Genomic DNA, 72089 nt, shown 5'->3' on the forward strand with positions numbered 1-72089 from the left:
TACCATATGCACACACTTTCACCACCCTCTAAGCTTTCTATAAGCTTATGCATGACCGTTGCGTACAGGTGACGATAGGCAGTAGCTGTTCAGGAGTAGGAGCGTGTGCAGAGCTTTCAGAGTTTTAGCTTTATTATCATTGTATTTCCCTTTATACATATTGTACCTTAAAGTTTTTTTTATCATAGTGGATTTTGTAATGGTGTCTTGGTTATTGTTCGTGGGTTATGCTTATGGTTATGCTTAATAGGAATCAAATTCATATTAAAAATCCTCCGTGTAGCATCCCAGGATTGGAACCTGGTATATGGGTGCCGGGAGCTAAGAATGGGGTACTACGGAGGCTATCGGCGCCGGATTCGGCGATCAAGAATTTTGTAAGCCCGGTTTCCGAGCTTGGGGTGTGACAATTTACTTATGCAAAGATGAGTCTTATATTAGTTTTGCACCATTCTAGCACATCGGTACAGATGTATAACTTTCAAGACAGTCCAAATGATGGGTCCCATGTCAATGGGTCATAAATGTAAAATCACATTGACAAAAAAAATCCTAACCATCAAATTAATGGACATCGAATGAATTGCTAGCGGATAGCAGCGAACGGTACAAATTTGAGGGGAAAACCAGATTTTTAATATTGTCTTTCCATGACCGCATGGTGCATAACAAACATAGGACACAACTCTTCCCTTCTCTGTGCTCCAGAACGCTTGCAATTAAAAGTTTTGTGGCCCACTGTGATGTGTGTGACACATCCATGCCATCCATTGTTTATGCAAAATCATTTTAGGAATCAAGTATGAAAAGAACAAGGAATAGTGAGGATGCAGAAGCCCACAAATGTAACCTCCTTGGGCCTACAGATTAGACTTATTTATTTATTTATATTTTACTTCATCTTTGTGGGACTCACATCATGAATGGGTTGAATTATATATTAACATCACTGTAAGTCCCAAGAAGGTATGAACAGATGTATTAACCTGAGATGTGCACCTAATGGATAAAGTGGGCCATAGATAGGGATTATGGTGCCTGCTTTTTGTTGCACTTACTTCTTCCAACAATGTATTTTTAGAATACAAGTGTTTGTTTTTTATGGAGTGTGTGCCCCACCATTTCATGCCATTAAATTCATATTTTTAACTGGAAATTGTAAATTGCATGCTTGAATTAGGTGCATGATTGGATGCTGCTCACATGAGCAAGATTTACAAAGCTAGATGATGTAGGGATTTTCTAGTTCTGTACAAAGCTATAGAATTCATCCAATGGAAATGTTTGGTAGTGATGTCTAGAGCAGATTTTTCTTTCTTTCTTTCTTCGTTCTTCTTCTTTTTGTGATCTTTTTACTTTTTCTTGGCACTGAAGAATTTCCTACACCATCCTATGAAATGCTCTTGAATTCCCCGGGTAAGGTTTTTTTTTTTTTTTTTTTCTCGCTAGACAGATATACAGATAGAGAGATTCTCTAGAATTCATCTTACTTCAAGAATCTAAAGATGCCTGGAGTGGGAGTTTCGTTATGCTGTTCTTCGCTACTTGTTGGAGCACAGATCACTTGTCCATCCGAAGATGAGCATGCTTGAATTTTAAAGTTTAAATGTTTTTCACAAATAAAAGGATTGTAAAATGTTACATTCAACCTTGTCGTTGATGTGCAGTTGTATGTTTCCTTATAATTGTTAAGGAAATCTCCTCGTTTATAATGGTTTGGATGTTTTATATAGATATAAGCTCCTATTTAACTAATTGAAATGAAAGTGACGAATATTAGACACAAAGGACATAAGCCGAATGGGGTTTCTGCTATATTGTGTAATCCTTAGTTATATATGTGATACCTTGTGCAATGAACATTAATGGTTCTAAATTAACTCTTTTTTTTTTCTTTTTTCCTTTCTTTTTTTTTATTACCATTTATGTATTTTATTCCTAACCAGTTACAGTCACTAGCTTGCTTTCTTCCTTAGTGGTTTTAGGATGTTCTCTACCATGGAAGATTTTTCTTTATGTGTTCTTGTTTTGTGATCGTGAAATTTCATTTCAGATTTTTGCAGAAAAACCAGAAGTGCATTAGCCATTTCTTAACTTTGTTCCCAGCAAGGTAAGAATAGTATGCAGAAGTTCTACCATGTAGTTAACTTCCATCTTCAACCATTTTATTTTAAATGGTTGGGAAAATCAACTTATTCAGTGGATGTATATTTTCTTAACTTATTGTTTCTTGCTTATTTAAATGATCTGGTCTATCACGACCTTTTGTGGCTGCAAAATGACAGAAAAAGATTTCTGGACAAAATATTGTAGAGCAGAGTACCTCCACAAGACAAGAAACTGTGGCAACTGTAGTAGAAGCAGCCAAAGATGAGGAGCTTGTTGTTTTCTTAAAGCATGATGATATTTTGGCCAGTGAAGCTCGTCACAAGGTGCTCTTTCTCGTAATGAAGGATATTCAGCCGTGATGGCTTAATAGCTGAAAAGAAAAGAAATCTCTACTGTAGTTTCTCATTTCTTGGTGTAAGCAAGGTGCTCTAATAAATATGAAGCTGATAGTCTGTTGTCTAAATGTATGATCATATTTTGGCATATATACCTCTTTACATAATGGGATAAGATAGAGCATCAATTCACTTTCTCACATTTTGTCCTAGGTGTGAAGGAGCTTGAGGCAAAATGGAGTTACATCTACGGTTGTCAACGGGCTGGGTTGAGGTATGTCCAAGTTTGGCCTGCAAAGTAAAACCTAGACCTGGGTCAGTGATGGGCCAAAACAAACAGGTTTGAGCCTTTCCCATGATGATTATAAATGGTGTGGGTCTGAGTCTGTCCCGGGCCAGAGCCCTGCCACCCTCTTTTGTACAAGATGGAGATTGGTCATTTGACGTGCCCAATCAAATGGGTGGGGCAGATGGGCTATTAGATGCAACCCAAGCCTGACCTGAATAATAAACTGGCTTAAAGCCAAAGAAAAAACAAACTCTAACCATAAAAAATAAAAAATAAAAAATTTGTTAGAAGCTTTCCGTAATAACATTAGAATCTCTTGAAGCGCCCACCTTGGCCAACCAATTAGCCTTATGTTAGTGAGAAAAAGACACTGGAAGAGATGCACACAAATCTGACACCTCAGTAAGAATAGCCACTTCCCATGGACAATGGCATTAGTACGAGTCTCTTTCTATTACAATGCTAGTTTTGTAGCTTAATTATGATGGTCCAAGACAATTGCTTAACTTTCAGGGTTGAAATGGTTGTATTCTAGCTCAAATTACTTTTTTTAAGGCTAATTACTTGGGGATCATTTGTGATCATTATGTACATGTTCATGTGTTTCCTATTTCTTTTCATTTTCTGCATGCAAGTTTCCAACACCAGTTTCTGTGCTTGTAACTGCTGCCGTATTTGCTCTTGCTCATCTCACTCCTAGAGAGTTTCCCCAACCTTTCATGCTAGGTAACAATTTTTCCACCAATAGTTTCAGAACTCAGTGATGCAGCGATGGACTTACAAATGTATTATGTACTTGATCATTTACTTTCAGGCATTTAAGTCTTGGCTTTAAACTTGATTTGAATTATTAGCTCTATCATCTACTCTGAGGAATCGACAGAGTTCATTGACCATGTCTCAATTTAAAAACTTGAAACTCGAATTGTACTCAATGAGGCCTTAGAGTTGACTTGAAAAATCTAAAGTAGTTAATCCGGTTTCAAGTATAAAAAGGGTTATGTTGCAATCTTCTTTTTTTTGTGGATTTTGACAGTGGTTGTTTGTTTCAGTACTTGATTTAATTTCTGACCAGTAAATATTGCTTATCAACAAGTGTTGCTTTGGGGTTTTCATATGCCCAAACTCATAATCTTCTGACACCAATCACCATACGTGCACTGTGGAACTCCGGCGTGATCTTGCTTCTCACCTCTCTTCAGGTATGCAAATATCCTTTTATAGGTCCACGGACTGCTATTTGGATATTGGTGTTGAGCACAACTCGCTAGCCAATATGCAAATCACCTCTCTTCCACTTCTTACTCTTTAAGTCTTAACCCCTGGTGCATGACTCGATTCACTTGAATGCATATTTGGCGTTGAGATAATAGTTTATTAAATTGAATCCCTTCTTGATCAGGTTAAACCTTGGATTAAGACAAGTCTCAATCCAGGTTCCGGTGTTGTTACCAAATATCTCCATAAGAGGTATTGTGTTAGGATATGTGGATTGGAAAGATATTGTGAGAATGCAAAATTTTCTGTTACTGTTCGGTAAATTTTGATCAACAAGGTTTCCACATTGTTGGTTATGGCTGCACTACTTGTATTGGGAATTCTAGTGATCTTGATGAGCTAGTCTCTTCTGCAATTTCAGAAAATGGTAAGCGTGAAATACATGTGAATTTCAGATAATAGCCGCACTACATGTATAGGGGTTTATTTGGTTGCACCAAACATCATGAAATTCATGATTAATCAATCTACTTTGTTGCAAATTTTCTTGATATTTGGTGTAACCAAACAATACTTTCAATCTAAAGCACTTGAAGAATGGCATGTGGGTAAACCGACAACTGGTTTTAGTTGATCAGTTCCTCCATTTGTGATTGTGCTTTGATCTAATATTTGAATGTTGAGCCTTCCTCTTGAATCTGATTTGGGTTTGTAGGAGAAAATAATGATTGTCAATTCATTTTCAACATACATTCATGACCCATCTGATGAGCAGACCTACCTGATGTTTGGGATCCATAATCTAATTGGACCACCCACCTGTGGCGCCCACCAATCTGATTGGGTGGTCTATATGTATCTATTGCATTTGTACAAATTGTGGCTGCAATCATTGTAATAGTACAGGTATTGTTATCTCTTGCTACCAAGCAAGTTGTTAATTCTAATCATTGTACTAGTACAAGTATTGTTACACCAATGCTTCAGGCTTTTAGCTTCTGAATTTAGTATCTGTACTGTCTTTTGTTTTGTTTCATATCGTTTTTGTTTCTAGATTTTTGGGATGGATGGTTGTAGGATAAATATGTTTTTCAAGTTGCTTTTGGTCCTTGGAAATGGGGAAATCATTCTTAACAGTTCCTTTCAAAAAAAAAAAAAGGAAAAGATGAATTCTTTCTTACAAATTATTTTATTTTATTTTTATTTTTTATTTTTGCAAATTTTCCTGAATATACTTGAATTACTAGCATATAAAGTGGACATGCTTGTGTTCAAGAGTACTTTTTTGTTTTTTTATTTTTCATTTTGCAGATAAATACTGCTACTAGCTTTATGGAAATTTAAAAAAAAAAAAAAAAAATAAAAAATCATCATCATCGAAGCCTCGTTCCAACAAATTGGGATAGGCTACAAGTATTATCCCAACTTATATTCCTTTTTATTATGGAAATAAAAAACATTAGCATGCTATCCTTCTTTCAGTAAATTCTATTCTATGCATGTTTCAGGGGTTGTGCAATTCCGTCTGGTTTTGTGGAATCTATGAAGTATCTTCACCTTTTGGGATGAACTCAGTTTAGTAACCAGATGAACTTATTTAGTAGATGGTGACAGCAATATCAACTGAAGAAGTTTGTAGGTAGGTGAAAATCTTGAAAGCTTTATCTGGGCATAAAAATCTAGTTAAATTTCATGAAAATAGTTTGCCAATATCGTGAAAATAAATTTCCAAAACTTTATAAATGCTTCATGGTCGCAAATTCATGTGGACTATAGAACCTATGAATTTAATAGTCTTTTGTTTTATGCTACTAGATTTTATAATGTCATTATATTAGAAGTTGTAGACCATGAAGGCCATCTCATTAAATGAATACTGTTGTTTATATTTTTTTTCAAACCCTCTTTTAATTCATTGATTAGTTTTCATAAGATCGTACATATTCTGTTGCAAAGGAAAATAAAAGGGCTTGATTAGTTTTTGAGCTCTTCTAAGCTTCCTTATCATTCATGTATGGCAATGTAAACCTTTTCTAGACTATAGTTCTAACCCGAACTTGTGTGCAATCTGATCAAGTACATTAATGGTTCAATTTGATCAAGTGCATTAACATCTAATAGTACAGTTAACATCTAATACTATCATATTTCTTTGCAGGATAACATTGTCGTATTTATGGACCCTTGTGCTGCAATTTTTGTTCTCATCATCATTGGACTCTTATGCATGAGAATTAATGAGGTATCCCTTTAACACATGCCTCTTTTTACAAAACTTTAATTTATCCCTTTAACACATGCCTCTTTTTACAAAACTTTAATTTTTGTTCTTGTTTCTAGTAACTTGAATTGAAATACTCCTTTATTATTTCGTTGTCCACTTAAATGAAGCTCCTATTTAAGCTTAACAATTCTTCTTAATTTTGAATTATAACCATGTTTTGTTGGTTGAATATTTTTTTATTGGATGAAAGAAACACAAAAAGAATATTGCTGCTGATTGTTTTTTTTTTTTAATGCATGAAATTTTCCGATGGCTTGAGGTCATATTTTTCTAAAATATTGAAATCCAAGACGGTCCATAGCCGTCCTTTAACGTCCATCTTTCATGACGGTCCATGACCATCCATTTTTAAAGACGTTAAATGAACGCTAGCGACGGCCACAGGCCGTTAGTGTTTTAGACGTCTCACATCAGAGACAGTCCATAACAGACCTTTTATTATCCATCTTTAATGACAGCCCATGACCGTCCTTCTTTACAGACAATCCATAATCGTCCTTTTAACGTCCATCTTTAATGACGATCCATGACTGTCCTTTAACTAATACGACTCGGCATAATAGGATGGCCCATGCGATGGTTCAAAACCGTCTTTTATTGAGATTTGAGACGGTTTTTAACTGTCTTTTTTTCACTGTTTTGGCATAGTGAGTGATAGGTCACTTAGTTGCTCCAACTCCAATAATTCAAAATTCGATTCTATCTTATCGTCATACTCAAAACAGTCTTAAATACACAACTCATCACTTTCCAAATAGATAAACATTGAAAAAATTTTAAAATTTTTTATAAAATTTGCTCAAAACTGAGAAAACACTGATTAAGTTACCTAATCTCCCATCCCCAACCTAAAATCTACATTGTCCTCAATGTAAATGAAATAACATAATTTGCAAAAGAGACAACATAATTGAAAGAGGAGTGATGGAAAGATAATACCTGATGAAGAGATTTTGAGGCTTTTTTTGACGGATCTCAACATGAAGGTGGTTAGCACGAGTTAATTAACCAAAAACAAACTATCCTAAAACAAACGGAAATCAAACTATCCTAAGCAGTATAAAGCCGACTATCCTAAACATAATATGAAAGCAATAAATTAATCTTAAACTAGGAAAGGAAGGGAAAAGTTACTCAGTCATGCCACAAGGTTCCTCCTCCAGCCAATATCTTGATAAATTTCTCAGTAGGTTTCTCAACAAGATCATCCAAGAGCCCTTTTTGCAATAAGCTTGGATGCCATAAAGCATGAATTTCCATAGAAATTTATAGACCTCAGCAAAAATTTGTCGTTGAATCGCCTCAGGTATCCAAAGTATATACGATTCACCTGTGACAGAAAAAAGTTTCAATGTTAGTACTCAATGGTGAATCAAAGACTACAAGTAAATAGAATTCAGAAAAAATCTTAGTATGTGGTGTAGTCTCAATACACTCCAAAGTTTCAGTCTTCGGTTTAATTTTCAGCTCCTCCTCCTTTAATGGTAAACATTCAGGATTTGGCGGAGGAGGTTCTTCATAATAAGGGTTCTCTCGGTCAGTAACAACTACCGAGGTATTGCCTCGCCAGAAATCCACTATATCTTGTATCATGGGATTGTTTATATCCGCAAAGTGCACCAGACAATCTTCTAAAGAGTTGAAACATTCAGTTGAAAGGAGTTCATTCACCACATCGAGATCTGTGATGATATGCCCAATAACTCATTTATCTTTTTCGATAGTAGAAATAAGCATACTCTCTTATTTTTTCTCAAGGTGGGATGAAATCACCACCAGGTATGTCTCTTCTTGACCTAAGTAAACCAATTCAAGATCAGTGGAGAAAGGTTTTAGGTCAAGCTTCGGTGTCTTGAAGCTAGATGGTAGAGGCACTACATCAGTTTGGGGCAATTTTTCAACTTATGGCCTCCATCGGTTAACTTCAAGTACCGGCACATCATCAAGTATGGCACCCGTCTCCCTAATCATATCATCATCTAAATCATGAGAGTGGGCTAAGCACGTCTCTAGAGGGTCAGAGGATAAGGTCAGAAGTACTCTATCTTCCACAAAAGAAGCAATCAAGTTAATATCGTAGAAATTGTCATCATCCTATAACTTTTTGCCTATGTTGAAAACGATATTCAACTCCAATATCATATTCCTGAAAGACATGCTCATGACTCCATTCCTGCAACTAATGATTACGTTTGAAGTGGCGAGGAATGAACGACCAACAATCAGAGGAATTTAAGTGCTCATGTTATTAATGGGTTGTGTATCTAGGACGATAAAATGCACCGGGTAATAGAATCTGTCAACTTGGACCAACACATCCTCAATTACCCCCCTCGATATACGAACTGTTGAGGGTCGAATATTGCATATTAGACCCCAGTTATTACTTGCCTTTATAAACATGATACCGTTTAACGCCCTGCTTTAATCGTGTTTTTGATGCAAGGTGTATTTACGAGCTTGGACTCAAACAGGGCGCTAAAAAGCATGGAATTAACGCTCCGAAGTTACTAAAGCAAGGGACAGACCCCAGGGGACCAAGATCGATGGATTTACACAGCAGAGATCTGAGAAAATTGAAAAACTGAAGCTCAAGTGGCCCGAAATTAGTCCAGAATACAAGATCACAGGGTTCCAACCATCCGTTCGGCTCAAAACTCTATATCTGGCCTGAGGACCATAACTTAACTGTACACGAAAAAAATCAGCCAGTGGATCTTTGTAAAAATGGCCCAACGGACAGATCGGCCCCACAAATCGTTAATCTGGGGCCCACCTGCAATCTGGATATGCCTCAATTTTGATCCCAACTGTTTAAAAGATATGAGATAAGAGATGGACGGAACGGATTTCTCTAGAACATCACAATGGACCCCACTTCACGTGGCTGGTGTACACAGCAGGTGTACACCCGCTGTGCACCGGACCAAAAGAAAGGGTCAAAGTCAGTTTGACCGACCTTCTCTCAACAAAAATGGAAATTTCCGTTTTTACAGCGTTCGTAGGCCGTTGGTCAGTTCGCAATTGTGGGACCCATCCATTGTTCAAATGGACAATCCAAACCGTCCATTAGAATTCCATGGCCCGTATTATTAAGGCCTAGGTGATGAAATTTGAAGAAATAAAAAAGATGGGATTCCATCCGTTCAAACGGAAGACGGACGGTGGATTTACAGATTCTGTGGGCCGCATCGAGGGATGGCCAAAAATACCCTTTCCCAACCTAAATTTCGATTAGAATTCAGTGGATGGTGTGGATTTCCCAACCGATGTTGATCATGGGCCCCACCGGCAGCCAGCGCAAGAAGCGCACCTCTGTTTTGCAGTCCGTGAAAACCGGACGCAGTATGACATTGTGACCCACCAGAATGGCCCATACGACCAATCCGGACCGTCCAAATTCATGTCAAGGGATGGCTGACCAGCTCCAAGGAGCCTGAATGGCTCAGATTTCGTAGCATGCGCTTCTACAGCCTCAAACATAGGACGACAGCCAACCGATTTCACGATTTCGCTGCGTAAGTTTTGTAGCCATCGCTGTTACTTCCGCACCGACTGCATGGAGTGCGGAAACTCTCCACCAACAGCTCCCATCCACCGTCTTTCAGAATCTATAAAAGGGAGAGGGCTGAGACGTGCAATAGAGAGAAGGAGATCTCGACTTGGGGCTGGACGTGGAGCAAAGAGAGAGTGGCTGGGAGATCCAAGTGTGGACGTGAGTGAAAAGAGAGATTGGAAAGAAATCAAAGGGATGTGCTTCTTATCAACTATAGTTTTCTTCTTTTCACTTGAATCTCTGTTATATTCCATAAGTTTTTAATTTCTTAGCTAGGGCTAAGAGGAAGCCCCTAATTTTAATGATTCTTATTATTTGTTGATTTCATCTGTAATTTATTGATTTATTTCTTTCTCTATTGTGATTAAATGAAAACTCCATACCTCTCCAATCTATGAGCTTACCCAAAGTCTAGATGTGGATGTTGTTTGGAATCTTATTCTGGGTGTGCTTGTGTCTGACCATGAACATGTTTTCCTACAAAGAAAGAAATAGGAATTTACATCTATTCATGCCTAAACATGGATGGAAAGATGTGATCCTTGAGATTTTTTCTCAATTTCATCTTCTGTGATTCATAATCAAGATATTAGATGATGGATGTGGATTTAAGTGGTTTGGTTAATTCTTAATATCTATATATACATGACAATTGATGTGCATGCATTAGGGACAATTGATGTTAAGAGAAAAATCACTTGTGCTTCAAGGGAATTATACATCCTGTGTGCCTGAACAAGGACACAGATTGTGCTTTATTTATTGAATGTATATCAATCTGAATTAGGGTGAATCAACAAGTAAAACAAGAGTTAGGATAATTAGGGGTGGATTCAAAAGTCCTAGTGTTCTCCTTGAGTGAATTTTACCTCTTGTTCTTAATTATTTTTCATTAATTTTTGTTGTTTTACTTAATAACTAGCTAAATTATTTGTTGGATTAGTTAAGAAGAATCATAAAATTTGAATTGTGGCAATCAGTCCTCGTGGGAATGATCTCGTAATACGTACTGTGTCAACACCTGATTCGTATACTTGCAAGTTTAAAGTCAATTTAAATCAGGTTGGTTTAAATAAAACATCAAGTTTTTGGCGCCGTTGACAGGGACTGTTTCGGTCTAATTGGATTTAGGATTCTCTCTTATCATAATTCATAACCCTAGGATTTTTCTCGCATCATTTTACAAATTTTTAAAAAAAAAAAAAAAAACAATTGTCTTCAAAGTGAAGGAGGAGCTCCCAATTCTTTGGAAATCAATCATCTCCTTTTTCAGGTTCTTTCTTCCAATTCTTGTTTACTTAGTTTCATCTTGTTTTTAGGAATTCATGATTCTTAGCTCTAGTTTTATTTCTCTTAGGTTGCATCTTAGTTTAGCTTTCTTTCCTATACTACAATAACTCAGTTTATGCTAGGACATAGATCTCTAAACATAGAACTAACACCTTTTGATCCTGAAATAGAAAGAATTTTTCGTAAAAGATTGAGAAACATTCTATTTGAAATGGCGAACGAGAATGGAATTAAAGCTCTTAGAGATTATTTAGCTCCTGTCCAATTTAATACACCTTCATGCATAGTGTTGCTAGCCACCACGGCAGCACACTTTGAACTTAAACTTGGGGTCATACAATTGTTGCCCTCCTTCTATGGTTTAGATAAGGAGGATCCATATCATCATGTGAAAGAATTTCTAGACATTTGCTCTACGTTTAGGTTCCAAAACTTTTCAGATGATTGGATCCGTTTGTGCCTTTTTCCTTTTTCTTTGAAGGATAAGGCAAAAGCATGGTTGAATTCTTTGGAAGTTAGGTTTATCACTACATGGGACCAACTGTCTAAGAAGTTCTTAAACAAGTTCTTCCCTGTTCACAAAACTAATGCTCTCTGTAGAGAAATTACTAATTTCACACAAAAAGAGGCCGAGCACTTTCATGAATGTTGGGAAAGATGGAAGGACTTGCTTCTTAAATGTCCACACCATGGTTTTAAGAAGTGGAAACAGGTTCAATACTACTATGACGGTTTGACACCCCAAAACCGTCGCATGGTTGATGCCACCAGTGGAGGGTCATTCATGACCAAAAGTGATGTCGAAGCTTGGAATTTCTTTGAAACCTTATGTGAAAACTCCCAACAATGGGACTATTCAAATAGATGTGAAAGAAGTCCCCAACCACAGAAGAAATGTGGTATATATAAGATAGGAGTCACGCCAGATCTTTATGTCAAAATTGATATCCTGACAAAGAAAGTTGATGCTTTGATGTTAAATAATGGACCTCCAAAAATAACTCAAATCAAGTCATGTGCCATATGTTCCAGTCCCGCCCATCTTACGTAGTCTTGTCCATCTGGTGCAGCATTTTCGGAATTTCTCTCTGAACAAGTGCATGCTATGAACACTTTTAAGAGAACTGGGAATGATCCTTACTCAGACACCTACAACCCAGGGTGGGCTAGACATCCAAATTTTTCTTGGGCAAAAGGACCACAACAAGGAGGACCATTTGGAAATCCTCTAATGCAACCTTACCCCCAAGTTGGCAGTCAACAACTTCAACAGTTTCCGCAATATCAACAACTTCCTTCACAATCAAGGAAACCATCTCTTGAAGATACACTCAATCTTTTTATGAAGAGTTCTCTTCAATTTCAAAAAGACACCCAATAAACTTTACAAGCTAACCAATAAAGCTTACATGCAAATGCACAATCCATTGCCAAGCTGGAAGTACAGTTGGGTCAATTGGCTACCACATTGAGTGAGAGAGAGAAGGGCAAGTTCCCAAGCCAACCTATGGCAAATCCTAAAGGACAGTATGAGATTGGCTCTAATTCAAACCAAAAACAATATCATGAGCAAGCCAAATCAATCATTACCCTTAGGTCTAGCAAATAGATCGAGAACAAATTAAAGATGCCTAGGGAAGAATCAAATTCCAAATCGAAAGACTAAAATGAAGCGAAGAGACATACTAGTGCATCCAAAGTCCAAAAGCACTCTAACTCTCCAGGAACAACTCATGTGTCATCCTATGTACCTAAAGCACCTTTTCCTCAACGTTTGGCACCAGTTAAGAAAGGAAACAACTTTAATGATATATTGGACATGTTTAACCAAGTGCAAATTAATATTCCGTTGTTTGATGATATCAAGTAAGTCCCTGCTTATGCTAAGTTTCTTAAAGATTTATGCACTCAAAAGCGTAAGCTGAATGTTCACAAGGTCTTCCTTGCGGAGTAACTCAGCTCCATGATTCAACACAACACCCCTCCTAAATTTAGGGATCCAGGAGCTCCCACCATTTCGTGTGTCATAGGAGATTACAAGATTGAGAAGGCATTACTTGATTTAGGGGCGAGCGTTAATTTGTTGCCATATTCTGTATATGAGCAGCTATGACTTGGTGAGCTGAAATCAACCAAAATAACACTACAACTAGCTGATAGATCTGTCAAGGTGCCTCATAGTGTTATTGAGGATGTGCTAATCTAGGTTGATAAGTTTTATTTTCCAGTGGATTTCATCGTTCTAGATACTCAACCCGTCTAGAATCCTACTAGTCAAATCCCGGTTATCCTGGGACGTCCATTCTTAGCCACATCTAATACTATCATAAATTGCAGGAATGGAGTTATGAAGTTGTCTTTTGGTAACATGAAGATTAAACCCAATGTTTTCAATGCTGGACAACAACCGTCAGACTTGGATGATAAATTTGAAGTGAACATGATTGAGTCTAGTGCATGACTCTTTCCTTAAATCTTCCGAAGACGCTCTTGAGACTTATTTAGTACATTTTGGCGTAGATTTTAACATAGGAAGCTCCATCCAAGAAGTCAATGCATTGCTTGACTCTAATCCTGTAATAAATACTACAGAATGGAAAGCTAAAGTGAAACTTCTTCCACCATCTGACTCTTAAACCGGTTCCGTCTATTGAGAAACCACTCGAACTTGATCTTAAATAATTACCCGAAACTCTCAAGTATGTATTTTTAGGTCCTTCTGAGACCTTGCCTATCATCACAGCTTCAAACCTTGATAACATTGCCAAAAAAGGGCAACGCCGACAGTTAAAAGCCGTCGGCAATGACCTTTACCGATGGACCTATCGCAAGGTCCGTCGGTAAAGGGTGCGCCGACAGCTAAAATCCGCCAGCATTCTCAGCAGCTAAAATCCATCAGCAATTCTCATTAATTAGAACCAAAAAAAAAAGAACTTGGATGATATATTTGCTTTTGATTTCTTCCTTTTCCATGGACTTTTCCTTCTCAAATAAGTTGGTTCATTAGGGCTTTGAAGAGATTGGTATATCTAGTTATAGATGTGTATTAATCAACGCACACATCCAAAACTAAATATACCCCATTTCTCCGAAGCTCTGAACGAACCAACTTATTTGAGAAGTCTACACAATAGAAAAGGAAGAAATCAAAATCAAATATATCAACCAAATTCCAAATATTTGGATTAGATATATGCTTCAAAAAAAAGGGACCACATCATTTAAGTCTCTTTGTTTATTTTGCTGCTTGACCTGTGGGGGTTTTCTTGAAGTCCTCTAAATCTAGAAATGCAGTCCACATTCAACTAAGATCTAGGTTGCATTGGCACGTGATTATGTTGAAGACAAACAATCATATGATTAAGCACATTAGAACAGATATAATGCAAAAAGATAAGACAAATATAGTAATGAAAAGGAAAAAGATCCCCTAGCAAGATGAAATGCAAAAACAACCCGACCTGCAGAAATTGACGACTATATCCATAATATGCAAGCCTTGTAGAAATCAAAGAAATGATGCTCATAATAGAGCTCCAAACTTTTCACCTGCATCTATCAATGCAAATATAGGATAAAGGTCTACAACCTGATTGCTATCAACACTGCTAGGCATCTAGGCGGCATTATTTTTCTACAAAAAAGTAAATCAATGAAAAAATATATACCCAAGAGCATGGCATCCACCATTAAAAATAGTATGAGAAATTAGACCCATTAGGCTACACTTCCTTCCACCACCATAAACCAAATTGACTTTTCATTCAACCTGGAAAAACTGGCATATACATAAGAGAGATGAAGCCAGACAGTAAAAAATACCAATTTAAAATGCTACTAGAAAAGCAGAATGGAAAATGTACCAATCACTTTCATAGAGAATGACAACATCTGCAGTGGCAAGGTTGATACCCAAACTAATGTATCAAGTAAATGCAATTTTGTTTGAGATGATGCATAACAGAAAAGACCAACAAGTTTCCTTCTCACCCTATCAGGTTTGCCACTGTTTTCACCAGGGCCAAAATATCAGGTTGATTCAAAACTCAGGTGGGCTACACCATGGGGAACAGTGGAGATGGGAGGCCCCACTGTTAAAATTCAGGACATTCCAACACTCATGTGGGCCACACCAAATGAATTTAGAGTTTTTAGGGATGATTTTACACCATCCCCTATGACTTGGCCAACCTAAGTCTTGCATTGGACTTATTTTAAAGATCCACAATGAAAATGTGGTGGTGCACCTAGCGGACGGAGTGGATCTGATGCACATTCTCACCTATGTGGTGCTCGGTTGTAGGTACACCCTCTGTATGACTACACAATCATGCTAGCACAGTCTTTTTAAATTTTCTTCTTCTTCTTCTTCTTCCTTGTACCATAACAGAAGATGATGCCTTTGTAATTTTTGACAAAAATGGGATTTATAAAGCTGACCCCAAGTAGCAGCTGGAACAAGGCTAGGATGATGATGGTGCCAACTGGTTTATAAATCCCTCAATAAAGGCATCAGTTATGCCCAACAATAAGATCAAACATATGCTAATGAGTTAAGAGGGGTTGACATTATTTATTCAAAAAGTGAAACAAGTGACCAATTGAGCATTTCCCATTCAAGTGGGAACAAGTGATGGAAATGGAGCCTGCCACAGCCTAACATCCCTCAAAAACATGATGAGGCAAGATGAAGAAGAATATGTTGAAGGTTGGAGAGGAGGGAAGAGGGTACCTCCAATGGATGCTCATTGCCCCAGTCAACAGCAAACTTGATAGATGGACAAAGGTTGGTGGGACTAATGGGCCAATAGTTTTTTCTGGGCATAAGACCCCGGCTGAGGAAATCCTTGTACTGTGGATGTATTATTAGTGAAAGAGAACCACATGCGATTATATATTTTAAACTCACTGACCATGCATATCCTTCAGCGTATATTTTATACCTGCAGAATTATGAATCCAACACAAAGAAGTAACATGTGCAGAAAATGCATTTCTCATACTCTCTAACATATATTATAACAACTTAGCAAAGTGACTCACCGATAATTACATTGATTTGCCAGTTTGGACTGCTTGAAACCTACTCTTGCTTCTTCAGCCCAATCCTAAAATGCAGTGCAGAGATGGTATGCCTGTCAAAACAGGGTTGCCACCATACATGCAGCATGGATTGTACATCCAAGTAGAGAAATGCCATTAATATGCTCAAAGGACTTACTTGACGCATGATCTGAGCACCCCAAGTCTTAGAGTTATTACAGCTTAGTAACTTTGTACGTATGGGAGACTGAACATCTGGATTACCTTTCCAGACTGAAAATCTGAACAATGGAGCTCATCAGATCACCGCAATGGATCACATAACCATTGGCTCCACTTTTACAAATTGAATAACCAAGCACACTACGCACAGAATTTTACTAAGCCAAAGCGCATGTGAAGCCCTGACCATCCGCATGCCATACGTGCGCAAGATTCAAGCATTCCATTGGATGGGCCTCACTGTTTGCATGATTTGATAGTTTTTCTAAGTCATGGTTAAAGGAGTCAACGATCAAGGTCTTAGTCGCGTAGACACCGTTATTTTCAAATATAACCATCACGCATGCGAAACATCATTTTCAAACCAAACTACACTCGTTATTTTCAAATCTCACGCGGCCACTTTATTCCCCCACTCTCTCCCTCAATCCCCACTCTCACCTCTCCATCTCTCCATCTTGAAGCAAAAAAGAAGAAAAAAAAAATCTCTTTTATGTTTTTTCAATCCATCTTCCATTTTCTTCTTAACAAGAAAATCCATATTTACTAATATTCCCATTTTTCTATTTTTCAAAAGAATGAGTTTGGACTCCGAAAGCATTGGCTCCAGCACTCGTACTTTCAGCCCAAACCCTAACCAAGAACTCCAAAATTACCAAACTGCCACTGTGCGGGAACCCTAATGTTATAATGTGTACTGATTTTATATCATATCAATTTAAATGAGGACGTGCTTCTACAGTTTGCATTACATTAAGAAAAGCATCCGAAACAATGCATTTTCAATTTATTCCTGGCAATGACCACCAGGATACAAGAGACAATATTCAGAGTATACTAGGAAACACTAGCTGATAAAGCAGTTTACAAACCTTCAAAAGATTTCAATACTCTGAACGAGCACACCCTCGTCATCCCACTGCATATCCTTAGCTTTGGAATGTGGATCCTTTCCAATTAATTGAAGAGGCACGTCTAGCTGCGAAGGTGTCTGCAAATAAATTAAGATGACTGCTCAGGAATTCTTATACAGAACCATGCATAAAAAATTCAGATTGATACTTGAGGGGCGGGGGGGGGAAGCCAAGTTTAATGGTATTCATTGACTCGGCGAGTGAAATTCATAAACTAGAATAAGCAAACTTACTTTGTTCAGGACTGTCATATTTCTTGATGACACCCCTTGCATCGAATAGGTGCATGTTGGTTGTGCTGATCGAGGTGGTCATCTTAAATCTTTTCATTAATCCTTCTTGCTTGGCAATCTTTCTTACTCTTTTTATGAGTTGCCTGTGCAACAATCACGCAGCAGGATTTAGACATGGATAGAAGCTTGAAAACCCAAAAGAAAAAAATGACTCAATTTCGCCATTTTCATCAATGATTTTAATACAAAGACATGAATTTAGCTTGGAATTGTCACCTGCTGAAAATAGCAATTATATTGCGGTTATAAAATAATTAAGGTAATAAATGAGAGAAGTATTTCAATAATGAGTTTTTTTTTCTCAACATGGGAATAAACTAGTAATGACTAGTAAGTAGGCAAGGCAACTAAAATCAACATAGATTAAAACTGTCTTTCCTATTTTCAGTTGCATCAATGGTTTTACCAAACTTCAAATGATGAAAATAGTGGTTTTAGAAATGGATCAAGCACATACAAGTGATGGTTCCACCCATTTGATAATCAGATGAGTCCATATTCTGCAGGCCCCTCTTTAGACCTTCAGCTTTAACAAAACAGGGACCACCTTCCTGGCACCTAAGGTGTAAATCAGAATCCATGCACACTAACCAATCCAGCCGATACAGAAAACGTCCACTATGGGTGGAACATTATGTGTTTATAGATGCACTTACTGATTATATTATGGCGTCTAAAAACAAAGCACAAGAAATGAATTCAAAAGGTTTGGAAGTAACAAAGAGAAGCTAAACAAGAAACGGATAAGAACCTACTCATACCTGGGTATCTACTCCAGACTGCTCAAGCAGAGGACATTTGCTGCAGTATTCATGAAGCTCCCTACAAAGATCTTCATTAGTTGCTTCCAGCCAAGAAATCCTTTCTTTGAGAACCTACACAGCCAGACATCAAATGAATTATTATAATTCAGTGCAAACTCTTTCAAGAGAAGTTGAGGGTGAAGAATTGATGAATTGAAGGAAGAAAGAAATTAATGAGTAGATACGAAGGAACTCATCAAAATTACATACTGAGCGTGCATGAAATGTTGGACCCATCAACAAAACATTGCTTTTATAAAGCAGAGGCCATACCTGAGCCAGTTGGACCCATCAACAATACATTGCTTTTCTCTAACTCCTCTGAATCATCATCCCTCGTACAATGCAAAACAGTAATTAAAAAAATAGAATTTGAGAGAGAGAGAGAGAGATGAATCGGGACTAAAAAGCAAGAAAATAAACACGCGTAGCTTTCCAATTCCCAAACTGGAGAACGGGTGTATGCAAATCAATCAGGCTGGGTTTTTTTTTTTTTTTTTTTTAAAAAAAAAAAAAAAAAAAAAAAAAAACCAAAATCCCATCAATGGCTATTTATTCAGATGAAATAAGTCACTACATCTAAGTTTTACTGTTGGGACCTACCTAAGTTCTGGCAACAAAATAAAACTTGCCAAGGACATGCAGAATGGCAAACATGTGAGTTGTGTCAGGGTCACTTAATCAGATTACAACTACCATTTCTACTGAAATGTACCTGTGTATCAAGCATCATATGCTGCCGAGTATCAAATAACTCCCCCTTCAACCCCGCGAAGGATCCATATTGTAAAATGCTATAAGCTGGTACATGTGGTGGTTGACGACTTAATCAGGAGTTATATGGTCTGTAGTACCAAACGAACACTTGTGGACCAACTCGGCATGGCTTTAGACAATGTCCAATACCAACTCAATTTCTTTCTGAATGATCTGGTCTACGCTAACAAACAAACAGTTATGTATCAACTCGTCGGCTAGTCTAAAGAAGGCGTGGCGTTAAATATTGTCCAATACCAAGTCAATTTCTTTCTGAAATATATGGTGATGTCTTCATCTACAGTTCAGAAAAGGAAAGTTATAATTGGTATATGGTCATACTCAAGTTTCCTCATTTCTCGTAAAAATATTGGATGTACATTTAGATTAAAAAGGAAGAAAACAAACTCATTACTTTAATGCAATCTGTTGAATTTTAGTAACATGGAATTCCTCTAGAAGACTAGGAATTGATTTCATGGCATTAAGAGTTAAATATCAAATGTGCATTTATTAAGGAGTTTTGTGATGTGGAGTGGTGGATTTAATAGAGGACTGGAAAGTGGTCATTAATTTAAGAACTTAATAAGTTTGATTTACCAAACAATCTGAATCAGTAAAATCAGTGATAAGTGCTGAAAATAAGTTTTATCAAATGGCCCCTTAGGCCCACTCGGATTTCATGTCTAAAGGTTCGGCGAAACCTTCATGTCAAGGAAGTAAAAGATAGATGGATGTTTGTGGAACTGACAATATAAATGCAAGAAGATTACTGAATAATGAAGGCTGAACTACAAAATGGTCCAAGATCTACTTCATCTTTATATTAGTTTTACGTGTAATTATTAATCAAAATTCAAACTGCTTACCTGTTTGCAATCCTTGGAGAACAGTTCCACAAGTTATACCAACTCCCCATCCACCATCAAGACCAGGTTGCTCAACAGCAACTGAAACTGCCACCATGTCCCCCTTTTCAACATGTGAACTGTAGGCCAATACATGCAGATGGAACATCACAATAGTATGAAGAAGGCATTATTAAGTGAGGAAACATACACTTCAACCACCCTAGCACATTTGCTACCCGCTTAGCTATAGAACAAACCAACAAATCCTACATCAACTGTTTGCAAAAACACAAAAAAGAGAAGGATAAAGTCAAAATAATAAGATGGGTAGAGATAAAGCATGTGATGTACCCTAAACCATTCATAACATGGGTTAGGTGGATCATATCCCAAATCAATTTAGAAGAATTAGAGATGGATTTTTATTTTGATTTTTTTCCTGAAAAATGAGCAAAACCACATGTATTTTCCTGAAAAATGTATCTTCAGGGACACAAAAATCACCAACATCATGCTGTCCACATTTATTAATGTGAAAAAAGGAAGCGTGATACAAAAACCCATTGTTAAGAAAATGTAAATATGACAAAATCGCAACAAAAAAAAAGACAGAAAAGAAAAAAAAAGAAGTAAACATGAGCAAGTACCTGTGAAACTACGAAAGCAGGACCATTGTTCAGAAAAATACTAGGGAACCCTCCTTTCTCATATATAGTTACAGCAGAATAGAGAATCAGTAGTTCGGTTTGTGCTTACATTTAGAATTGAAGGTTCGGGCAATGGACAACTGACTGGCTGATCAGTGCTTAGAGGTTCAATCGGATGTTCGACTGGCTTAAAATCCACTACAACTTCAATCCCATGGGCGGCAGCGGTAGCAGCTGAAAATCCTTGGTTTCTTTACAATAAGGAGACCCAGATGCAAGACTAGCTTACACAAAAAATCTTGCCATAGTTCTAATGAAGTGGTTACTAATTAAAAGAAGACTTGAGTCACTGAACACGTATATCACTGAGAAAGAATCTGCCTTGTATTTAAGTTGGAGTAGAGAATGGGAGCCACCTAGATTTTTCCACTCCAAAACCACTAGTGGGATGCTCTTAGTCAATGATAATGACATACATAAGAGGCTTGTGTACGGTCCACCCAAATCCTCGTACTCTTGGTAGGATATTCTTAGTTAATGAATAGTGACAGACACAAGGGCTCGTGTACAAGTCCACACAAGTCGGGATTGATTAAACATTGCAATAGAACCAATTGCCTAGCATTTAGATTGGAGCAGAGAATGGGAACCAGCCAGCTTTTCCACACCGAACCACAAGTGGGATATTCTTATCCCACTTCGACTTGAATAGAACACATCAAGTGTGCTGAAAATTGGGGAATTCCAAATGGACCTTGAAAGTGCATGATTAGCTTAAATTGGTGTAAGCAGCATGAACAAGAAATAACATTGAAACATATCTATGAGTATCACCAACTATGATGTCTATAATGGCCATCAAAATATAAACTTTCTGAAAGACTTGTTAATCAAAAGTGTAAGACCAACACAAGAATTACCTCCCCATAGAATGTCAGGTGAAATCTTAAAGTCCAAATAAACCCTCAGAGCTCTAGTTTACTCCACCCTTATTTTTGAAAACCACCCCATATTGGCCAATCTGCAAAACAGGAATTGAATCATTTTTGCAGTATGTCATATTCATGGAAGTACGGTATTGTCTACTTACACCATACAAGTTAGCACCAGCCTTGAAAGTCTGTCGAAAAACATAACAGTCCCACCAACATGTCCACATGACATCTACCCTGTCCATCAGTTTTCGCCAATGAAGGTTTCAATGGTGGGTGTTCAATCTCCATTGTTTAATTTGGCATGGCCTACTTGAGTTTTGGATCCAGTCATTTTTGCGATCATATCCTAACACGAGGTGGTGAAACTGATGTACATGGGCCAACATGCATTTTACTAATAGTATCTAGTTATGAAGAAAATTAACATCATTTCTCCTTAAGGTTTTATGCTTTTGCCAAGCCATTCCGGCAGAAAACCATAAAACAAATTGATACGATGCAGCATCGCTCTAGAAGAGTAATGAGGCGGGTCCCATGACTTGCATGTCCAAGCAGGAGAATGTTCCAGCTACACAACACCAAGTGCAAGGAGGGCAGCCATTACAAGAAGCCTGAATTACTATAGGGGTGAGTTTGGATGCCACCCATTTTTCATTTCTCAATATATCTACAGAAATTGGTACTGTTTGGGAGATCATTTTGTGTGTTCGGAACTATTTTTACTAAGCCAGCCAAAGAACAAAGAAAACCTCATTTAATCAGTTTTCTGTTCCATATCTTTCTATCCAGCAAGAAGTCATTCAAACATTTGATTTGGATGCACAGGCCTCCTGAGCAATGTGTGGAATTAGCAAACCTCGCAGTCAAACCAACCTTTTCTGGGATATTTAGAAACTTAAAAAATAAAATGATGAGAATCCATTGACATAATAAAAATATAAACACAAAAAGAATGTAATGAGCTACTGATATGAATTCTTCTCACCCACTTTGATTGATAGATACACCCATCGATCCATTGAATCGAACCAACCAAATCGAACTCTCCAATCAATCAAAGAACTCACCCAACATCTCATACCTGACCATCCAAACAACATATTCACATTTCAAATGAAAATCGGACATCAATATCAAACATCTTTAGTAATATTATTTTTTAATAGGTGAAGCATTCGATGATCCTATCTGAATGGACAAATGCCTCATATGAAAGGTTTGGATAGGCCAACCTATCTAATTTTTGGACATCATCTAGCTTTGACATTTAGATGGTTAGATGGTGACATTCAATCAACCTTTTACTACACTCATTCTCCATACTAATTTCAGTCCATTGCCTCCTGCCAATGAGCACTACTTCAAGCCATTAATAAAACACCACTACTTACACCCAATTGTTTCTCATTAAACAACTGAAATACCACCAATTTTTCAAAATATAAGTACGAATATATTCAAAATTCTAAAATACATCAAAACACTACTAATGCCGCAACATGCATATGGCAAACATGCAACGTGGGAGAAAGCAAATGCTGGGGACTAAACAGAACTGAGCATATCAAAAGAAGTATCAACAAATAAAAAACCAAAATGAACTTTTCAAAGTAAGTATAATTTGTTAGTAAACTCAGTCGATCCAGTATAGTAGTCATGCTAGCTTCTGTCTCCATTCTGACGTCAGCAGTTTAATAAGTGGATTTTTCCAGTCCAATTTGAAGCTCTTGGCCCAAGCTTAAAATAAGTATGAGAAACTTCAGAGGAACCCAGTCCACATCACTCTTCCTTGTGCAGATATTAATGCCATAATTTTGGAGAAATTGCAAACGTAGGTGTCAGAGGATTAATGGGCCAGTTGTTGGGCTTGAGATTAATGGGCCTAACCCATGGATCATAAGCCTAGTTCAGCCTGCATCAAATGGGTACATAGTAGAGGATTGTATCTCTCTAGGAAGCCAATTATCTCTCTAGGAAACTAGTTGTCATGTATACCACTCAAGTTTCAATGGGATACAAACAGGTAATATGTGCACTGCTCAAGGTAGTACGACCACAGCCTAAGATTTACAATGGAAGGCAAGCAAGGTGTCAAAAACTGAAAGAAGAGAAGTTTCATGTTTACATGACTGCTCAAACAATTATGAGAGAAATTACCTCAACAATTCTGCCTTTGGGAAGACCCCCACCTAGAGCAAAATCTAACATTAAGCAGCCACTTAGAAAAGTTTCACTGCAACATAGACGCAATTTATCAATGCACGTCTACCTTCTTTTCCTTAATGTATAAACAGGCAGTATTTGAACCACAAAAAACAGGATTTGAACATTGGTAATAGCATTGCAATCTAGAAACTATCAACCCCTTCTTGATAAATGTTTAGCACAAAACATGAGATCTTCGGTTCAGGATTTGGCTTCATCCAGTGTAGTTAAAAGGCAGAAGCCACCAGTGCCCTTGGATCGCTCTAGCGGCCTGGATGCACCTAGATGCAACTGTCCTTTTCTTGTAAGTGGAAATTTTATTTGAAAACAGAAAAACAACAACAACAAAACAGGGCTAAAAGATCACAGGTAACCAAGCTACATGGCATAAAATCCAATTGAAACTCTGCATCCGTAGCGGACGGACTACCTGGACAAGTTCTTCTTCATCTTCAACATACGAAAGCAGGACTAAGAGGGAATGGGAAAAGAGAAGCTTAGGGCCTGTTTGGCCGGGCAGATTGGAAGGGATTGGAAGGGGTTGGAAGATAGATCCCGGGATTGGCCAGGCGTGCCAAACAGACACGGGATCCTGATCCCGGGATATAGCAATCCCATGGATCTTAAGACAACCCACTGACATCACCATCATTACCTTTAAATCCCATCCAATCCACCTTAATCCCTTCAAAATTGCCTGGTATGTGTTTGGTTCCAGGGATTGAAAGGGATTGGAAGGTTTAATCCCGGGATTAGCCGGACGTGCCAAACAGACCCGATATAGCAATCCCGCACCAATCCACTGACTCAGCTATCATTACCTTGAAATCCGTGCAATCCACTCTAATACCATCCAATCCCATCCAATCTGCACGGCCAAACAGGCCCTTACCTATTTGAAGACGTTGCTCGATGGAAGGCTGAAGACGCTGCCAATGGAAGATTACCCGCTCGATGGAAGGTTGAAAACGCTGCTCGATGGAAGAGGCCGCTGCCAATGGAAGGTTGAAGACCCGCACGATGGAAGGTTGAAGACCCGCTCGATGAAAATGGTAAAATAGGAAATGGCGCTCAACATTTTGGCATTCCTCTTCCAAATCACAGAAACATTCCAAATCCGAACAAGTGTTAGTTTACCATTGTTTATAACAAACAACTTGATAACAACCGTACATGCAAGAGGGACCATTTTGTGGATAGTTAAGATGTATTATATAATAAAATTATAAATATTAAATATTTATAACTAGACCAATTATTTGAATGGTCTAGATAACTCTATATCATTGCCACTATTTTCATGAACGAGTCACCACCATTTTACATTCTGTACAAAACTCAAAAGTTTTTTAAGAAGAAAATGGTAAAAATAGCTTTGGAAATGGGAGGGCTCTATGGGCCCCACCATGATGGATATGTTTCATCCATGCCGTCCATCCATTTCTCCACATCATTTTAGGATCGATCCCTGAAATTTAGCCCAATTAAGTCTCAGGTGGACCACAAAAGGAGAATATGCTGGACGATTGGACGTCCACCATTCAAAACATGTGCGACGCCGACAGATTATTAGGTTTCCCCGACGGTTGCGATACCGACGGATTTTAGCCGTAGCCAAAACTACCCCAAGTCCGTCAGCTTTGCCCAGTTTTTTGGCAGTGTAGGGAACAGGAGGGTGAGTTGCTTAATGTTCTTAGAGAATATAAGGCAGCTATTGGGTGAATAATAGCGGACATAAAGGGAATAAGCCCTACTTGTATGCATCGTATTCATCTTGAAGAAAATGCAAAAACATCGGGTGAAATGCAAAGGAGGCTTAACCCTAACCTGAAAGAGGTCGTTCGCCCAGAGGTGCTTAAATTGTTAGATGTTGGTATCATTTACCCCATTTCAGATAGCACATGGGTCAACCCAATTCAAATTGTTCCCAAAAAGTCTGGGATTACGGTGAAAAAGAAATAATGATAATGAGTTAGTGTCAACCCATATGACTACGGGTTGGCAAGTTTGTATTGATTACCGTAAACTGAACCTGATCACAAGGAAGGATCACTTTCCTCTTCCTTTCATAGACTAGATGTTTAAGAGATTGGCAGAGCATAGCTGCTATTGTTTCCTGGATGGTTATTCCGGGTATAATCAGATTCCCATTGCTCCCGAGGATTAAGAGAAAACTACATTTACATGTCCTTTTGGTACATATGCCTATCAGCATTTGCCATTTGGGTTGTGTAATACGCCTGCTACTTTCCAACGATGCATGATAAGTATTTTTTCAGACATAGTTGAGCGTCTCCTCGAGGTTTTCATGGATGATTTTTCAATTTTTGGCTCTTCATTTGATGAATGTTTATACCATCTATCTTTTGTCTTGGAAAGATGTAAAAAACCGAACCTGGTATTGAATTGTGAAAAGTGTCATTTTATGGTTCAAAAAGGGATTGTACTCGGGCATGTTATTTCAAGTAAAGGCATTGAAGTTGATAAAGCCAAGATTGATTTAATTTATAGTCTTCCTCCACCCCGAACGGTGAAGGAGATTAGATCGTTCTTAGGGCATGCGGGATTCTATAGGAGATTCATTAAGGATTTTAGCAAAATTTCTCGACCCTTATGCAATTTATTAGCTAAAGATGTTGCATTTGTCCTTAATGATGATTGTTGGAAAGCTTTTGATAAGTTAAAGCATTTATTAACTTCTGCTCCAATCATCCAACTACCTAATTGGAGTTTACCTTTTGAGCTTATATGTGATGCTTCTGATTATGCTGTTGGAGCTGTCTTAGGACAACGATTGAACAAAATGCCTCATGTCATTTATTATGCTAGTAGGACTCTAAATGATGTTCAACTTAACTACTCTAGCATTGAAAAAGAATTGTTGGCAGTGGTATTTGCTCTAGACAAATTTAGGTCGTATCTCATATGATCAAAGGTTATAGTGTTCTCAGATCATATAACATTGAAATATCTTCTTTCTAAAAAAGATGTTAAACATTGATTGATTCGTTGGAGTCTCTTGCTATAAGAATTCGACATTGAAATTTGGGATAAAAAGGGTTCCGAAAATATGGTAGCCGACCACTTGTCTAGACTTGTCTTAGAGTCCACAGTGGATCCTTTGCCAATGAACGAGTCTTTCCCTGATGAACAACTTTTAGTTATTTCTCAATTACCTTGGTATGCGGATATTGTAAATTATCTTGTTACAAGTCAATTTCCTTCTCATTGGACTAAACAGGATAAATCCAAAATTCTTGTTGAGGTTAAACATTTCTTTTGGGATGACCCATACTTATTCAAACTTTGTCCTGACCAGATTATTAGGATGTGTGTGCCTGAGAGTGAGTTTCATAGTATAATCTCCTTTTGTCATGACCATGCATGTGGTGGTCATTTTAGTTCAAAGAAAACAACTGCAAAAGTTTTACAAAGTGGGTTTTATTGGCCTACACTTTTTCGAGACACCCATGCCTTTTGTTCTACATGTGATAGATGTCAACGTACGGGTAATATTTCCCGCAGGAACATGATGCCACTTACCAATATTCTTATTGTTGAGATATTTGATGTTTGGGGTATTGATTTCATGGGTCTATTTCCCTCGTCATTCGGTTATATGTATATCGTTGTGGCTGTCGACTATGTCTCTTAGTGGATTGAAGCAGTGCCATGTAAAACGAATGATCACAAAGTTGTGGTCCGTTTCTTGAAAGAAAATATCTTTTCTCATTTTGGTACTCCTCGAGCAATTATAAGTGATGGGATTACTCATTTTTGCAATAAACCGTTTGAATCTTTAATGAAGAAATATTCCATCACCCAAAAAGTTGCAACGTCATATCATCTACAAACAAGTGGTAAATAGAGGTTTCGAATCGGGAGATTAAACAAATTTTAGAGAAAACAGTTCGCCCTGATCGTAAGGATTGGTCGCAACATTTGAATGATGCTCTTTGGGCATATCGTACGGCTTTCAAAACCTCGTTTGGAATGTCCTCCTATAGGCTTGTCTTTGGGAAAGCATGTCACTTGCCTGTGGAATTAGAACATCATGCTTATTGGGCCATCAAAACCTTTAATTTTGACTTGAACAAGGTTGGATCACGCCGTAAACTTCAACTCAATGAGTTAGAAGAAATTCCAAATGAGCATATGGGAATGCAAAAATTTATAAAGAACGAACAAATTTTTTTCATGACAAATCAATTCTTCGCAAGACATTTGAACTGGGCCAGAAAGTATTATTGTATAATTCCAGGTTACGCCTCTTTTCTGGAAAACTACGTTCGCGATGGTATGGTCCTTATCAGGTAGTAAAAGTATTTCCTCATGGAGCAGTTGAGATTCAAAATCTAAAGGACGGGAATATTTTCAAAGTAAATGGTCAACGGTTGAAACCATATTTAGAGGATTTGGTTAATCAAGATGTTGAGGAAATTTATTTGGAGGAGCTAGGTTATCAAGATTGATTAATTCATAGTCCATGGTTGCTTTCATTGCTTGTCTGACTGAAGACATTAAACTTAACGCTCCTGGGAGGCAACCTAACCTTTCATTTCATTTCTTTTTCCTATTTAGTTAGTTCAATGTTTATGGGTAACATTGCTGTAAACCCTCACGAAACTACAATTCATCTACTAGGGGCTACCTAGGGGTTTAAAGGCTTGTTGCATACGCTAAATGCAATCGAGAGTACTTGCGAAAGTGGTATAAGTAGGATTTTATTTTTGTTATTTTTGTTTTGCTTGAGGGCAAGCAAAACTTCTCTTTCAATTTCATTGTCTCATGTGCATTGCATGCTCATTTCTTTTACATTGGGGACAATGTAGATTTTAGGTTAGGGGTGGGAGATTAGGTTACCTAATCAGTATTTTCTTGGTCTTGAGAGATTAGGTTACCTAATCAGTATTTTCTTGGTCTTGAGAAAAAAATTGTGAAAATTTTAAAAAAAAATTCTGGAATTTATTGTGAATTAGAAGTGATTTTGAAGGATAGTCGTGACTTTAGAATTACAAGATACAGAATGTTGGTAATTTATGACTCTTGGATTCAGCTATCTGTTAGATTTTACAGTTAAGTTTGAATTGTTAACCCATGATTAGAAGTTTTAAACATTGATTGAGTCATAATTTCACAGGACACATCACGCTTACACATTAAGGTTTCAGTTCGATATTGAATTATAACTTGGTGATCATTAAGCATAGAAGGAACCAACCTGGGGAATTTGTCCATCATGTTCAATAAGAAGAATGAAAGAAAAAGGAAATACTTAGCTACAAGATAGCTGCCTGTAGAAAGGGTTGGGCGATCGAACTTCACCATAGGTTTGCTCCCTATAGGTGTAGATTTGATTCCCCATGGTTGACATTTGGAAAGAGTTAGGCAACTAGTTTTCACCATAGGTTTGCTCCCTATAGGTGAGGATTTGATTCCCCTCCTTGGCGTTACTGTTTATGGAAAAATCAAAGGCTGGTAGAATGGAAAGTTGATCTGTAAGGCAAGTTTTGATTTAGGTTTTGGTTGTCATGAATTCCTTTGTTGGTTACTAATGATATCATAAAAATTGACAATTGGATGTCTTAATGATTGTAAGCTGAGATTATATTATACACCCATGGAACTCAATGTTTAGAATTTTCTAATCGATGGATTAATACTTAGAACTTGATTATGAAGCTTACCGTGTGCTTAAGTAGAAAGTAATACCCAACATTCTTGAATCTTAGAATTCTAGTATCTGGATCATTTTTCATAAATCACTCGATTCTATAGAATTTGTCTTGTAATTATCAACTTATTTTTCGCATACTTTGCTCGAGACTAACAAAATGCTGGTTAGGAGTTGTGTTGAGGGTCTAATATTGTATATTAGACCCCAGTTATTACCTGCTTTTTTAAACATGATACCGTTTAATGCCCTGCTTTAAACGTGTTTTTGATGCAAGGTGTATTTACAAGCTTGGACTGAAATAGGGTGCTAAAAAGCATGGAATTAACGCTCCGAAGTTACTAAAGGGACAGACCCCAAGGGACCAAGATTAACGGATTTATACGCCAGAGATCCGAGAAAATAGAGAAACTGAAGCTCAAGTGGCCCGAAATTAGTCCAGAATGCAAGATCACAGGGTTCCAACCATTCGTTCGGCTCAAAACTCTATATCTAGCCTAAGGACCATAAATTAACCGTACACGCCAAAAATCAGCCATTGAATCTTTGTGAAAATGGCCCAACGGATAGATCAACCCACAAATCGTTAATCTGGGGCCCACCTGCAATCTGGATATGCCTCAATTTTGATTCCAACTGTTTAAAAGATATAAGAAAAGAGATGGACGGAACGGATTTCTCTAGAACATCACAATGGACCCCACTTCACGTGGATGGTGTACACAGCGGGTGTACACCCACTGTGCACCGGACCAAAAGAAAGGGTCAAAGTCTGTTTGACCGACCTTCTCTTGACAAAAATGAAAATTTCCATTTTTACAGCGTCCATAGGCCGATGGTCAGTTCGCAGTTGTAAGACCCATCCATTGTCCAAATGGACAATCCAAACTGTCGCTGTGTAAGTTTCGTAGCCATCGCTGTTACTTCCGCACCGACTGCATGGAGTGCGGAAACTCTCCACCGACAGCTCCCATACACCGTCTTTCAGAATCTATAAAAGGGAGAGGGCTGAGACGTGCAATAGAGAGAAGGAGATCTCGGCTTGGGGCTGGACATGGAGCAGAGCAGAGAGAGTGGCTGGGAGATCCAAGTGTGGACATGAGTGAAAAGAGATAGATTGGAAAGAAATCAAAGGGATGTGCTTCTTATCAACTATAGTTTTCTTCTTTCCACTTGAATCTCTGTTATATTCCATAAGTTTTTAATTTCTTAGTTAGGGCTAAGATGAAGCCTTTAATTTGAATGATTCTTATTATTTGTTGATTTCATTTGGAATTTATTGATTTATTTTTTTTCTCTATTGTGATTAAATGAAAACTCTATACCTCTCCAATCTATGAGCTCACCCAAAGTCTAGATGTGGATGTTGTTTGGAATCTTATTCTAGGTGTGCTTGTGTCTGACCATGAACATGTTTTCCTACAGAGAAAGAAATAGGAATTTACATCTATTCATGCCTAAACATGGATGGAAAGATGTGATCCTTGAGATTTTTTTCCAATTTCATCTTCTGTGATTCATAATCAAGATATTAGATGGTGGATGTGGATTTAAGTGGTTTGGTTGATTCTTAATATCTATATATACATGACAATTGATGTTAAGGGAAAAATCACTTGTGCTTCAAGGAAATTATACATCTTGTGTGCCTGAATAATGACACAGATTGTGCTTTATTTATTGAATGTATATTAATCTGAATTAGGGTGAATCAACAAGTAAAACAAAAGTAAGGATAATTAGGGGTGGATTCAAAAGTCCTAGTGTTCTCCTTAAGTGAATTTTCCTTCTTGTTCTCAGTTATCTTTCATTGATTTTTGTTATTTTACTTAATAACTAGCTAAACTATTTGTTGGATTAGTTAAGAAGAATCATAAAATTCAAATTGTGATACTCAGTCCTCGTGGGAACGATTTTGTAATACGTACTGTATTGACACCTGATTCGTATACTTGCGATTTTAAAATTAATTTAAATCAGGTTGGTTTAAATAAAACATCACAAACTGAGCGATCAGCAAGTTGTAATGTGGTTAGGGTGGATTTCAATTCACCCAAACCTAACTGTTTGTAGATCGAATAAGGGATCAGATTTACGTTTGCTCCTAAGTTAAGAAGTGCGTGCTTAATTCGATAGTTCCCAATTATACATGCGACGGTTGGGCTACCGGGATCTTTATATTTCTGTGGCACATCTTGATTTAGGATAACACTCACCTTTTCAGTTAAGAAGATTTTCTTTTGAATATTTTGTTGTCTTTTGGTCGTGCACAAGTCTTTTAGAAATTTGGTACATGAAGGTATTTGTTTAACTACATCTAGTAAAGGAATATTGACCTTTACTTGTTTCAACACCTCTAGAATATCTTGAGAGTTAGAGAAAGGTTTTGGTACAACCAACCGTTGGGGGAATGGGGCAATCGGCTTGCCTTGAAGTTCCGGTTCTAATTCTTGTGGAGCAGTGCTAGGTCTATCATCATTGTCCTCTTCCGAGTCCTTAAACTTTTCAACCCTTTTCGGAATGGATTTGTCAATTATCTTCCCACTCCTAAGAGTGGTGATGGACTGAGCTTGCTGCCTTTAATTTGAAGACACTACCAAAAAAATTGAGCAAAGGCTACAGATTAAATATATAGCAATTATGCTACAGATTTAATCCGTAGCTGAAACCTAATTGATCTGTAGCTAAAACCTACATTCTCACCGGAACCTTATTAGATATTGATGGTGCTTAAGGGGCTTCATGGGGCCCATTGGAATATATGTCTTCGATCTAAGCCGCCCATCAATTCTGATATATAATTTTAGTGGATGAGCTCAAAAATTAAGTAGATTAAAGGTCTAACTGGACCACACCATAAGAAATAATATAAATTGAATTTCTATTGTTAATATGTTGTGTGGTCTTCTTACAGTTTTGATTTGACTCATTTTTTACATCAACCATTAAAATAATATTTTAAAATTATTAGACGGAGTGGATAAATAGCATACATCACAGTGGGCCTCACGGTCTTAAAGGGTCGTCCGTCACGCGCCCCTCACCCAAATCGAAAACTCAGTCCACCCTTTTCTCTCGCGCGCGTCGACCTTTCCTTTGCTTTCTCTCCATCTCCCAGGCTCCCTCACCCTCTCTCTCGCACTCAGCCACTCCCTTTTCCTTGCCCTCTCTCGATCTCCTGCTCTCCCTCACCCTCTCCGTCTCTTCGCTGCATTCCTCTCTCTCTCTCTAGCATTTTCAAAACCCCCTTTCGCCGCAAAAAGGAGAAGAAGGAGAAGGAGGAGAAGAAGAAGAACGGTTAGTCTCTCTCTCTCTCTCTCTCTCTCTGTTTCTAAAATCTCTTGCGTTTGGATGCGCCATTAAATTGCAGTTTCCTCATTGTATTCACTAGATTTGTGTTATATTAGTCTTTTACTATAGGTATTTTATGTCGAATCGCTGGCATTTGGGGGTTAACATCATTAATCAAGAAGTAATCCTGATTTTATAAGAATATGAATGGAAACTGATCATGACGCTAGTGTAGGGTGTTTCAGAAGATCTCTGACCTATGCGATCAAAAGGTCTATGGGTATCCACATAAGTCATACCTCAAGCCATATTTGAAAGCAGATTGATGATACAGATTATGAGACCATGCAGCAACAGGGACCTGGGTCTTGGTTGGGTCAATCTAATGATTCAGGTGACGACCCGAGAGACGTGAAGGCTAGGCTCAAGGTATGGGCACAAGCAGTGGCACTCGCTTCAACCAATTGCCTCAATACCTGATTAGTTTTGTATTGCAAATGTTTCGGGTTTTAAATTTTTGTGGGGCATTGAATCCTCTTCAACCCTGTTTAAAACATCTAGGTCTTAGGGCCCACAATGTTGTATATGTAAAATCCACGCTGCATCAGTTTCTATCCTCAATGTTGGGCCTTAATGCCACAAATCATCTAGATCCCCAGCTCATGAGGGCCACACCACATTGAATGATGTAGATGGGATGCTAACCATAGGTTTGTCTGTGAGGTCACCATGTTGTATACCTTTCTACCCATTATCAAACGTAAGAAGCCAGGATAAAGAGAAGATTCAAAGTCAGCCTAAAATAAAATTAAAAAAAAAATTTTAAAAAAAAAAAAAAAACAAAAACAAAAACTCAATGAGGTTGTTTTCTGTTGTTCCTATATCTAAGGGCCACACTACATTGAATGTTGGGCACAAGTCCTTTTTTGTAAGCATTTACAAACAGACACATATCGTCCTAGATACTGTTTTCTGTTGTTCCTGTATCTAGTTGCATGAATTCAATTCAGAGAATCCATAGGGCCTCATGTATAAGCCATGTTTAGTATTTGCCAGGTTTGGTATAAAAAGTTTTCTGGGCCCTATTAGTTTTCATTTAGCTAAGGGCCTCATGTATAAGATTTCTCCAGTAATAGTAATAACATTTGATGTTGTATGTTGTTTTGTGTGTGTGTTTATTTATTTTATAACAATTTTCAATGATGATTAGTAATTGAGAAGTTGAAATTGTTAATAGCTTTAATAACCTCTATGGTTAGTTGTTCTGAGGCAGATATATGACTTCTTCACTGCAGGTTTAAAAGTAGGGCTGATTCAAGTGAGAGGCTTGCTGCTATTTGCATCTGATAGCTTTCTTGAACTGACAAAGTATACTTGGGAAGAAATTCTTGGAAGAAATTGCCAGTACAGATTTTTTGCATGTCTTTGGTTTCTCTTTACAACAGTATCTGACTCCCAGCCCCAGTAAAATTGTCTTGAATAATTTTTTACCAATAGTAGAAATTATAGGGTCTATTCCTCTTTTTATCCCCAAGCTAAATCTCGAGCATTGAGAATACAATATAGTTTTATTAGTAGTTATGTAAAGATAAGCATGTGTAAGGTTTATAGGGAAGCTTATTATTGTCTGATTATATTGCTAGTCTTATCAAATTAGAATTAACCTCCTACTGCCTGAGTTTAATGATTCGAGGGAAGGGGTTTGCATAGCTGGGGCTACTTTGCATTTTTTTAGAGGCAAGGATTTGAATCATTTTAGGTTTCTGACATGGTCTATGATGTGGGCCCAAGGATCTATGTCACATTACGTCCCCTTTCTTGTGTGAAGGGGCACAGCTTGCTCCCCACAAAAATGAAGTGCATTTTGGAACCTAAAGGATTCAAATCCTTTTAAATCTCTAACTCCGAATGCTCCAGTCCACATGCAAAAACTGTAAAATGGCATTGTTGAAAGATTAGAACAAATGTACTTAGAATGGTTTCCCTCAATTTCATATTGATTTTGTACTGATCCCATAGAATGGATAAAAAGGTTCAACTGATGCATAACATCTGAATTTATAATCTTCCATTTTCATTGCTTCTATTTATAGAGAGGCCCAAAAGGAAGCATATTGACCATGAAATCCTCCACTTTTTATCTTCCATGAGTCACTTACTTTATATGGTTTCAAGATTTTGAGGATGGTGAGAAGATGACGGTTTTCACAAGCTTACAACTTCAACCAGTTGTTCTCAACAATGCAAGGTATCCTTTGGATGCTTAACAGCCCTATAATAAAAACCATCGTTCAGAGGGTGACACCAAAGTCATCTCATTTTCTTTTTTCTTTTTTAATGAAAAATGTCAGAGTGATGCTTATCAAGCCACAGGCTGCTACAACCTCCTATTCTCGGGTTTCATTCAAGTAAACAGTGCAATAGCAATGGAAGTTTTCGGGTGGTTGTCTTTTGCTTATATGCTTGTTTGCTTGTCTTTTGCTCTTTTGTTGTCATGTATATTACTTTCATTATCAAGTCACTCTGTCTGGTTCTGGATGTTCTCATGGATACTAATATTTGCATTTCTATTCAACAGGATGATGATTTAGATGAATCGATTTACACTCCAGATTTGTTGGTTTGAGCTAATCCCTTTTTTTCTTTTATTTTTCTCCATAATCTTTCAAAAGGGGGCAAAATCTTCATAATCCATCAATTCTTTTTTCCATATAGATTGCTGATGTTTTGTTGAGAGCATGTCATCTCAAAATTACAACAGATAACAGTTCTATTTTTTTTCCTCCAATGAATCTGTTTTGGAGCAGTTCCATATGTTGTTTTCTGTGTAAATGTTAAGAGGTCAGTAACATCCAAACACACCCTAAATGTGCCGATCCCATTCATTTGGTTCAATTTTTTTCAACTGGGTATGTTTTTATTTCCTTAAAATTTTCTTATGATTACTAAAATAGATTCATTCAAATCTAATGAGCAATCAAAATAAATGTTACTTCAACTGCTAATGGTATAAATGTTTCTAAGCCCATGTATTGGATTGAAGTGAATGTATGAATGCAACCTATATTTTTATGTGCATTTGCAGAGTTTTTAAGAATGGGTCCCAGACCAAACACTTTCAGTTACACAGAACTGAAGAACGCCACCGAAGACTTCAATCCTGCAAATAAGCTGGGTCAGGGTGGATTTGGCACCATTTTTAAGGTCAGTTTGTTTTTATTCTATGTAAACTACAATGATCAGAAGATTTAAATGGTCTAGAGCCTCAGTATGGTGATTGCATGCATGTGGGAGCCAGCTGTGGATAAGGAAAGCCCACTCCCTTATGGAACAATCGCAAACCCTTTGATAGGTAATCTACGAAAAAAAAAGGCAACCTATGAAAAGGTGGTAAAGAAAAAAAAAACCAGCAACTATTCACCTTCAATGGAAGAAAAGACAATGATCAAATGGTTGGGATCTTTGAATTTGAGAGATATTTAGGTCATCAACCATCTTTAATACTGCACTTCCGATCCATGGTTTGCATCACATCCAAATCATTCAATTCCTTAGGTTGAGCATGTGTATGGAACTTGTCATACACTTTTCTACTACTACAATTTCCAAATGAAAAATGCTTGTAAGGAAAACCAATTGATCTGATTTGCACTATAGGGGACATTGCTAGATGGGCAAATAGTGGCTGTGATAACTGACTGGATACCACCAAATAAGGCCCCGTTTGGATACCACCAAATAAATTGCTTTTTCTACTTACTGTAGTAGATAACTAACTTTTTTGTTTAGTTAAACCATTTTTTTAGATAACTGACTTAATTCAGATAAGCAAGTTTAGTTTATGATTAGTTATAAATAACTTTTTACTTAAAAGTACTTAGTCACTTCAGTTTTTTTTTTCCTTCGCTTTTCTACTTTTCATTAGTTTCTAAAGAGATGCATCAGGAGAGATGAAAGAGAGGAGAAGCTGATAAGTATGTTGTTTACCAAACATACTTATCTTCTTAGTAAGTAGAAACTAAAATAACCTACTTGTGGCATAAGTAGCTTAATTATCTTAAGTAGCTTACTATCCAAATGCCCCCTAAATGAGATGAACTCATTTTTAAGTTGCAACCAAATAGGCCATTAACATTTTTACAGGGGGATTGGGAATTTGGTTATTTCCACTAGTTTAAAGTGGTAACCAAACATGCCATCCAAATGCAGCCTTATACCATTATGTTAGTGATAAAATTTGAACAGTGCATTCAATCTATTTGAAGAATATGAACTGACCTAGTGATAGGCCACTCTCATGGATCAGTTGACTGTAGTTTTCAGCTGTTTATAATCATATGATCTTATATAAATTTTGTTTTGGATTGTCGATCTTAAAGTTTTCTTGATCTTTTAAAAGTGAGCAATAGATTGGAGTTTTATGAAGTTGTTTGATTTTTGAGATAGGGGATCAATGAGGAGTTTGTCAACTATATGGATGGTCTAGAAGGCTACATGGGAGGTGCCAATGTGCTCCATGTTAGCAAGATCCATGTTGTTTATGTGGCATGGTCCCCGCCATGTATGTACCATGGCCCAAATATCCTGTCATGAGGTGAACCATACCAGGATTGTGGCCCACCTGATGATTAGACTGGCTTGTTTTTTGGCCACTACACATACATGATGGGGCCACTAAAGGAATGGCCTGGACCTTGCACCCACATGCCAGCATTGGTGCATGGGACACAGAGTACAATTCAAAATCCTACTGTAACAGGTAGATGTAGGAGATCTTGATTGTACTATATTTCAATGCTAATGGCTGTCATTTCCTTGCAGGAGAGTAAATTGCATCTAGATTGGCATACCCGCTTCGAGATATGCTTGGGGACAACAAGAGGTCTTGCTTACCTTCACGAGGAATCCAGGCCTTGCATTGTTCACAGGGATGTTTAATGGAATGAAGCTGTACTCAGGTTAGACATGTGGCCAGATAGCCAAATTTTGCGAGTTCTCTCTGTTGCATCTTAATAGACTGCTCATCTCTTCCACATTGTAGTCAAAATGGAGTTTGTTCATTTTATCATGGATATCTGATTAATTGTGATTTGAGGTGCATCTTAATAGATAAGTATAGAATTAGAGTTGGTTGTAACAGCTTTATGAAGTTTGCCATTAATTGTTAAGGAACTATGATATTTGTACTATACTTGGTATGTTATGTAGAACATCTGAGCCATCTAGGTGGGCCTCACCATGAATCATTTGGCATGAAATAGAGCCATTTCACTCATGGTGTAGGTGATCCATCAAAATTCATATGCCAGTGATCTGAACATACGTGCATGTGCGGGCCCCCCTGATGTTATGAGGAACATTCAAGTGTCAAATGCATCTTATAATTCAAGCACAAATGTTACATCTTCCCCTGAGATGATGGAACATGATCTCTACTGTGCCATATAGAGAGGCGTTAATGAAATGATATGGAAATCAGATGCATTGGAGGATGATCAGAAATGTGCAGTTTCACATGCGGAAGAGGGTTTGATGAGAAAAGAATCATCTGTGCTTGGAGAATATGTTGCATCCCTATCAGGAGAGACACCAAGACATCCTCCAGCTCCCCTAGCTCCTGAGGGTAACCTTTTACATGGCGGAAATGTATTGTCAAAATCTGTTATTTAAACTGCAGTATTTGATGGATTTGGTCCGACAAGTTGTGATGGACACGTTTCCATAAAGAATCTAGGTTCCTTGTAAGGTAACAACTCATTGCTTCTTGCTTTTTTTTGAAAATGATGCTATATCTCAGTTTTGTAGTAAATTTTTTGAGATTCATTGCTTTCTTTCCAGGCATCACTTGTTAGATTTGTCAAAACTCGAGTTTTCTTCTGATGATGGGGATGAAGGCAAGACTTCTTTGGGAGTTTCAGATGCCCTTCATCTCCCTAGTAGCTTAGCCGACATACAGGAAAGATGTGATATCGGGAGTTCTATGAAAGAATTCAACATTGACCCGTATAACAGGTGCTTGAAGCTAGCTAATAAGTCACCTAGGAATTTGCAATAACACTTCACCTTTATGTTGTTTGGATGGAATAATACCACGTTTGAATGGGCCCTTTAATTTTTTATTTTTTCAGATTTCTATTCCAAATAGAAACTAAAATTTCAATTTGAAAAGTGGGTGTGATTCTCATGTTTTTCTCCACCCACATAATTGACAACATAAATGCAAGCCATTTGAATGAATGAATGATTGTAATTGAGTGAATGAGTGATTATGCAGGTGGTAATTGAATGAAAGAATGATTATAATTTTTATTAAATGCAGGCAATAGCTACGGATATTGACCGTAGCTGGTAATCTGACAACCATATTGCTACGGATCCAGCAATACTTTTAGCTATAAATACTATCCGTAGCTATAGGTACTTTTGGCTATAGAAATTATTGCTATGGATTATATCTGTAGCTATTGTAATCTATGGCTATGGATTTATCCGTAGCCATAGGTTTTAAACCTATGGCTACGACACCTACGACTACGGTCGTGCTATGGACTAAAACCGTAGCCATACATCTATAGCTACGGCTTTTATCCGTAGCGTTTGCCTAGTTTTCTAGTAGTGAGAGCTTAGATCACTTATTTCGTATTGCAGTATAGGATTGGGGAAAGGTTGGGCTGGAAGAATCCCTTTTTTCCCCCATTGAATTTTTTGCCTCACGCCCTTGTATGGCCTTTGAAAGGTGTTGAAGGGTTTGCAATATACATAAGCTCTTGGTTTTGAATATGTTTCCAGACCAGATCCTCTTGATGTCTCCCTTGGTTTGGAATTTGATTGAAGAAACCTTGAGGAGTAGCAGTTTGTCCATTCCTCCAGCTGGAATTATATGTATTTGAGGTGGGTCCACTGAAAGGTCTTTGGTAGTTGTTCATGGCATTTGATTGCTCATTCAAAATTTCTTGAAAAGCAGGTATTGTTGGATAATTTTCAATTGTATGTATATTACAAGTACAAAACCGCAAATAACTTCCTTAGCCTTATCCTTCTTAAGTTCCATGGTCTCAAGTAGTTTTCTTGTGAGACTAGTCACTTTAGCATTTATATCGTCTTCCTCCTTTAGAATATACATTCCTCCCCTTTCCTTTGATTGAGTAGGCTTAGAAATGGTGGGTTTTGAGGAGATGTGCCATGATTGTGCATTTTCATCAAGTCATTTAGATAGTCCCACACATCAACGACATCTTTGTTCATGAATTCCCCATTGCACATTGTCTTGACCAATTGGCGCACGGAAGATGTCAGTCCATCGTAAAAGAAATTTGTGATGCGCTACGTTTCAAAACCATGTTGTAGGCATGAACTAACAAGTTCCTTGAATCACTCCTAACATTGGAAGAATGTTTCATCACCCTTTTGGGCGAAGTTCATGATTGACTTTCTAAGGGTGTTCGTTTTATGGTATGTGAAAAATTTCTTTATGAACTCTCTTATCATGTCATTCCATATGCCAATAGATCTGGGATGTAGTGAATGCAACCACGTCTTAGCTTTCTCTTTCAAAGAAAAGGGGAAGAGTTTCAGTCTGACTGTGTCCTCAGACACGTCAGGAAAATATAAAGTGGCTATAATCTCGTCAAACTCTTTCAAGTGTAGATATGAACTTTCAGATTCAAGTCCATGGAATTTTAGAAGGAGTTGGAATACCCCTGGCTTGATATTCATGTCTCATATTTTCTAGAAAAACCACGCATGTGGGCGTACTCACCCTTACCAGTTGTAAATAGTCTCACAAAGTACGAGGCAGGGGTGCTTGATGCACCTCATTTTCATGCTGGACTTCTTCAACCTTAGGTTGAGGTTGTCTTCCCGGTTGATTAATGTAAGACCCTACCCCGAGTATGCATTTCGTTCCTCTAGGTCTCGCGGTCCTACCGGTCGAATCCTGGTGACCCGCGACCTATGGATAGCATTTGCAGTCATCCTCAAGTCTGGTCACGTAGACCTAACCGGATCGACTCGAAACCTATGCCATTGCGACCGCATTGGCACTGCGGTTCTAATGCCACGTCTCATGCATGAATCTGATGTGTGCATCTTATGTTATTCAATTTTTGGCCATTCATCATTGCATGGGGCCTGCACATTTTTCCATAGTGGGCCTCACCTAGGTGCCTTTTCCTAGGAAACCTACACCCCTAGTTTACCTAATCCTACCAAACCTAGCCTAGGTAGCAAGCTAGGGAGGCTATCATGACCCTTGGATAGCACCCCCAAGAACTCATCATGACTTTTCCCTCTTTCCTAGCAAGAGGAATGATTACATCTCTATACTCCCTTCTCTCCCTCTCTCTCCCTCTCATTTCTCATTCTCCCATCTCCCTAGCCATGGATGTCCCACCCTTCTTCCTCCATTTCAACCCTCTCTTCCTCCTCTCCTCTACCATCTAACCACTAAAAACCCATCTCAAAGCTTCAAACCTCTCCCCCTTGAAGTCTAGATCCTAGTTGTGGTGTTTTGGAGGCCATCTCTTCAAGGTGGGTGTTCTTCTTGGCTCCTTCTCTCCTTCTTCTTCTTCCCTTTCTTCCTTTCTTTTTTGCTACATGCATGGAAGCATGTAGGGCCCACCAATCTGTGGTGGAGGCCCTATATGGCTCCTAGATAAGGTTAAGGGCCTAGATCATCTATGATTCTAACCATGGTGGGCCATTCTCCATGGACTTACCATGATGCCCTCTCTTTCTCATTTCTTGTATATCAAGTACCATCTAGGCATTGCATGCATGAGGGGAAGGAAATCCCAACCATCTAGCATTTTATTTCCATGTATCTTGCCATGCATGTAAGCCAAAGAAATGGTAATGGTGTGGATTGTGTGTGGGTGGTCCACTAACAACGAGACCACCCACCTATGGCATGTTCTTACTCCTTCTCCTTCCTCTGTAATTTTTTGTATGTTTGCTGATGAGGTGAGGCCCACCAAGGCAGGTCAGCAACCTCTCAGGCCCCAAGCAAGGTGGATGTCCAAGCCCACTTGAATAGACGTCCAGGCCCAACCATGTATGCATGGTTTGGGTGACCTCCAAACCACCCTTTTTATGGAGGTTTGAATGAACCCAAGGGCCTGAAATTTTTTTGATATGTCAAGGTGGACCCCACAAGTTGAATCAGGGCTATGGGCCCTTTGATTATATTGTATGGGCCAAAATATGGATAGCACATGTTGCTGTCCAGATTTCATCCCAATTGGAGTATGTGTTTTGGGTTGATGTTTAGATCTATTTCCAGACCCTTTTACCTCAAATTTCTTTAGGAGTTTTGTAGTGTGTAGACCCCACTTTGATGTGGTATGGGGCCCACACCCTACCTCCCATGATTGAGGCCCATGGTTGGGCCAAAGATGGCTAACTGTCCAGAATTTTCTTGACAACAATGCAGTATGGCAGAAATCACTATATTCACCTGATTTTCTGGAAGAAGTGGGCCACCCCAGTGGACCCCACTTGTTGTCCAGATGTAGGACCACCTTTTCCCCAATTTTCCAAGGGTTTGGGTGGGTCCAGGCCCGCTCCATGTGGTCCCAAACATAGGGACAGCCAGAATTCCAGCAACAACCAGATTTCTGGATAGATTATGATTTCCTAATTCGTAAAAATACTTCCCATACTCAGAAAATTCTAAAATTTAATTTGGAGGTGTCCCACTCTTCCTGGGACCCACCTACCAAATTTCAGGCCAATCGGGCCATTGGTTTTCCTGATATGGTGGCTGGACACCCATGGTAGGGACGTCCAGCAAGGCTGGCCGTCCCCACCTCTTTTGTGGTCCACCATGATGTGTGTTTTATCCATGTAACCATCCATTTTTTTAGTCCCACTTGTGTGTGGTCCACTTGGTGTGGAGTACCCAAGGTGGGTTCCACCTTTAGCCATTGCATAGGGCTGGGCGTCCAGCCTATTGGGATGCCTAGGCCCATGTGGGATGCCCCATGTGGACTGCTATTGGACCTTTAGTCCAGCAGTGTGGCCCACCTCTTCCTAATGATTTAATGTGCTCCCAATGTGGTGGGGCACCTATATTTAGTGTTGGACCACCCTAAGTCCTTATGCAAATCAGATAATCATTTTATTGGGCTCCAGCAGGCCCAGAAACTGGTAGAATAGAAATTCCAGCAACATATTGTAACTTTACATTTCTTTTGGGCTGAGTTTTTAAGGTGTGGGGGCCCACCATATTGTGAGGACCTTGCTGGGATAAAACATGTCTTAAACCCCCCAAATCTTAGGCTTAATTAGTGCACTTTTCAGGCCCACTATAGTTGGGTTTATTTGAGTCTATGTATGTGGCTAGATTGTTGGACCTTTTAGGCTTAGATGGGCTGAAATCTTTTGTTAGGCCCAATGGACCCTTGGGCTATTTTTTCCCATGATATTGTGTTGGAATTAGTGGGTCGGATTACACAAGTGGTTGGGCCCTTGGTTGCCCACCAAATCAACTCTATACTTGGCCAGGTTGTAGGCCCCACCTTCTTGCCTAGAGTATGACATTGCCCATGTGGTTTGAATAGTGGGCTGCCCACTAGGTCCACCACAACACATAGAATTGGTGACCCTTGTGTTAGGCCCTAACTTTCCCTATGAGCCCATAGTGATGCATATAGGTTGGGCTATGTGTGTTGCCCTTGGACCCATGTTTTGGGTAGGCCTTGGGCCATTTGTTGGAGGACCAACATGGTTTGTATGTGGCTTGATGTGACTGCCCATTCTTATGTTGTTGTGTGGGCCTTGGGCCTTGATTCGTGATCGATTAGAGATGGGCTACCTCTTGGGGACCAATTGTGGTTGGATGTCCACATTGGTGGCCCTAAGGTATGCCCTTGGGCTTCTATGAGTGGTTAAAGGCCCACCATAGATCCTTGCTAGGTCTGTTTCATCTATTTAGGCCCATATCATTGTTCTCCTTAGTATTGTGGGCTACCCCAGACTATTGGGCCCCCACTAGAGGATGATTCCTTAGGGAAATTGTCTAAGTACTTGGACTTGGCCCCTTCTTAGATAGGAGTATACTACATCGTACATTGCCACATGGTGCGTCTAAATTCATCTTCATGACCCATGTACATCATTGTATGCTTGGTTGACATTATGTGTGTGGTCATGGTTGTGCCGTTGGGCATTATATGATAGCTTCTTAAAGGAATGAAGTTCCCCTCCTGAGCCCGTTGGATGCTTGGGGATGATGCATGATTGATATGTGTGATTCATGCATCTGGCATTGCATTACATGATATTATTCGCCCTTACTTCATTAGGGTCGATGCCTCCACTAGTACATCGTGGATGGTCGTTATTAGACACCGGAAATACCTCTTGAGCATTTAGGGCACGTAGGATGTCCTTGGGTGAAAGCCCCTAAACCTTCATGGTACCAGGAGATGCCTCAACGATGAGACTGAGTGGAATCATGAGAACCCGAGTGCCTTATACCTTTAGGCCGCATCTCCCACTGTAGCGTGGTCGGTTGAGATGGGGTGTAGCCTTACCCGCCTGAGTGAGGGGGCAATAGCTAGGTTAAGTTTGATTAGCTCGTGAATGGGTCTGCTACTGTCGAGCCTTGCTGGTGATTGGCTGTCCACAGGTGGGTAGTGAGGTCTCTTACGCTCGTTGGGCTGTGTGGCTAGGAGAACGGCAGTCGGCTGGCAGTGTATTTAACCCCGGTGGTTTCCCTATAGTGGAACTGTATATGATTTATGGACTTGATATGAGGACTGGCATGTATTGCATTGTATTGGCATTGGCTATATAAACCTCGTGTGCATCGCCTTGGTATGGCGCCCAGTACTCATATATTACATTGCATAGCCTTGGTACGGCTTACTGCATTTATGATTGCCATGGCTTAGCCTTGGTATGGCTAGTGGCATTGATAGTGTTCATGGCTCATGCCGAGCTTCTGCATTCTCTAATATTTCTTTTCGACATTGGTATTATACACACTTACACTGCCCTCGAAGCTTTCTATAAGCTTATGCACGATTGATGCGTGCATGTAATTCTAGGCAGCCACAGTAGCTGAGGATCAAGGAGCGTGTCGAGGACCTTTTGGAGATTTCCTTATCCTGTATATGTATTTCCCTTTAAGCCATGTACATGTATAAAGTTTAAATTCTTAGTGAATTTTGCAATGTGTTCCTATAGTTACTATCTGTAGTTACTATGTTATGATATTGCGGATGCTCTTATTGGATTCAGACTTATGTTATAAATTCTCCTTGTGGGATCCCAGGATCGGAACTTGGTGAATGGGTGTCGAGAGCTAAGAATTGGCTACCTGTTGCGGCCGGAAGTGGTTATTGGGTTTCTTGTGAGTCCAGTCACCGAGTCTGGGGTGTGACAATTAACAGGTTGATTTGCAGCCATAACCTCAATTAACTCTAAGGATCTCGAGTGGTGTCTAATCCTGTGATGGATAGATAACTTCTCAACCAATCCTCCTTCACTTAAAAGACGTTGAGTGTTATCACGGACCCACTTGGGCATGAAACACTCTCAGCCCTCAATTTCAAATTCTAACTGAAACCTAAAAGAGAGAAAGGAAATAGAAATCTAAAAATAGAAAGAGAGGGAATTGGGAAGAAGTTACCAAATTAGAAGTTCCTAATTAAAATCCTGCAAAATAAAACAAAACAAGTCAGTTTCTAAAAACAAAAATTCTAAAATTGGAAAGTTTCTAAAAATAAAAATAGAAAGTAAGTTGGTTTCTAAAAACGAAAAAAGAAGTTTCTAAAGAATAGAAAATAGAAAGTTTCTAAACAAGTTAGATTCTAAAATCACTTTAGGAAAGTTTCAAAACCTAGAATTAGAAAGTTAGTTTCTAAAAATAAAAGAAACCCTAGAATTAGAAAGTTTCTAAAAACATAAAACAAATCCTAATCTTAACCTAATTCTAAAACTAGCTAATCTTAGAAAAATGCAATGGTTAATCCCCAGCAACGGTGCTAAAAACTTGTTCACAACCCCAAGTGTAGGGTCGCGATGTAGTAATAATCTCGGTGAGACTGAGGTCGAATCGACAGGGACTAATCTCGTGAGTATTCTGAAAGAAACTAGAACAAGAACTAGAAAAAGATGAAAACTTAAATCTGGAAGTATAGAGAGTAATTGTGAGAGATTTAATGAAAAACTTAAGAAAGTCAAAGGTAGGAAACTAAGGTTTCCAAGGATCCACTTGTAAAGATCAGGGAAATCTATGCTTGATTTAAGTCACACGATTGGAATCGGAGTCTCATCCTATCCAATTAGAAGATATCTTGGTAAAATCAAATCTGAACTTCCTTTGATGTAGTTCTCAATAGATGAGAGGTGTGAGAATTGGAAGTGATTCCTTCACAAAACCATGCCAGGAGACATGGCAAACAACAAGATTTACCAATCCCAAAACCAATCTGAGAGATTTGTAAAAGTTAGGGAGGATTCCATCATCCAAACATGCCCAATGGACGATGGTGAACAACAGGATTTCCTAAATTCACAATCTCAATTCATGAATAGAACATACTCAAAGCAATCGCAGATATATTATAATTTGAGTCACAACAAACCATTAAAAATTGAAAGTATTCCTTATAATCAAACTAGAATCAAAGAGAGTTTAATAATAACATGAATCAAAGCAATAGAAACATTCCATCATGCTACAAGCTTCACCTCTTAACCCTAGCTAAGAGGTTTAGCCAATGATAGACATGATTGAAGTAGAATCTCTTAATAAAATTATAAAAACTACTAAGGAAAAGGAAGAAAAAACTCTTGGTGACGATTCCTCAATGCCTTTACTCTACTCCCCAAAGCTTAGATGATGCCTATGGATGCCCTAGGGAACCCTATTTATAGTTTTGCAACTTAAACTGTCACACCGAGTTGGAAAAATTCAGAAACCGTTTCAAATTTCTACACTTTGTGTGTTGTCCGCGTAACCTTAGACTAGTCGAGGGTACCTTTGACTGGTCAAGGATTTTCTCAACTAGTCGAGGATGATTTAATTTTACCGATTTTAGTTGTTGGAGTTCGAGTCGAGGCAGCTCGACTGGTCGAGCCAAGACTGGTCGAGCGTACGCAGGACTGGTCGAGCCAGATCTAAGACTGGTCGAGGATCACGCAAATTCACTTCAAAACTCCGATTTCTTCATTTTTGACTTGATTTTTTTGAATCTTCAGTATGTGTATTCTTTATTCTTGGTCCTAGTAATTCTTGAGCATTAAATCCATGCTTTCAACATCCTTTTTAATCCAAGCTCTTGAATTTACCTTACACCACAAACATGATTAAAATAGAATATTCAACATTATCATGTTCATAAAACCAAGGAATAGCTAGATCCAATATGCAATATTTGACCCTCAACATTAGTCCACTTATATGGAATATCCTTTTGAAGTAGATTTCATAAAAGATAAGAGATGTAACTAAAGTTCTTTATGAATCTTCTGTAAAATCCAGTGTGTCCTAAGAAGGATCACACATCTCGTATGCTTTTGGGTGGGCGTAGGGTAAAGATAAGATCAATTTTAGCTTTATCTACCTCAATTCCCTTAGACAAAATGATATGTCCAAGGACTATTCTCTTACGAACAGTGAATTGACACTTCTCCCAATTGAGTACCAAATTCTTTTCTTCACATCTTTTTAGCACACATTTAAGATTTTCTAAGAAATTGCTGAAAGATGGGCCAAAGACAGAGAAGTTGTCCATGAAGACCTCTAGATATTACCCCACCATATTAGAAAAAATACTCATCATGCATCGTTGAAAAGTGGCGGGGGCATTACATAGTCCGAATGATATCCTTCAGTAAGCAAATGTGTTAAAGGGATATGTGAACGTGGTCTTTTCTTGATCTTCAATGGCTATCTCTATCTAGTTGTAGCCCGAATACCTATTAAGGAAGAAATAGTATGAGTGACCAGCTAGCCTTTTGAAGATTTGATCAATGAAGGGTAAAAGAAAGTGGTCCTTCCTAGTGACGGTATTCAATTTCTGATAATTAATGCACATTCTTCAACCGATAGTCACCCTAGTTGGCATGAGTTCGTTGTTGGCATTGGCTATTATGGTGATTCCAAACTTCTTGGGAACCACTTAAGTTGGACTCACACATTGGCTATCCGATATAGGATATATGATACCCACATCTAATAGCTTAAGAACCTCGGCCTTAACCACTTCTTTCATGTTTGGATTTAGTCTACATTGTGGTTGCTGGGAGGTTTTCACATTATCCTCTAGATAAATGCGGTGAGTACAAATTGAAGGGTCGATTCCCTTGAGGTCCGCAATTGACCATCTAAAGGCTCCCTTGTCCTCAATAAGAGTAGAGATGAGCATACTCTCCTGTTCTTGCTCGAGGTGGGAAGAAATCACCACCGGATATGTCTCATCTTGACCTAAATAGGCATATTTCAAATCAGAGGGCAAAGGTTTTATGTTAAGCTTTGGTGCCTTGAAGTTATACGGTAGATGTACTACATCAGTTTGGTGCAATTCTTCAAATTGTGGCCTCCACCGGTTAACTTCAAGTACCGGCATGGTATCTGGCTTAGTCCCCATCTCCTTAATCGTATCATCATCCAAATCATGGGAGTGGGCCACGTACGTCTCTAAAGGGTTAGAGGATAAGTTCAGAAGTGCTCTATCTTCCACAAAAGAATTAATCAGGTTAATATCGTGGAAATCATCTTCATCCTCTAACTATTTGCCTGTGTTGAAAAAGATATTCAACTCTAATGTCATATTTTCAAAAGACATACTCATGACTTTATTCCTACAATTGATGATTGCATTTGAAGTGACAAGGAATGGGCGACTAAGAATGACGGGAATTTGAGTATTCATGTCCATGATAGATTGAGTATCCAAGACAATAAAATCTACCAGATAGTAGAATTTGTCAACCTGGACCAACACATCCTCGATTATTCCTCTCGATATACAGACTAAGAGATCGGCAAGTTGTAACATGGTCCGGGTGAGTTTTAATTCACCTAGACCCAGTTGCTCATAGACCGAGTACGTGATCAGATTCATGCTTACTCCTAAGTCAAGAAGTGCATGCTTAATTCGGTATCTTTGTATCTTTGTGGCACATCTTTCTTTAGGATGGCACTCACTTTTTCAGTTAAAAAGATTTTCTTTTGAATACTTTGCCATCTTTTGGTCGTACATAAGTCTTTCAGAAATTTAGCATATAAAGGTATTTGCTTAATGACATCTAGTAGAGGAATTGTGACATTCACTTGCTTAAGCACCTCTAGAATGACATGAGAGTTAGAGAGACGTTTTGATGCTATCAACCATTGGGGAAATGGGATAATCGACTTGCCTTGAAGTTCCGGTTCTAATTTTTATGGAGCAGTACTAGGTCTATCATCGTTGTCCACTTTCGGGTCCTTGGGCTTTTCAACCCTAACCGAAATAATTTTTTCAATGGTCTTCCCACTCCCAAGAGTGGTGATGGATTTAGCTTACTCCTGATTTGAAGAGCTTGGATCACTTATCTCATATTGTGGTTTGGGATTGAGACGAGGCTGAGCGGGAAGCATCTCCTTTCCCCAATTGTTAAGTGCGACTCTATCCTTTGAATAGATGATGCAAGCATTCCCAATGCTGATCTGATATCTTGGTTGAGTAGCTCTTGGTCTCGAATATGCTTTTGAACCATATCCTCTTGAGGTTTCCCTTGAATTGGAATTTGATTAGGGAATCCTTGAGGAGTAGTCGTTTGTCCATTCCTCCAACTGAAGTTTGGATGATTTCTCCAACTAGGATTTTATATATTGGAGGTAGGTCCATTGAAAGGTCTTTGGTAATTATTTATGGCATTAGATTGCTCATTCAGTGCCTCTTGAAAAGCAGGTATGTTGGACAATTTCCAGTTATGTGAACATTGCAAGCACAAATACCGCAAACAATTTCCTTAGCCTTATCTTTTTTAGTTCCATGGCCTCGAATATCCTTATGAGATTAACCACTTTAACATTGATATCAACTTCCTCTTTCAAGAGGTACATTCCGCCCCTCTCCTTTGATTGAGTAGGCATAGACGTGGTGCTCGATTTTGGGGAAATGTCCCATGATTGTACAGTTTTAGCGAGTTTGTCAAAGTAATCCCACACTTCATCGACATTTTTATTCATGAATTCCCCATTACATATCGTCTCAACAAATTGACGAATGGAAGATGTCAGTCCGTCATGAAAGAAACTTGTTACACGCCACGTTTCAAAACCATGTTGTGAGCATGAATTGACGAGATCCTTGAACCGCTCCCAACATTGGAAGAATGTTTTGTCTTCCTTTTGGGCAAAGTTCATGATCGACTTCCTGATGGTGTTCATTTTATGATATGGAAAGAATTTTTTTGTGAAATCCATCATTTCATTCCATGTGCCAATAGATCGCGGACGTAGTGAGTGCAACCATGTCTTCGCCTTCTCTTTTAAGGAGAAAGGAAAGAGTTTCAGCCTAACCGTGTCGTCAAACACTGTCACACCTCAGACCGAATAGTCTTATACTACTACTATATCTACTGGGTTTGGCGCGTGACAAGTCGAACTCCGGGATTGGTACCCAATGTCCACACACTAAGTCCCAAACTCAACGTCCAGCAAGGTAATGTAAAGGATAAATCTCACCATTCATACTTCATAAAGGGAACATCAGAGACAAGATAGGTAACATCTGCATGCGAGTAAACTGGCTACTACAAAATTCCAAAAGTACATATCTGTCTGTACGATACATATATACACATGCATTTCAAAATTCAAAAAGTCAAATCAGTCCCCTCGACGTGGCACCTAACTCGTGGTCGCTACTTGTTTTTCTTCTTTATATCGTTTACCTGAGTGGTTAAAAGACAAGTAAGTCTCATAACTTAACAAGTGCAGAGTCCTCATAATAAGTACGCAAGATAATTTAACATAAAAGATGTAATAAAAGAAATGGCAAAAGTTATAATCTATGCAAAACAATGTCTTAATGAATGATGGAGGATGATCATGTGTGAGATGCATAAAATAACTGTATGCTAACTACAGAAACACTTGCCAATAGTCCTCTCACCACGGACTTAACCACACTACTCTTGAACATCATTGTATCGGTTATGATTAATATAGTGTTGGAACTTAAGATCCACCGAGGTCAATGCCCATGCACCAGACACCAGCAATCGACCTTGCTACCCACTAATGGGGTTACAACCTCCATTGTGTATACTAGTAGCGGACCTCGTTCGCACTTCTCCTCGCTAGTGGGTCAAACCTGTCCTCATTTGCCACCTCAGCCCTACGGTAGGTCGGACATACCCCCTCTCAACCTGACCTCATCAGTGGGAGTCAAATCCATGGCTCATGTGTCCACCCAGCCCATCGATGAGGCATCCCAAGGTACCATTGGGGTTTAGGGTCTCTCAACCTAAGGGGCACACCATCCCCTACTATTTTCATATTTCCAGTGCCCATGATTCAATATCATCATCCTTATTGTAATACGGTCAATCCGTGATGCTATAAAGAATTTAGATACTATTTCTCATCATTTATCATGCCAAGGAATGCATAATGATGTTAATGACAAGCAACTCAAGGATAACTAGAACTCAATGTATGCTGATATGTAGGGTGCAAGATCATTAAAGTGCCATGTACCTGGGTAACCAATCCTTACGTGATGCTGTCAACTTGTGGCCTTGTAGCTTGGTACTTTCGACTACAAAATACTTTTCTCTTCTTGCTTAATCATGACTAATCAAATTGTAGTCCTTGTAATTTCTAACTGGGGTACTTGATCGTAATTTTAGTTATTACTCATTTCTATAAATTAACATCCCTTCTTATGTATGAATGTCCTACTAACAATTTAATTGCATACTCCTCGATTTGATCATTAATTGCATTGTATTGGGCGATTTAGATGCCTAGTATGACTACTTAAGATATTCATGAAATTGGGCCACAAATTCCTGCATATAGGGTGGCCTTAAGTCCAATACACACCGAAGTATTCATGGTGGCCTTATATGGGTTTTGGATTGGGCTTTGATGAGGAGAACATATAGTTATTGAAAGGACCAAAATTTAGTTCCACCATATATGTATTATGTAAATACACCTTGATCCATAGCTCAAGTGGTAGACTAAGTGAAAGATACCTCGTTTCAACACTTAGGTCTTGGTATCGATCCCTAGTGGGAGTGGCTAACAGTGAAGTGTGAACTAATAGTGGGGTGTACTAACTAGCTAACAAATAAACATGCATATGCGCACACACACACACACACACACACACATATATATAGGAAAAAGTTCTATGCGGTCCAGCACATGGGGACTTCCCATGAGGTCGAGTTGTGTGGGCCCAACGTGATGGTATTGAACACTTACCCCATCAGTTAGATAATTGTGTGGGCCCAACGTGATGCATGTCGAACATCTGCCCCATCAGTTCAATGCACCATTCCATGGTGGGCCTAGGGCTTAAAAACCAAGTCAATTAGTGACTTGTGTTGGCCACACCACATACAAAGGATGAGAGGGCTCACCCTTCATTAAAACATTCTTAATCATTTGTTGGGCCCACCAAGATGTGGTTCACGAATCCAACCCATCCATTGAGTGTGTCCCACTTGGTTAAGGGGTCAGTCCAAGTTTCAAATGCATCCAAATTTCAGGTGGGGCCTAGCGAGTGCTTTTATATGTTTTAACATGTCTTCACATGATTTTGGATGGTGTGGGCCACCTGAGTTCCGTGTACGGCTGAATTTTGGCGTAACCCAGTTTTTAAGGGGGACCCATCAAATGGACAGTGTTGATGTTCAACATACATCATGGTGGGCCCTGTGGTGGACCCACCATCCCTGCCTTATTCCAATCTGCTGGATGTTGCTTGCTGCAGCGTCCAGAGGATGCAGACAACAACAGCGTCAGCTGTTATTTTTTTTTAATGTTTTTGTTTTTCTATAGTTTTTCATAGGTGGGGCCCACATCAAGACAATCAACTCATTTATAAGGCTCCCGAGCTCGTGACAGGTCCAATGAGCGCAGTATTCAATATATTTCAGTGTATAGAAACATCATAGCAGGCCCTAACAGTTAATATCACTAATACCACTATTTTCTACAATGTGGCCCGCCAAAAATTCGGATTAGCTTCATTTTTTGGCTCAACACCTAAAATGATCTAGAAAATAGGATGGACTCTGTCGATCAAATACATAAGTCATGGGGGGTTTTGTGGGCCCATAGCCCCCTTCCTCTATCAAGCAGCCTAGACGCTGCTTGATATATGTATTTCTAAATTTTTATGTGGTGTGTGAGAGATGTGTGTGTGAGTTTGGCCCCATACATGGATAGTTTGGATGGCATACAAACATAAGTCTTTAACAATTTGATTTTGCATGTTTTCTCCTATGAATCCACACCATTAATCACATCATCAACATCATTACAATTATCTACATCATCATCATCTCCACTATAGATAAACATAAGAAAAACAAAATAAGAATAAGTGAGGAGGGTGTACTCACCTTAATGGATTAGATGGATGGAAGGGATGTGATTGATGGAATGGATGGTTGAGATGGATGGAAGTGATGAAATGGATGGTTGAGATGGATGAAAGGGATGGGATTGATGGCCCATCAAGATCACTCCTCTCTCTCTCTCTCTCTCCTCTCTCTCTCTCTCACGGTAGGAAATTGGTGAAAATGCTAAGGGATGGAGAGGTATTTTTAGAGAAATGGATAAAAATTTGGTTAAGTTAGGCTAATGTGATTAATGTTAGCTTAGGCTAGGATTACTGGAATTTATGCATTATTAGGAATTAATGGTGGATTAAAGGGGCATGGGATGGCATGGTGTGATGATGTCATGCATAGGGTATGATATGGAGAGAAGTTGACTTTGGGAGGCACATGAGAGAGAGATGGCATGGGAGTGTGACATCACACACATGGGTAGAGATTCTCTCACCCATGTGTGGCATGTGCATGTGTGCATGACATGTGTTGTGCACATGTGTGGAATTGAGTATATGGCACCATGCGCACATGATACACTATGATACTTCATGGCGTATCTCACTAACGGAGCATTGTACAGATGCACAGGTGGTACATATGCGATTACGGCGATGGGGTGGTCGATATGAAATCGGTTTCGAAGTCTTGGGGTTCCGATCAGTCAGGTGTGTACTATGCACGGCTGATCTAGGTCTAGCCAAGGGTGTCGATCATTGTGCACATAGGTATAGAAAATGGTACGGAATGGTCAGGGTGGTCATCATGGTATCGTTTCGATTATATGCAGTTGCATTATGAGGGGTGTACTATAAGGAGTGCTTTTGAGTATTTGAATTGTACATGCAGGCATTACCGAGTTTTATTTCAGAAGGTGAGTCTCATCCACTAACCAATCAGTCGTACTTATAAGCTGGACCGGGTATTACAATTCTCCTCTCCTTATAAAAATTTAGTCCTTGAAATTTCTACTATATTGGATAAAATGCAGGCTTCATGATCGAAAATGTGAAATGACAGAAAACCCTTTTTATTGCAAAAAGGATATCATACATCGGTGATGTTTTTACAGTGTTTATAAAGGTCATTAAAACAAATGGGGATATTTCTTTCAAATGTCCTCCTCATGTTCCCACGAGGCCTCTGCTTCGTTATGGAGTCTCCACTGAACTTTCACCAATGGAATCGTCTTTGTTCTCGAGACCTGCTCCTTTCGATCTAAGATGCGAATCAGATGTTCTATGTATGACACATCTTCACGAATTTCGATTAATTGCCAGTCGATAATGTTCTCTGTCTCCGGCTCACACCTCCTCAACATGGATACATGAAATACATTGTGAACACCTGGCAGTTGGGGAGGCAAGGCTAGTCGATATGCCACTTGGCCAATCTGCTCTACTATCTCGAAAGGACTTATATATCGCGGGGTGAGCTTTCCTTACTTACCAAATCGAAATACGCCCTTCATGGGTGAGACCTTGAGGTAGATATAATCTCCGATAGTAAATTCTAATTCCCTACGACAGTGATCAGCATAACTCTTCTGTCGGATTTGAGCGATGTGCATACACTTTCTGATAAGCTCTATCTTTTTCGAGGTTTATTGAATAATTTCAGGCCCGAGAAAACTCTGCTCTCTAACTTCTGTCCAACAACTGGGTGACCTGCAAGGTCGGCTGTACAAGGCCTCATATGGAGCCATATAGATGGTTGCTTGATAACTATTATTATATGCAAATTTAGCCAACCACAAATGATTATCCCAGCTACCTTGGAAATCCAGCACACATGCTCTAAGCATATCCTCCAAAATCTAATTAACTCTCTCAGTCTACCCATCTGTCTGGGGCTGATAGGCGGTGCTGTACTTCAGAGTCACACCCAAGGCTCGCTGAAAGCTCTTCCAGAATTACGATGTGAACCTCGAGTCACGGTCGAATACTATTGATACCGACACTCCATCCAACTTAATGATCTCATTAGCAAATAGCGAAGAAAGTCGGTCCATGGAGTAGGTAGTAAGTATAGGTAGGAAATGTGTTGACTTCGTCAATCGGTCAACGATGACCCAGATGGCATCATGACCTTGAGGAGTCCGTGGCAATCCCATAATGAAATCCATTGTAATGTGCTCCCACTTCCACTGAGGAATCTCTAGTTGTTACAAGGTACCAGAGGGTCGTTGATGCTCTGCTTGACCCTTTTACATGTATCGCATTGGGTGACAAATTCAGCAATGTGACGCTTCATCACAGGTCCCCAATAGTGACTCTTAACATCGCGGTACTTCTTTGTACTACCTGGGTGGATCGTAAATTTGGACCGGTGTGCATCGGTCAATATTTTTTGCCTCAGCTCCGCATCTTTCGGCACATATAGTCGCCTTTATAGCGAAGTCCACCATCTACACTAACTTGCCACTCGGATGAACCATCATCAGTCATTTCCTTATAGTGATTATTGATCACTGGGTCAGCCTATTGCGCCTCAATGACTTGGGATATAAGTGATTGTTGAATGGATAAGCTTGTAAGATGAATAGTAGCTGACTGTAAGCTCCACTCAAAATCAAAGTCCCTTATTTCTTCCAACATTTGCCACTGTCGAACCATAAGGTGAGCAATAATTCCTTGTGGCTGATGACTGAGGGCATCAGCTACAACATTGGCCTTACCTGGGTGGTATTGAAGAGAAAAATCATAATCCTTTAACAACTCTAACCACCTTCTCTGCCGCAGATTAAGCTCCTTTTGAGAGAATAAATATTTATGGCTCTTGTGGTCCATGAACAACTGAAATTTGACCCCGTATAGATAATGCCACCATATCTTTACTGCAAACACTACCGCGGCCAACTCTAAGTCATGCGTGAGGTAATTCTTCTCATAGGCCTTCAACTGTCGAGAAGCGTATGCTATAACTTTGTCATGCTGCATCTGCCCCCAACCCAATCCAACCCTTCATTTCCAGATAGCAGGGTGAGAACCGGTGCCATTGTCAACTTATCTTTCAACTCCGTAAATGCCTTCTCACAGGCTTCACTCCAATCAAAAGGTGCTCCTTTATGGGTCAGTCGTGTCAGTGGTACTGCTATACGAGAAAACCCTCAAATAAACCGTCTGTAGTATCCCGCTAGACCCAAAAAGCTTTGAATTTCTGTGACATTAGTGGGTTGTTGCCACTTAAGCACGGCCTCGACTTTGGCTGGATCTACGGCCACTCCTCTAGTAATGAAGTGGCCAAGAAACTTCACTTCTTCTTGCCAAAATTCACACTTTTCCAATTTGGCATATAACTGATGATCGTGAAGCATCTCCAACGTGGTACGTAGATGATGCTCATGCTCCTCCTGGGTATGCGAATATATCAAAATATCGTCGATGAATACTACCACAAATTGGTCGAGATAAGGGTGAAATACCTCATTCATCAATTGTATAAATACGACTGGGGCGTTCGTCAATCCAAAGGACATGACTAGGAACTCGAAGTGGCCATATCTGGTGAGAAAAACTGTCTTATAGATGTCCTCCTCCCGAACTCGAACTTTATGGTATTCAGAACGTAGGTTGATCTTCGAGAAGAACTGCATCTCCCTAAACTGATCGAACAGATCATCAATCCTTAGTAATGGATACTTATTCTTGATGGTCTCTTTATTTTGCTCCCTGTAATCCACACAAAGTCTCAACGGCCCATCCTTTTTCTTAACCAATAGGACTGGTGCTCCCCATGGAGAACTACTTGGGCGAATAAAGCCCAAAGCCCGAGGTTCCAACTCCATGGGTGCGATGCTATACATCACCTTTGAGATGGGTGCGGTACCTGACATCAGGTCAATACAGGACTCCACTGCCCTTTGAGGAGGTAGGCCCAGGATGTCCTAAAAGACGTCGAGATACTCGCATACGATTGGGATCTCCTCAATCCTTAGGGTCCTTTTTTCTTCTACTAGGCAGACCAAGGATGTCCTTGTATTTCTACTGGAAGAATCCTGAACTGGAACTGTGGCTGACCGATTATAGAGAAGGTGATTATCCTTTTGAAATAATCTAATGAGTCATGATATGCGGCCATCCAATCCATACCTAAAATAAGATCCAGCTTTAACATCTTCATAACAAATAAATCGACGGGAAGGATGTGATCTCCAATCATCACTGGGCAATCCTTGCAGATAAGGCTTAGGTTAGAATGCTTACCTAATGGTGTGGCTACTGATAACTCTTCTACTACCCTTTCTGGCTCTAACCCCAACGTGTTTACGAGTGATGATGATATGAATGAATGGGATGCGCTTGAGTTGAATAATGTGTGTGCAAATGATGAGAAGAGAGTAGTCGTACCTTCGAGTATCATTGCTGATGATTGAGGATCAGTCTGCTGAATAACATATACGTGAGGTTGGGCAGTCGCTGCAAATCCTATCTGTTGTCTTTAGGGTGGTCTCTGGTACTGCTGAGAGTGATCTCGACCTTGCGGTGGCTGCTGCTGCTAGCATTGTGGAGGTTGTTGTTGAGGCCGATATTGCTGAGTCTGTTGTTGAGGATGGTATTGTTGAGTCTAGTGTTGTTGAAAAGGTCTCTACTGGGGGTGACCATGAGGCTGCTGTTTGTAAGAAGACCTATCCTTCCACACTACAGAGACATCTGGTGGATTGGGGCAAGACCTAACCTGATGGCCTACTCCATTGCACCTAAAACATGTCCCTTGAAATGCTAATCATCGTGAATCTCACTGGGGTTCCTGAATGGCTGGTCCTTCCCTAGCAAGCCTTTTCGATGGACGAAACTGCTGGGTTAGGCCTCCCTTCCTTTTGTTCCTATTATCATATCTCCGAAGCGGCTGCTCACGAGTCTTGTTCATCTCTTTGAAATCTGCTTCTATGATCTTAGCTCGGTCCATCACCTCCTCAAACATAGGGAGTCGCAAAGGTACTACCTTACTCCTCAAGACAAGATGAAGTCCCTTCTCAAATTTACGAGCTTTCATACTGGGGGTCAAAATCAAATTTGATGCGAAATGGGATAACTCAATGAATCTGGCCTTGTATTGGGACATAGATAAAGCTCCTTGCTCAAGAGATATAAATTCTGACACCATCTTTTCTTGAATACTATTAGGAAAATACTTTTGGTCAAACTTGTTGCTGAACATGCTCCAACTCCAAACTATACTCGACCCAGCCTCCTTCTTAACTAACTACCACCATAACTCTGCTTCTCCCTCGAGTGTGAAAGTAGCAAGCGACACTCTCTGGGAATTAGGACACCCCATCACATCTAAAATCTTGATAACCTGGGTCCTCCATCGGTCGGCCTCAAGCGGATCTGGCTGCCCTTTAAATCGAGGGGGTCGCAAGGCCTGGAATTCCTGAATCAAAGCTGACTGCTCTGATACGAAAGATGCCTCTGCAGACCTTCTCTCCTGACGTTCCATCAGAGATGCCATGGAACGAAGGATTTCCTTAATCGAAGTGGCGTCCTGAGGAGTATCTGGTGCCTTGGCCTGGTGATCCTCAGATGGCTCATGCTCTACTGTTGTTTTCGTTTTAGTGGCCTTCTTAGGTGCCATGATCTACAATAAAAAATGGACGCCTAGGTTAGTTACAACCTTAAATAGTCTCTTAAGGTCAAATAACAAGAAGTGTATCTTCCTAACCTCTTATCTAAGTAACTTTTCCTAAGTTCCTTAAGGGGAAACCTAGTATTTCTAAGTTGTTAAGTGAGTTTTCATGTTTTAGAACTCTAGCTTTCTCCTAAATGGTTACTTGTCCATAGGTAATCCCTTATCTCATGCTCAGATACCAACTTTGTCACACCCCAGACCCAATAGTCTTATACTACCGCTATATCTACCGAGTCTGGCGCGCGACAAGCCGAACTCTAGGATTGGTACCCAATGTCCACACACTAAGTCCCAAGCTCGGCGTCCAGCAGGGTAATGTAATGGATAAATCTCACCCTTCATACTTCATAAAAGAAAAATCAGAGACAAGACAGGTAACATCTGTATACAAGTAAACTGGGTACTACAAAATTTTAAAAGTATATCATGTATCTGCGCGATACATATATACATCATATACAATTCAAAATTTTAAAAGTCAAATTAGTCCCCTCGACGTGGCACCTAACTCGTGGTTGTTACTTGTTTTTCTTCTTTAGATCCTTTACCTGAGTGGTTAAAAGACATGTAAGTCCCATAACTTAACAAGTGCAAAGTCCTCATGATAAGTACGCAAGATAATTTAACATAAAAGATATAATAAAAGAAACACCAAAAGTGATAATCTATGCCAAGCAATGTCTTAATGAATGATGGAGGATGATCATGTGTGAGATGCATAAAATAACTGTATCCTAACTATTGAAACACCTGTCAATAGTCCTCTCACCACGGACTTGACTGCACTACTCCTGAACATCATCGTATTGGTTATGATCAATATAGTGTTGGAACTTAGGATCCACTGGGGTCGATGCCCATGCACCAGACACTGACAATCGACCTCGCTACCCACCAATGGGGTTACAACCTCCATTGTGTATACTAGTAGCGGACCTCGTTCGTGCTTCTCCTTGCCGGTGGGTCAAACCGGTCCCCGTTTCCCACCTCAGCCCTAAGGCGGGTCGGACATACCCCTTCTCAACCTGACCTCATCAGTGGGAGTCAAATCCATAGCCCATGTGTCCACCTAGCCTATTGGTGAGGCATCCCAAGGTACCATTGGGGTTTATGGTCTCTCAACCCAAGGGGCACACCATCCCCTACTATTTTCATATTTCCGGTGTCCATGATTCAATATCATCATCCTTATTATAATACGATCAATCTGTGATGTTATAAAGAATTTAGATACTATTTCTCATCATATATCATGCCATGAAATGCATAGTGCTGCTAATGACAAGCGACTCAGGGATAACTATAACTCAATGTATGCTGATATGTAGGGTGCAAGATCATTAAAGTGCTGCGTACCTGGGTAACCAATCCTTACGTGATGCTGTCAACTTGTGGCCTCGTAGCTTGGTACTTTCAACTACAAAATACTTTTCATGGTGGCCTTATATGGGTTTTGGATTGGACTTTGATGAGGAGAACATATAACTATTGAAAGGCCCAAAATTTAATTCCACCATATATGTACTATGCATATACACCTTGATCCATAGCTCAAGTGGCTGACTGAGTGAAAGATACCTCATTTCAACACTTAGGTCTTGGTATCGATCCCTAGTGGGGGTGGCTAACAGTGAAGTGTGAACTAATAGTGGGGTGTACTAACCAGCTAACAAATAAATATACATATACATACATACATACATACATATATATATATATATATATATATATATATATATATATATATATATATATATATAGGAAAAAGTTCTATGCGGTCCAGCACATGGGGACTTCCCATGAGGTCGAGCTGTGTGGGCCCAGCATAATGGGTATTGAACACTTAACCCATTAGTTAGATAACTATGTGGGCCCAGCGTGATGCGTGTCGAACATCTGCCCCATTAGTCAGATGCACCATTCCATGGTGGCCTAGGGCTTAAAAACCAAGTCAGTCAGTGACTTGTGTCAGCCACACCACATACAAAGGATGAGGGGTCACCCTTCATTAAAGCATTCTTAATCATTTGTTCGCCCACCAAGACGTGGTTCACAAATCTAGCCCATCCATTGAGTGTGTCCCACTTGGTTAAGGGGTCAGTCTAAGTTTCAGATGCATCCAAATTTTAGGTGGGGCCTAGGTAGTGCTTTTATATGTTTTAACATGTCTTCACATGATTTTAGATGGTGTGGGCCACCTGAGTTTCGTGTGCAGCTGATTTTTTGGGTAACCCAGTTTTTGAAGGGGACCCATCAAAGGGACAGTGTTGATGTTTAACATACATCATGGTGGGGCTTGTGGTGGACCCACCGTCCCTGCCTCATTCCAAGCAGGTGGACGCTACTTGCTACAGTGTCTAGAGGATGCTAGCAGCAACAGCATCAACTGCTTTTTTTTAAATTATTTTTATATTTTTCTATAGTTTTTCATAGGTGGGGCCCACATCAAGACATTCAACTCCGTCTATAAGGTTCCTAGGCTTGTGACAGGTCTAATAAGCCCAATATTCAATATATTTCAGTATATAGAAACATCGCAGCGGGCCTTAACAGTTGATATTATTAATACATTGGCTTCATTTTTTGGGTCAACGCCTAAAATTATCTGAAAAATAGGATGGACGGTGTGGATCAAATACATAAGTCATGGGGGGGGGGGGGGGGGTTTGTTGTAGGTCCACAGCCCCCTTCCTCTATCAAGCAGCATGGACGCTGCTTGCTGAAGCATCTCCTGGATGCTGTCAGCGTCCGGTCTCCCTTATATATATACATATATATATATATATATATATATATCTATTTATTTATTAAATTTTATTTCTAAAATTTTATGTGGTGTGTGAGTTTGGCCCCATACATGGACAGTTTGCAGTTTGGATGGCATACAAACATTCTGGTGGGGCCCACTATCAGTGGGTCCCACATGAAGTCTTTAATAATTTGATTTTGTATGTTTTCTCCTATGCATTCACACCATTATCACATCATCAACATCATTACAATTACCTACATCATCATCATCATCATCATCTCAACTATACATAAACACAAGAAAAACAAAATAAGAATAAGTGAGGAGGGTGTACTCACCTTGATAGATTAGATGGATGGTTGAGATGGACGGAAGGGATGGGATTGATGGCTCACCAAGATCACTCCTCTCTCTCTCTCATGGTAGGAAATTGGTGAAAATGCTAAGGGATGGAGAGGTATATGTAGAGAAATGGATAAATTTTTGGTTAAGTTAGGCTAATGTGATTAATGTTAGCTTAGTCTAGGATGATGAGAATTTATGCATTATTAGGAATTAATGGTGAATTAAAGGGGCATGGGATGGCATGGTGTGATGATGTCATGCATAGGATATGGTATGGAGAGAAGTTGACTTTGGGGGCACATGAGAGAGGGATGGCATGGGAGGGTGACATCACACATATGGGTAGAGATTCTCTCACCCATGTGTGGCATGTGCATGTGTGCATGACATGTGTTGTGCACATGTGTGGAATTGAGTATATGGCACCATACGCATATGATACACTAATGATACTTCGTGGCATATCTCACTAACAGAGTGTCATACAGACGCACGGGTCGTACCTACGCGATTGTGGTGATGGGGAGGTCGATATGAAATCGGTTTCGAAGTCTTGGGGTTCCGGTCAGTATGGTGTGTTCTATGCATGGCCGATCTTGGTTTGGCCAAGGGCGTCGATCATCGTGAACATAAGCATAGAAAATGGTATGGAATGGTCAGGGTGGTCATCATGGTATCAGTTTCGATTATATACAGTCGCATTATGAGGGGTGTACTATAAGGAGTTCTTTTGAGTATTTGAATTGCCTGCATTACCGAGTTTTATTTCGGAAGGTGAGTCTCCTCTACTAACCAATCGGTTGTACTTATAGGCTGGATCGGGTATTACAGACATGTTAGGAAAATATAAAGTTGTTGAGGTATAAAAATGAAGATTCATGGATGAATTGAAAGAAAATTAAATGAGGATACAAAAAAGGATGTGAAGAAAGTGAAGTGAAAGAGAAAACTTGTAGTGTTTATGTGAACCTGCGCAAACCATGTTGGTTGCGTGGGACCCCTCAAAGGGTTATATCAGTTGCGCGCACTTGCGTGACACTATTCTGTATAGTTCAGATTAGATGGTTGAGATTTGATGAAAGGTGGCCCCAAGGCACAAAGATCTTGGGTTCGCACATGTGGAGGACTATAAATGCCCCACTCCCCCTCTCATTAGGTTAGGTCGAAGATTATGAAGAAGATCAGAGCTCCAAGAAGAAGAGAAATCTGAAGGTGTAAGAAGGGAAGGGAGGAAGCAGGAGGAAGAGGCCCGCGCAACACCATGTTGTTACGTGGTAGTGAATATGAAAAGGCTGAAATGCTGCAGAAATGGTTATGTGGAATCAGGTCTTTTCATCATATGGGAACATGAGCACAAGAAGGAGATATAAGATGACCATATCCGCACAATATTCCCCTTAATGAGATGACCAAATTACAAGCCAAAATGCTACCGAATTTGATATCCAGATTTGATATTCAAACTCTTGCAATAATTGTATTTTGGATAATCTATTTTAGAATCAAGGGAAATCAAATGATGTAAATGAACTCAGAATGAATAAATATGATGAATGTTCTCTTTCTATTTTCTCTTTGTTATGATTAAATGAGATAATCCTCCAAACCAAATGCATTTGTTTCTTATCGAAATAAAAGTGGTTATAATCTCGTCAAACTCTTTCAAGTGTAGATATGGACTTTCATATTCAAGTCCAAGGAACTTTGGAAGGAGTTGGATTACACCTGGTTTGATATCCATGTTTCATATATTTTCTGGAAAAATCATACAGGAAGGTGTGCTCACCCCCGTTGGTTGTAAATAATTTTATAAAGTATGAGGCAGGGGTGCATGGTGCACTTCATTCTCATCCTGGGCTTTCACAACTCGAGGTTTTAGCTGATTCATTGGTTGATTTACAACCATAACCTCAATTAACTCTGAGGATCTCGAGTGGTGTCTAATCCTGTGATAAATAGATAACCCCTCAACTAATCCTCCTTCACTCAAAAGACGTCGAGTGTTGTCACTGACCCACTTGGGCATGAAACACACTCAACCATCAATTTTAGATTCTAACCTAAATCTAAAAAGGAAAGAAGGAATAAGAATTCTGGAAAAAGAAAGGAAGAGAATTAGAAAGAAGTTACCAAATTGGAAGTTCCTAATTTAAGATCCTACAAAACAAAACAAAAGAAATTAGTTTCTAAAAACAAAAATTCTAAAATTAGAAAACTTCTAAAAACATAAAACAAACCCTATTCTAGAAATAGAAAGAAAGAAAAATTAGAAAGAGATTACCAAATTAAAAGTTTCTATATTAGGATCATACAAAACAGAAAAATTAAGTTAGTTTTTAAAACAAAAATCTAGAGAAATCCTAATCCTAAAAATAGAAAGTCAATAAATCTTAATCTTAATCTATTTCTAAAACTGATCAATCTCAGAAAAACACAGCCATTAGTCCCCAGCAACGGTGCCAAAAACTTTTTCACAACCCTAAGTGTAGGGTCAAGATGTAGTAATAATCTCGATGAGATTGAGGTCAAATTCACATGGACTAATCTCGTGTGTCAATTCTGAAAGTAATTAGAATCAAAACTAGGAGAAGATCTAACCTAAATCAGGAAAGTAGGGAGTAATTTTGAGATGATGAATTTAGAAACTTAAGAATTTAAAGGTGGGAACTAGGGTTTCCAGGGATCCACTTGCAGCTATTAGGATGTTTCCTTATTTAATTTAAGAACTTAATTGGAATTAGAGGTCTATCCTATCCAATTGGAAGATATTTAATAAGATTAGATCTGAACTTCCATTGACCTAATTCTCAACGGATAGAAGTTGCAAAGATTTGAAGTGATTCCATCACCTAACCATGCCCAAGAGACTATGGTAGGCAATAGGATATACTGATTCAACAACTAACATAGAATTGTAAAGAATAGAAGGGATTCCATCACTCAGCCATGCCCAAGGGACGATGGAGAGCAACAGGATTTCATATTTTCATAAACTCCAAACAGAAAAAGAAGATACGTCAAGCAATTGCAGATTTATGGTAATTTAGGTCATAACAAACCATTAAAAACTAAAAGTATTCCTTAAATATAAAAGTAGAATCAAAGGAGTTCAATAATAATAAGAATCAAACAAGAAAAACATCTCAACCATGCTACAAGCTTCACCCCTTAACCCTAACTAAGGGATCTATTCAACCATAGACATGATTGGATCAAAAACCCTATAACAAAGCACTAAAAACTAAGAAGAAAGGAAGAAGAACTCTTGGGAAGTAGCTCTATCTTTTTGCTCTTCTTTTCGAAACACTAGATATCCACAAAAGTGCCTAGGAAACCCCTATTTATAATCGAAGTTCCGTAGATTCACAAAATCAGATCAAATTTACGCATTCTGTGTAACTCTATGTAGCGCCTTTGATGTCATCGAACAACCTTCGATGACATCGAAGGGGTTTAAATCTGGAAGTCGCACCTTTTTGCTCTTTCACACTGTGTAAGTCTCTATGTCATTGAACCATCCTTCGATGTCATCGAGCAAAGCTTCAATCCATCGAATAGGTCTTCGAGTCATCGAGAATGTGTCTAAAATAGTCCAGCAATTTGCTTCAATTTCTTCAATTAATTCAATGCCATCGAGTTGTCTTTGATGTCATTGAGCACCTTCCTTCAAGTCATTGAACATGTCTTCGATTGATCAAGAAAAGCACCTAATATCTCCAGCAACCAACTCAATTTTCACTCATAAATTTGATGTCATTGACCAGTGTTCGATGTCACTGAATGGATATTCAATGTCATCGAATGGTTCTCGATGACACAGTCTTTGTGATATCTGTGCTTGTTCTTTCAACTTCCTTCTCCACTTGGTTTTCTTGGATCTTGGAGTCTTGAAATCTTCAATCTTGGTCTTCAAAGATCCCTTCTTTTCTTTGGCAATCTTGAGCACTAAATCCATGCTTTTAGTATTCTTTTCAATCCAAGCTCTTAAATTCACCTTGCAACACAAACATATGTAAAATATACGATTAAGCCATATTATGTTTGTAAAACTAAGAAATAAATGGGGGATAATATGCAATATTTGACCCTCAACACTAAGGGTCCACTTATAGCTTCCTTAATGCTACTTTACTTAATTCAATAGTATCACACAACTGGAATCGAAGTCCTATCCTATCCGGCCAAATAATAGAGTGGTTAAAACATCATTCATCATCAAAACTGATCTGAACCTTCATTGAATTGTTTCCCTCATAAAGCATCAGCAAAACGATAGTAGTTCATTCAAAGCATCTATCATGCACAGAGTCAATGATAGATCAATGAATTCTACAAATCAAAACCTCATACATAAGAAAGCATTCATAATCTTCATAAGCATCCAATGTACTTGAAGTCGATAATGGATCAAAATAAATTGAAGTGCTTCTTCATTCAAACCAAAATATCATGAACTGTTGAACATATAGATCAAATAACATGAATTAAAGTAAAATAAATATTAAGAAAAACTACAAGCTTTACCTCTTAGCTCTAGATAAGAGATTAGCTAATTAAAGACATGATTGAACTAAAACTCTTAAAGAAAAATATAAAAACTAACTAGAACCGAAGGATTGAAGAGGAGCGATGACTCCTTGAAACTCTACAACTCTTTGCTCTACTCCTTCTACCCTAATTCATGCTTAAGAACTTCTAAAAGATCCCTTTAAATAGGCTTGATTCGCACCGACTTCAAAACCACCTCAAATTTACGCAGTTATCGCAACTTCGATGGCATCGAACTCTCATCAAAGAATTCGAGTCGAATCGGGAAATTGTCTAGCAAACGTCATTTGAATCTATATAATGTCTTAATGTCATCGCATATCCTTCGATGACATCAAACATATTCTCGATGGCATTGAAGAATGCTCCAACGTGTCCAGTGACCAAAATCATAAATTCATGATTTTTACAATGAGATCGAGCTAACTTCGATGACATTAAACACTCCTTTGATGGAATCGAAGAGTACTCAAATATGTCCAGCAAGTAAATTAGATTTTTTAGATTTTTACGATGGGGTCGAACTACCTTTGATGTCATCAAACACTTACTTTGATGTCATCGAACCAGTCCTCGATGGCATTAAACAATAGATTTCAACACAATCGATTTTCTACACTTTGCAACCTCGCGTTTCTTCCTTCTTCACTTAGTTTGCGTGGATCTTGGATTCTTGATTTCTTTAATCTTGACACCATAGATCCAATCTTCATGTTGAGGGTCGAATATTGCATATTAGACCCCAATAATTACCTGATTTTATGTACATGATAATGTTTAACGTCCTATTTTAATCGTATTTTTGTTGCAAGGTGAATTTAGGAGCTTGGACTGAAAAAGGGTACTTAAAGCATGAATTTAACGCTAAAAAATCACCAGGGTGAGGGACGGAGCTTAGAAAACTGAGATCGAAGAATTTACACGCTAGGTTAAAAGGGCTTGACAGTCGTCCAGAATGCAAGATCATAGGGTTCCCATCATCTGTTTGGCTCAAAATTGTATATCTAGCCTGAGGACCCACTAAGAACCAGCGTAAGACCATTTTGCAGCCTGCGCACGCCAAGAAAACCAGCCGCTATGGGCCATTTTGTGATCAAAGACAAGGTCAGATTAATGATCCAGACCATCCAAAAGGTGGAGAGGAGGGTTTTTTCCCTTCCTATGTAGTCAGAATTCATGGGATGGATGATTCTTTCCCCCAAACTCGGTCCAAACGTAGCTGTTTGTGCATTTTTTGCTGTGCAGAACAGAGGTGCGCAGTCTGTTTGGTTTACGATTTCTATTGCGTAAGGAGATTCAGTTTTTCAACTCCAGCTGATCTAAAAACAGTCGACCGCCCTTCCAGGCTCTATAAACGGTAAGAGAAAGAGAGAGGAAGGGGATCCCTTAGACGTGCAGATCTTTGGATGGGGAAGATCCGGGCAGTTGTGGAGGTAATCCAGGATCTGGCACATGTGAAGACAGAGAGGAAAGAGAGAGAAGGGCAGTTGGCTATGGTGTTTTCTTCCTTTTCTTCCTTTTCTTTAATCTTTGCTTAGTTCATTTTTTTAGAGATTTTTGCTTGATCATGTCAAGCAAAACCTCTTAGATAGGACTAAGAGGTGAAGCTTGTAGTGTGATTGGGATGTTGTCTTTGTTTTGATTCATGGTTGAACCTTATGAATTCTAGTTTGATTATTGATGGATATTTTTTTTTGGTTTTAATCATTTGTTGTGACTTAAATTACAAAAGATCCGCGATAGCTCGAGATATTGTCTTTTCATGGATAGAAATTGTGAAATTAGGCAATCCCGTTGTTCACCATCATCTCATGGGCATGGTTGGATGATGGAATCCTCCTAATCTTCTCAATTCTCTTATGATTGGTTGTGGGTTTGGTAAATTGTTGTTGTTTGCCTTGTTCCTGGGCATGGTTTGATGACGAAATCACTTCCAAATCTTCACCATTCTTATCTATTGATGATTAGACACATGAGAAGTTCAGAGACCTGATAAATCTCTTCTTACCAACTGGATAAGATACGACTCCAATTCTAGTTGTGTCCTTGAATCAATGTAAGGTAGCTTTCCGATTGCTACAAGTGGATCCTTGGCACCCTAGTTTCTCACCTTTAAATTTCATAAGTTTTAGTTAAATAAAATCACAATTATTCCCTTCCTTTTACCTAATTTAGATTTCATCTTATCCTAGTTCTAGTTTGAGTTATTTTCAGATTGCGTAAAAGGTTCAGTCCCTGTGGATTCGACCTCGGTCTTACCGAGTTTATTACTACATCACAACCATATACTTCGGGTGTGAACAAGTCTTTGGCGCCGTTGCCGGGGACTAACGGTTATATTTTTTGAGATTAACTGGTTTTAGAATTAGGTTAAGATTAGGGTTTTATTTTTAGGATTAGGTTTTTTGTTTGATTTTTAGAAACTAACCTAACTTTCCTGTTTTTGTAAGATTTTGAGATAGATCTTCTAACTTGGTAATCTCTTTCTAATTTCTCTATTTTTTTTTCTATTTTTAGAATTAGGGCTTTATTTTTAGAAACTTTCTAAATTTAGAAACTAACTTACTTTCTAATTTTAGGTTTAGAACTTTCCTAATTATTTTTAGAAACTTTCTACTTTCTATTTTTAGAAAATTTTTTTTTTTTTTTTAAAATGAATTTTTCCCTTTTTAGAAACTAGTTTTCTTTCTATTTTTCTTTTTAGGTTCTTTCTATTTTTAGACTTTCTATTTTAGAAACTAACTTGTTGTGTTTTCTTTTATAGGATTCTAACATAGAAGCTTCCAATCTGGTAACTTTCTAAATATTTCTCTTCCTACTTCTAGATCTCTTATTGTTGTAGGATTTTTCTTTTATTCCTAGGATTAGCTTTAGAGTTAGGGTTTCACCATGGAAGAGTGGGTACGTCATTATGCTGAGATGGATAAGAGATATTGGGGAGGAACGTATAATGATTATAATATAATTCAACCTATATCTTAAGATTTTTCTTAAACCATCATCGAGAACCGACTGGAATATTATGCTCCATCGGTTAATAAGTCCTTACGCGATCATAATTATGGGAATGAGGACTATTATCAATCATCATATTCTCCCACATATGATTCGTATGACTATAACCAGTGCAAACATCAAAATTGAAAAAATGAACCAACAACAAGTTATAATAATTATTCCCTTGGATACCCTACCTTTGCAATCCAACCAGAAATAATCCAAGAGGATTCATTTCAGCGTAACATGGACTATCTTGTGAAAATTAAAAAAACATTGGAAGCGCTTAATTCGCACCTTGAGAAGATAGAGGAAGCTTGTTCATCCCAACCACAACCCAATCCAAAAATACAATGCGAGGAAAGTGATCCTAACTCGCTTTTGAAGAACTCTGGAATTTGGAATGAAGAGTTGGATTATGTTAATGAGCATATGGTTTAATTTCCCGATGAGTCAATCTCGATGACGGTTCAAATAAATGATCAAAAGACGTGGGTGTCTTTCAAATATAATGATGACGACATACTTCACTCACATGACACACATGATTTCAATGATGAGGTAGAGGTTAGTTTATTCAAACCTCAACCTAATTTAGGAATAGAGTGTGAAGAAAGTAATCCCATCCTAAGCGTGCATTGCACTGCAACGTCTTGAAAAAATCCGTACAAGGACCCGAGTACCACCTCAGGCAGAAATCACCCAGGACTAAAACCTTTAGAAATTATGTTAATGTTAGCAAGTGCTAAACTAGAGTGCTTATAAAATTAGCACTAATCACTTTAAATATAATCTGCAAGACCTAAAACGTGCAGAATCATTGACGCTGCATTACCCTGAAATCTAGAATTTGTATCAAAACCCAGTTGCTCTCGGGAGCATCTTGAAACTCCGTATCGGACCTGGACCGCACGTTTCGATGACCGTGAAACTATACGGATACGACCGCATTACTGGACTTGACAACCACCTCAGAAATCAAGTCCTAACTGTGTCTAGAAATGCATAACTTGAGCCCAGAGCGAAGTGTGTGAGAAACGTGAAAATATTTAGAAATAAAAATCTGAATTTAAGTAATCTGAGTCATGTCGCTTGCGGGCCAAATATAAGGATACAGACCGTTAGAATCAGACCCAAATAAACCCTCGGATCAGGGGAAATGTCCCATGCATGGCCATGTACTTGTGACCCTGATCGGGTGCCTATGACCGTTGAACTAAAACTGGTCCACCACGGCTGATCTGTAAACCCGATCAAAATGAAAACTTAGCCTGACCTAGATCTATGGTCAGGGAGCTTAAGTCCGACTGCACGTGGAAAAAGGGCCCACCAGAAGTGCTCCGTTGGACTGGAACGGTCTGTATTTGGATATAACCTAAGTATGCCTTGGCCTTGGGGCCATTTCCATCAAACCTGGGCCTATATAAGAACCTTAAAACTCTCTCTCTCTCTCTCACCCCATACGAATTTGAGAAATCCTAGGAGAGAGAGAAGAGAAAAGAGAAAGGAAAAGAGAGAAAGTGAGAGTGAGAGTTGGAGGTACTTCCTGGGATTCGATCCCGCTACTCCACGCACTTAACCGCCACTCTTGTATCGCTATATAGGTGATTCCGACTCCATCCTTGGGTAAGAAAACCTAACCCTAACTTGTCTTAGAGTTTTCAACTATGGTAATAGATGAATTAGCTAACCTATTCCCTGTTATAGGTTATTTTGGTGTCGCAGACAAAGACTTAGCTTTAAAACTGAGTTCCTTACGAGTCTACCGGTGAAAGGTGCTGACTATAAACATATAGGTTATGGTTATTAAGGCTTTCAATTTCGGTTAATGGTTTATTACTGATGTGGGTGCTATTTCACATGCCAAATGTGATATTTGTTTCGCGTTTCAGATATATATGAACTATATGGAGTTTAGGGTATTCCATGTACCTGTAGAACGGGTCGTATACGTATGGAATTTAAATGTGTGTTTGCCATGATTAATTGTCGTGTGGTTATGCTAGTTGTATGTGTAACAACTCCTTGGCGAAAGGATTTTCCCTAAGACGTGCTATCACCAATATACATCATGTATGTTGGAATATGTAGTCTAAGTGTTTGTAGAAATGTCTGAATGAACAAGTGTGTAATAAACTGTACGTTATATGGGTGTTGAGAAGAGATTCTCAACTATCTTAACGATGTGTATGATTTCCTCCATGTAACTTACATTCTTATCTGTTTTACTTAGGGATTACATATGCGTGAATTCTTATTTAAGTTGAAATCCATCAAATGCTCACATGCTTGTATGATTAGAATTGTTGATCCATTACTGTTCGGTTTAGCTTGTATGATTATTTATTACAATTGAATGTGTTTGGGACTATGAAATAGTCCAGGCAATCGGTAACAGGTTCTGATTTGGTGGCTGAGTTGTCTCGCCACATAGGACGTGATCGATGAATCTGAGCCGTACTCGGGATGTTGGCAGTGGTTAGGCCACATGGATTGCTTATGCACTTCATGTCGATTAACTCAACGTATG

General features: G+C 38.9%; 2 protein-coding genes, 3 long non-coding RNA genes and 3 other non-coding genes across 13 annotated transcripts; 4 read left to right on the forward strand and 4 right to left on the reverse strand.

Moving 5' to 3' along the window:
• Positions 1 to 3761: 3761 nt before the first annotated feature.
• On the forward strand, positions 3762 to 4315 carry LOC131252025 (uncharacterized). The gene is made up of 2 exons (XR_009174108.1): positions 3762 to 3935; positions 4136 to 4315. It is a non-coding gene; the product is annotated as an uncharacterized LOC131252025 (long non-coding RNA).
• A 7355-nt stretch (positions 4316 to 11670) lies between these two features.
• LOC131252297 (small nucleolar RNA R71) lies at positions 11671 to 11777 on the reverse strand. The gene has a single exon (XR_009174327.1). It is a non-coding gene; the product is annotated as a small nucleolar RNA R71 (small nucleolar RNA).
• A 3704-nt stretch (positions 11778 to 15481) lies between these two features.
• On the reverse strand, positions 15482 to 16654 carry LOC131252026 (uncharacterized). The gene is made up of 3 exons (XM_058252976.1): positions 16303 to 16654; positions 16125 to 16189; positions 15482 to 16024 (listed from the first exon to the last, which is right to left on the reverse strand). Exons 1-3 carry the CDS (start codon positions 16309 to 16311, stop codon positions 15748 to 15750), a joined length of 351 nt encoding a protein of 116 aa, XP_058108959.1. The 5' UTR covers positions 16312 to 16654; the 3' UTR covers positions 15482 to 15747.
• Positions 16655 to 17013: 359 nt separating this feature from the next.
• LOC131251234 (uncharacterized) lies at positions 17014 to 23696 on the reverse strand. Its single transcript, XR_009173677.1, has 5 exons — positions 22778 to 23696; positions 21701 to 22626; positions 21531 to 21631; positions 19982 to 20100; positions 17014 to 17337 (listed from the first exon to the last, which is right to left on the reverse strand). It is a non-coding gene; the product is annotated as an uncharacterized LOC131251234 (long non-coding RNA).
• LOC131251235 (uncharacterized) lies at positions 17834 to 18836 on the reverse strand. Its single transcript, XR_009173678.1, has 3 exons — positions 18630 to 18836; positions 18315 to 18428; positions 17834 to 18104 (listed from the first exon to the last, which is right to left on the reverse strand). It is a non-coding gene; the product is annotated as an uncharacterized LOC131251235 (long non-coding RNA).
• Positions 23697 to 35062: 11366 nt separating the features above from the next.
• LOC131251236 (probable LRR receptor-like serine/threonine-protein kinase At1g56140) lies at positions 35063 to 38932 on the forward strand. 6 transcript variants are annotated; one of them, XR_009173683.1, is made up of 5 exons: positions 35063 to 35112; positions 35801 to 35919; positions 37537 to 37673; positions 38195 to 38461; positions 38554 to 38932. XR_009173683.1 is itself a non-coding variant. In XM_058251840.1 (2 exons), exons 1-2 carry the CDS (start codon positions 35770 to 35772, stop codon positions 37651 to 37653), a joined length of 267 nt encoding a protein of 88 aa, XP_058107823.1. In that variant the 5' UTR covers positions 35518 to 35769; the 3' UTR covers positions 37654 to 37904. The 6 variants fall into 6 exon arrangements, 1 of the variants encoding a protein (XP_058107823.1); XR_009173681.1 differs by lacking the exon at positions 35063 to 35112 and having other exon boundaries at positions 35518 to 35923; XR_009173680.1 differs by lacking the exon at positions 35063 to 35112 and having other exon boundaries at positions 35518 to 35919; positions 38164 to 38461.
• Positions 38933 to 40048: 1116 nt separating this feature from the next.
• LOC131252406 (small nucleolar RNA R71) lies at positions 40049 to 40155 on the forward strand. The gene has a single exon (XR_009174428.1). It is a non-coding gene; the product is annotated as a small nucleolar RNA R71 (small nucleolar RNA).
• A 9833-nt stretch (positions 40156 to 49988) lies between these two features.
• On the forward strand, positions 49989 to 50095 carry LOC131252423 (small nucleolar RNA R71). Its single transcript, XR_009174444.1, has one exon. It is a non-coding gene; the product is annotated as a small nucleolar RNA R71 (small nucleolar RNA).
• The last annotated feature ends 21994 nt before the right edge of the window (positions 50096 to 72089 follow it).

This window comes from Magnolia sinica, chromosome 7, assembly GCF_029962835.1.
Source record: "Magnolia sinica isolate HGM2019 chromosome 7, MsV1, whole genome shotgun sequence".
Classification (NCBI taxonomy): domain Eukaryota; kingdom Viridiplantae; phylum Streptophyta; class Magnoliopsida; order Magnoliales; family Magnoliaceae; genus Magnolia; species Magnolia sinica.

Excerpts from the sequence above, each read along its gene's own strand:
- LOC131252026 (XM_058252976.1), bottom strand. Across the intron at positions 16,025-16,124 it reads GCAAATCAATGTAATTATCG|GTATAAAATATACGCTGAAG; the intron begins GTGAGTCACTTT and ends ATAATTCTGCAG.
- LOC131251236 (XM_058251840.1), top strand. The coding sequence starts at position 35,770 with ATGCAACCTATATTTTTATGTGCATTTGCAGAGTTTTTAAGAATGGGT. Across the intron at positions 35,920-37,536 it reads GATTTGGCACCATTTTTAAG|GAGAGTAAATTGCATCTAGA; the intron begins GTCAGTTTGTTT and ends ATTTCCTTGCAG.